Source organism: Heloderma suspectum, chromosome 1, assembly GCF_057233095.1.
Source record: "Heloderma suspectum isolate Gila_16-S chromosome 1, 16-S_ref, whole genome shotgun sequence".
Taxonomy (NCBI): domain Eukaryota; kingdom Metazoa; phylum Chordata; class Lepidosauria; order Squamata; family Helodermatidae; genus Heloderma; species Heloderma suspectum.
The window spans coordinates 330,267,702-330,339,790 of NC_139458.1; the positions used below are offsets into that span (position 1 = coordinate 330,267,702).

Sequence of the window (72,089 nt, forward strand, 5' to 3'; positions counted from 1 at the left end):
TGCCCATTTTAATTTTGTTTCATCAAATATATGTACACTACTCTTTATTACAGTAACACATGAGAACCAAAATGGCTTCTACCAATTCCTGTTAGGTTCATTTGCTTCCGATTCTCATTGTCAGCTTCAGTCACTAAACTGAAGGAGCCATCATTCAGGCTTTTCTCCCCTCGGTTTTTGACACAGGGAAGATGAACTCAGTGCATCTGTGAAGCTTACAGCATTTGAAATGCTTAAAAAATCTTGAGTCTGTAATTGCTCTGACCTTCACTGTTTGGTCATGGGAAATTTTAACCTGCAATTAAAGTTTTTATTTAGGGCATATTTAGGCCATCCTATACTCAAGTTCTACTAGCAAGTACCAACCCCATGAAGAAACAGCCAGGAGCAAACTGGTCACTGTCATTTTTGGATTTTCAGGGTTTGTGCATTATCCTCTCCCCTCCCAAGATAAGTGGGTATAAGATAAGTGGGTATTCCCTCCCCACAACGTAACTGGTATATAGGGTTGCTCGGCGAAAGTACTTCCAGGTGGAGGGCTCTTAGTGTTACCAGTCAAAAGACAGTATATAACTATTCTACCTTTCCCTCCTTCATGGATTTTTGTCGAAATTAAAAAAGCCAGAAGCAGTGGGAAAAGACAGGGGGGTTACAAATTGAAGACGACATCTGGATTTCCTCTAAAATTCTGTAAATGAGGCAGAGGATTGCATGATGAAAGCCAATGCAATTAATTTTATCTTGCAGGCATATAACATGAGTCTCTTCTGTGTCACACAGTTAGTTCTATGGTGGAAGTAGTAATTGTGAGATAAAACCAGTTCCCTGGTTTAAAATCTCACCTCTGCTCTGCACCCACTTTATGGCCTTATGGCAGGGGTGAGCAGCTTTGGGGGGCTTGTGGGCCACTCTTGACCCCTTACCACCTCCCTCTTGCCACGAGTCGTACTCTTGCTGCTGCTGCACTGCTGAATTTGGCAGTGGTGGCAGCAAAGACATTAGCATTTGGCAGCCAACCACTACAAATTTTGGCGGCACCCCTGTGGTGAGATCAGAGGGCAGTGGGGGCCACTTGCAGCCCGTGGTCCATGTGTTCCCCACTCCTGCCTCATGGCAAGCAACTACCTCGGCTTTAGTTCTACACCTGCAATATGGGGATAATAATACTGACTTGCCTTACAGGGCTGTGGTACAGATTACTGAGATAATGTATCTGAAGCACGTATCTGAAGCATGAAGCATTACTGTATCTGAAGCATGTATCTGAAGCATGAAGCATTACTGTATCTGAAGCATGTATCTGAAGCATGAAGCATGTATCTGAAGCATGAAGCATTACTGTATCTGAAGCATGTATCTGAAGCATGAAGCATTACTGTATCTGAAGCATGTATCTGAAGCATGAAGCATTACTGTATCTGAAGCATGTATCTGAAGCATGAAGCATTACTGTATCTGAAGCATGAAGCATTACTGAGATAATGTATCCGAAGCACGTATCTGAAGCATGTATCTGAAGCACATTTTGAAGTGCTACATAAATTCATGCACAGAAGTACACAGTGAAGAATCCTCTGGCAGTTCTGTGTATTATGTCTGCAGGATCTTCTATAAAGACAGAGGATATAAATAAAATCTTTCAGGCTGCTCCCCAACACCTATACCACTGCACTATATTTGATGGTAGGCTCTACACTAGGAGCTGGCACTGCTAGTGCAGTGAGAAAGTATTCATGGGGTCAATGCTGGAACAGCATTTCACCCAGAAACAATATACAATGCTGATGTAACAGGAAGCTCTGCCAGCACTAGTTTTCGGAAATTGCTGCACTGGTACAAATGTAGAATGATGATGTATGTGTGTGAATCTTTGCAAGACTGCAGCCTATTTGTGTAACCTCATAATACTCCTCTACAGAACTTGCAATGTTTTGTGACTGCAGTATGGTAATACACATTGTGTCTGTAATCCATTAATACAGCTCACATCACTGCTGTCTGGTTTGTGGGCTCAAAGCAGATGACTGCCTTTCCCAGGCCTCCTATTCACAGAGATGTGAGAATAAGGTTGTTGACTTCATCTCCATGGAAAAAGCTATTCGAATGGCATTAATTTCCATGGTAACTGATTTATGGTAGTACCAACTGAAAAAAAAGACAATTAGGTTCAAGGTGGGAAGGAGAGAAATGGCTGAAATGGATACTGGGTTTAAATGATAAATAAATATTTGACAATACTCTTCTTTTGTGCAATATTCTTCATACACATCACAAACATACTTGAGGTGAACAATTCTTACCTCCCCGCTTCTATCTACATACTTCATTTTATACATAGCAACAATCCAATAAAACTTTATTGACCTGCCACCTCAAATGTAAGTAATAAAAGTGAACATCAAAGTACTAAGAATATTGCTACTTTACAACATCTTTCAGAATATTTTATGATGAGGACAAAGAAAAGTTAGACTCGCTGTGTGGCTTATGCTTGAAGATGCACAATCTATTTAAAACATAGACAACCGAAGCTTCATCTATTGCATGGAAATTTTATGCAACATATAAGGACATATGAGAGAATATTACTGGTCTGAGTGAACTTATAATGGAAGAAATTTGAATCACAATTTTTCTCCAATCTCATGGTTTTCTGGCAGGTCTTCTGTTTCATTAAAAGTTGCATGGATTGGAAAAAAGTTAACAGGTGAAGGTTTTCGAGGCATGCAGATGAAGTGAAAGGAAAAAATTAACTTGCTAAATGTCTGCCTATCAGGTACAACAGGGGCCCTTGCCAGGAAAAAAAAATGTTGATAATCTTAGTAGTAAATTGGGCAAAATAATCAGTTCCTTTCTGCCCCTGAACTTGCTTTTATCTTGTAAGATGTTAGTATTTTATTGCTACATGATATGCTATGTTTGTATCTATGTGTATTGTGTGCTTCTGCATATGTACACATGCACACAAGTGATTGCAGGATGCTATTGTTTCTTTGCTAAGGATATGGGGACCACATTCTGAAATACAAACATTGGGGAAACTGATGAAGTTGAACAATTTTTATACTGAATTTGTGAAATAATATGAACACAGCCTACTTTGATCCCTGGCAATTAATTTTAAAGGCAGATGCAAGGCTGCTGGAAATTCCAAAGCTGTGCGTATATACCACGGGGGTGTTTCCACCAGCAATTTACTCTGACTGGGCTGCGTGTTGGGGTCGTTAGGGATACATGACGTTGTAGCCATCCAGCAGCACACCAGAGCTTATCAGGGAAAACCCAGCTTTCCGGAGGCTGCTTAAAGTCCGATTCTTTTCCTCAAGTTGGGTTCTCCCCACCATAGTTGCTATGTGCCCCAACCTCCGCATTTAGCTCAGGTATGCTAAACCTGCCCAGGGGTGAGGTTTTCACCATGACCCCAGCTGAGGGGCGTTTCCTCCAATTGTGCTGAATGAAGCTTGCCCTCTGAATGCCCACAGAAAGAACAGAGAAGCCCCTCAACTGGCACATATTAAAGCCCAATTCCTTAAATGCAATTAGGTGCAATCTCGAGGCTCTGATTCATTGCTCTAGGACGTAACTCCTTCACAGCTTCCTTAGAGATCCTGTGCGTTAAAATGGGGGCTGGTTTCCGTCTCTTTTCCACAACAAAGCCATTAGTGTCTCTTCAGAAGTAACTCCCATCGTGGTCAATGAGGCTTGCTCATGAAATACAGGTGTATCTGGACTTTATGGGTAAAGGAGAAAGGGGAGGAGCCTCTCTTATTGGCTGAGCAGCCCCTGCCAGTCAGATGATGTTCACTCCAACACCCCCTCCCCCAAGTATGTTCTGTGAAGCAATTTTTACTGGTCTGGAGAATTTGCTCATGGAGCCCTACTCACAGCAAAGGTGATTCCTTTTTAAAAAATCCAGTACTCCATCAGTAGCTTCTCCTTCCATTGTCATGGAAACATGGCCCAGGTCTTGCCATTTTATCTGAATTTCTCAGGAAGAGTAACTGATTCTCTGAGTGTAAAATCACCAATGCAAGTTAGGGCACCCATTTAACCCATAAATGCTGATTAAAATAGAAGAATCCACCCTTCTCTTTACAACTCTTTATCCACCCAGTTTCTAAATGCAATAGATTGGCTAAAAGCGTTGGGCAGTAAAATCTTAAGTGAGGGATCCAGGTGTTAAGATGAGTCAAGCTGAACCACCCAACCTGGCTGGAATGTTGGTTGTCAGAACGTATGAAACAATAATGACAACTGTTCAAGATCTGAATATGAATAGAAGGTGCTTATTTCTCACACAACCAAACCACAATCTCACTAGAAATATCTGAGATTAGAGGCCACTTTTTTTTTCCTCAATAGACTTAAATACACAATAAAACTGGCAGTTAAGGTGCATATTCAAAAACATTTAACACGGAGGTTACCCCTTAATAATGTTAAATCATATTACACCCTCACAAACTAGGTTGTTAAAAAACCGTGCAGTAGGGTTGCCATCTTTTCTTACGGGGGTCCTATGTCTTTAAGAGGTGCAAGGATCAGTAAACCTTTAGCAGATTAATCTTTACCTAAATTTCTACTGATCCATTCAGCTGTTCAGAGATCTAGGATCTCTGTTCCTGCCCCACCTCCACAAGCTGGCAAACCCATTGGCGGTATTCTCTCCCCCCTTTGGAAGCAGGGATTCTTATCAAATTAATCAGCCCACAAAAGGAAATCAGAAGTTATTCTGCATTAATTGAGAGCATGAAGGTGAAATTGTGCGCTCGTGCCCCACTCGTACAGCTCCATTCTTTAAACAGTTGCCCTGCAGGGCAAAAGTTAACTGGGGTAACTTTTGCTAGTGTGGAAATGCGTGTGTGTGTGTGTGGGGGATACACCTGTTGAGCTTCTGCCGCTCATGGAAACCTGCGCGGGTGGCTTTTTTAGTTTGCATACACGTGGCGCATACTTAAGATTTCACAGCTCGGGGAGCCCTGCTTCCAGCAAGACGGGCCTCCCCGCTCCCTGATTTATGAGGTGTCGCCTCTCTTCCAAGTTCCTCCAAGCTGGGTGCAAGCTCAGAATGACAAAACAACAACCGTCCTTCCCGTCAATTGCTTGCGAAAGAGAAACTCCTGCGCTGGAGCGCCTGCTGTTGCAACAAGCGTGAAGGGAATATCGGAGTTCGTTCCGCAGTGCAGCTTTACGCTTCGCCGCAGGGGAAAAGCCTCGTTTCTCCTTCCCCCATTTCCTCTAAGAGTCACATGAGATAACATCCCAGGAAGCCTGAGGTGACGCGAGGCTGAGCATGGGACAGCCGCGGGCCGCTCGCGGGGTCGCCCTCAGCCCCCGGGGGCTGCTGTTACCGCTACTACTGTGCTACCTGCGGCTACGGGAGCCTGCCAGCGCAGGCCCGGCCCGCGCAAGCCCCGCGGTGGCGCCGGCTGTGGGTGAGTTTGGCTCTTCCCGCGCGCTGCGTGAATCCCGGGCCCGAAAGCTGGGCGCGCCGAGGGATCGGCTGCCAAGAGCTAGTGACGGAATCCACGTCTCCCCCTTCCCGCCAAAAGAAAACAAAGTGGGTCGAGGGGCCGCCCCAGTTGGCGGGACGGAGCAGCCTGGCTGGATGGCGCGCCGGAGAGGCGGCCGGCACAGCCTCTGCGAGTTGGGAGAGAATGGCTGCAAAAGCAGCGAGTCGGGGGCGCCAGCTGCGCTTATATGCGGTGATATATTTGAGCCTGGCGTAGATACGGCACAGGCTTGTCTCCACTGAAGTCCGAATCAGCCTCCCCTCCGTCAGTAGCCAGGGATGTAGACAAAACACACTCGAGTGCTGGGTTAGGAACAGACTTGAGGTATAATGGGTAAGTTGGCTGCAGGAGGAAGTAGGAAAGAGAATAGGAGAGTAGGGGGAGGAGACGAGGAAAAGGCAGTAAGATCTCCCAGAGACCTTTCCTCCCTGACTCAGGTACATACTAACCCTTCAACTTCAGGTTAAGTGACTCATGGCCCCGAGGCCCTCCAACATCCGCTCTTTTCCTCCCACCTACGCCTGTGTGTGTGTTTGTATAATACAGACCTTTCGTGCATCTGAACGGGAGGGGGGACACCTTATTCCACAATGGATAGTATCCAATGTTAGTTCTACATAGAGTAGATCTATTGAAAAGAATGGGACTTAAATTAGTTGTGACTAACTTAAGTCATTAGGGTGAGCACGCTCCGGGAGAGAGCGCAGGACAGGAAGGCCTGGCGTGCTATGGTCCATGGGGTCACGAAGAGTCGGACACGACTGAACAACAACAACTTAAGTCATTCATTTCAGTGGGTCTACTGTATGTAGGACTAACACTGGATACTACCCAATATCAGCACAGTTCAACTCCAATGTAAAATCACATTGAGTTCAATGGGGCTTCTTCCCAGCGGACTGGGTATAGGATTGTAGCCCAAGTTTATTCATCTGCAAGTGCTGCAAGGACTTCAGCTGCTTATTGCAAGGGAAAGTGGCACAGATCTGGGAGTTTGCAGATCAACAAAGATACTTTCACACAATCCAGATGGAGTGCCTAAGCCCCACTGATCTTACAAGCGTGATCTGACTGAGACTTAGAAGGAAAAAATGTGTGTAGGATTGTGCTTTTATGATGAACGTGTCAAGCAGGATATTCATCAGTGGTCTCTTCCTGAAGGAATTTAGCTGCATGAGCTAGGTACTGATCCCATTACTGATGGCATTACTTCACAGGCATTGCATATGGCATTGGAGACAAAAATGGTGAATCAGGCCATTCTGCCTTCAGCATTGGCCATTGAAATGCCCTTGGTAAGTTCACAAGCAGCAGCCTTCTCCCATTGTCCCTTGTATCTGGTTCTCAGAATTATGTTATCTGAGAATATTATAAATGTACAGTTATAATTTAAAGGTACAATGATTTATTATGGCTAATTTCAATGGCTCTGTATCTCATCCTTCCCCCCTAAAAAGCCATCTAGCTTTTTAGCTATCATGATAGTATGCAGTAACAAATTCCATCCATTAATGTAATTATTGTGTGAAGAAGCTTGACTCAACCTGACTAAGAGAGAACACAGTGGCTATACGGATAGACCCCACTCAGGAACAAATTTATATATCTCATCTGAGTGTTTTGGGCTTCAAGAATTAATGTATGGGTTGTGGTCCCTGAAGCACCCCTCAAGCCAGACAACAAAATGGTACCACAAAAATATATATTGCTCAAACAGTATTAGGGCGCAGTCGTATTGACTGCACCCTCAATGATTGGAAGCCCCCGAACTCGGAGGCTTTTGAACATCCAGTAGAGGGTGGGAGGAACAGTGGAGGTGATCTTTGCCTCCCCATCCTCCTGCCCTGCATATTTTTAGCCCGTCTAGGAACAGCACTTCAGACAATGTCTAGGGGCCATAAGATTGCTCCCTTAGAGAATAACAATTTTGCAGTGATAAAACAAGCTAAACACATCACCAAATACAACACAATTAGTAATTATTAGAAGCATAATAGAAATTGTGGCCAGCATATTTCTTATTAACAGTTCTATTCCTCTCAACCAACGGCACAGTCATCATTATGATCGTTTGGTTACCTATCTTGCAGGCCTGGATGGCAGTGCTTAGGTAATCCTGTTTGGTTAGCTTCTCATTCTCCCAGGATCTCTCTGCTTAGCCATGTTAAAATCTTATTATTTATAACATTGTAAGTAACATTTGCTCAGGTATTTATTTATTTATTATTTATTTATTTCATTTCTATACCGCCCAATAGCCGAAGCTCTCTGGGCAGTTCACAAAAACCGTATGTAGAATGAGTCCTTAAATCTCACCCCTAGTGTGTTATGTGTACCCCAGAGTGGCAACGCAATTATAAGAGTACCATGGGCATCTGCCTAAGATGTTCAACAGCTGCTTGTGCTTGTGTTAGGTTTTAACCAGAGTTACTCCATGTTTGTAATTCACCCTGCTGTTGGCCCCACAGTCTGTAAGAAGCCAATTGCAAGCTGTCAGCAGCCTGTTTGGGAATTGCTAGAGAGAGAAGGTTCCTCCCTAGGAAGTCGCAGCTCACAGCCTGTGCTATTAGCTGATAAGCATTGTACTCCATGCAGCAACTCAGTATCAGCAGTTGGCACAGTCTCCGTACCCTCGGAAAGGAACGTTCAGCTCCTTTTCAGATAACAGAGTGCATGTATGCCTCCAAGTAATGTGTGTAGTAGAGCATGGCTAGAGTTCTTTTCAATATGTGATGTAGTTCCTTGTATAAAAGTCTACCCCTCTGAATGTTCTGGGCTGACAGAGTGCCTTGCTGGCCATGCAATAAAGCGCTTCTTGATCCAGAAGTCTTACCCGTGTCTAGTGTGATCCATTGTCCAGCTAGACAACAAACAAAGGGTGTGTTCCGCTCCTACGACAGGTACTTTATCTTAAGCAAATAGTTATGCACCTTGACTTAAATAGGAATTTCAGGCCTAGTCATAGCTCCTGTACATAGCTTCTGTAGATAACTCTAAGAGGGCTTTTTCTTAATGCAGCCAGGCTTATAGCTGACTTCAGATGCACCCTTGTGAAGGCCAGTCTCCTAAATCAAGAAGCTTTTTGCTTCCAAGGATTAACCGACCCACCTTGCCCAAGTTCCAAGAACACATTTTTTTGCACTTAAAGCTAGTTTATAGCATACATAGCTAATCACTTTAAACTTACAATTACTACATTATATTGGTACAGTTCAGGAACAGATTTGCCACGTCATATGCTGTTTCTGAGAATTGGGCTGTACTTTGACCAAGCTAGAAGTAACAATAAAGCTTCAGTTGAATTTTTGCCTGTCACACAGGTGTTAAAGGCCTAAGAGCCTTATCTGTAGGGAAATGGAGGAAGCAATCTTATTCAGGACATTATTCTGTGAACAGTCAAAATTTGACTTGGTGCTCAGGAGTCTAGCAATGGGAGAAACTGGTGGAATCTCCTTGGAAGCTTTCAGAAAATGTGTGGTAGGGATAGTTTGGATAAGCTTAAGCTGGACTGCTCTCATTTGAACATGTTTAACCCTCATTCATGTTACATTTATTATAAACATGAGTGTGAATATCTCCAGACATTTTTTTATGTTGATGATTTAGCTTTTACAAGTCTGTGTATCTGAAAAATTATCTCCCCCAGCTCCCAATTATGGTCATAGAATAGAGAACACCAGCAGGTTTGTAATGTGTGGCTACTAGAAGTGGTTGGAAAAGGTCCTAATCTGATACATCATATGCAAATAAGCCCTTAGTCATTTTTATATGCACACATAAAAGTTGATGGCAAAATAGCTGTGGTAAGATGCAGAAAACACTTCTAGGTACCTGTATTCACAGAACAAATGCTGCTAATTTTCATGTTAGAGGACGAGAGAAAGAGAATGGAACCAGCACATTTCCTCTGAAGTATGGAATAATTTGAATTTAATATTTATTGTAAAGATTTAAACCCTGCCTTTCTAATATGTAATATTACTAATAGTATAGATTCATTTGTCCACACATGTATGTACTGAGTTGTTGTATTGCACTGAATGACTAGAAAAATGGCTATTTTACCATAGAAATATGTATAAACAGCAGAAAGAATCAAATGATTCTATTTGCATTGATCTGGTTCACATGTAACAAGAAACCACTGTGAGTGAATTTCCCATGGGGCTTCTTGTGGTGATGGTGGCCATTTTGAATATTCAAGCCACGGCAAGGGCTTGGTGTAGCTTGTTATGTGCAAAACCTACGAGGGTGGGTTGTTGGGGTGGTTGACAAGCCACCCAGAACCCATGGGCTGTTTTAGGATTGTGGATGGCTTGTCAACCACCCCAACAACCCACCCTTGCCAGGTTCACACATAATGAGAAACTAAGGTGCCCCCCTGCTTTGTCCCAAATATTCAAAATGGCAGCGGCTGCCACAGTGAGAAACCCCACAAGGAAATTCACCCATGGTGGCTTCTCATTATGTATGAACCAGGCCAGTGAATTTGGAAGCAGGTCTTGAGTGTGGGAGCTCACTCTGCCATATCTACCATGCTGTTTCATGTTGTATCTTTCAGAGGTAGACTGTCACTACTTACATGATAATTTCCACTCATATTTAGACACGTGAGAATCCGGCCTTTTACGCTTATGAAGAAGGATAGACTCCTATGCCAGAGCTCCTTTTAAATTCCTTAAAAACGAGGTCAGCACGTTTGCCAAGTGATCTAGGCATGAATAAGGCCAACCTTCAGACTAGGCAAAAGAACTAAAATTAACTCTGTTTTCCAATTATTTATTCAAGAACCAAGGAGAGAGAAGTTCAGAAATGGTCAGTTGCTTTTAAAATAAAAAATGAAATATAAAAGTAGCTAACTAAAGCTTACTTATCTCACCAAATCAGCTTGCAGGTGGGGGAGGGACAAGGCCCACCTGGGACTCTGCAGCTTGGCTGAGTCTTCTTTTGACTCTTTGCAGGCTATTTGAAGACAGGAAGATTTCACAAGCAAAGGTATTTCTCTGGAGGCGGAAACTCCCAGAGATGGATTGGAAATTCAAACCGACCAATTAATACCTTGGGATGACTTGATTATGTGTCCTCCAGGGGGTTCCTCCATGCATCTATTTAACATAACTCTGAATCATGGGGGTGTGAAGGGGGAGAGAGAGTCTGGGATGTGATTAATGCAGATGTTGGTGCCTATAGATGTCTTGGCAAGTCCTTTGTTTAGAGACATTTCTAGAAAGAAGGAGGGAGTGTGCATCATAGGTGCCATCTTGTTCTTTGCCTCAGGAAGCAAGATGTCTTGGGCCAGCCCAGGCCTGTTATGATCACATATTTACTTGTGGTGGTGTATGGTAGTAGTGTATTGCCTCTGGCTGTGCCCAAGGAGAAGTGTTTGGTAGAGGATTCTTTTTCAGTGCAGCCTGCTAATTCTATGGTTCTGTTATTTTAAGTCCTCTAGTAGATCTTGCTGTCTGGACTACTGTAACACACACAATGTAAAACATACTAAGCAAATAACTACCCAAAGGATAAAGTAGGTAATGGGATATCTTTTAATTAAATCATTCTCTCTTGTTGAAGGTATGCAAGCTTTTGAGTATATAGGACCAAACAAGAACTTTGGTCTTTTCTCAATATTATGTTCCCTTCCTTCATGTCATTCCAACAGTGTTTTATAGTGCCCAGCTGTTCATACCTTTGCCCAACAGGGTTCATGACTTCTTACCTTCTTCTGTCTTCAAAACAAATACATTCCAATATGTACTGATAAGAAATGTGTGTTATAACGAGTTCACTTTGGCTTGGATCCAAAGATTCAGGAGCAGACCTTGACTTGTGCAATGGGGCTTCCCTGCCCCCTTTTCCCCAGTGCAGCCTCCTTTGTCCCACTGAAACGCTGCTGCTGAAGGTGGTGGACCCTCTCTAATGGTGTGGGATGTGGAATGGGGGGGCGGATTGGTGGAAATTGGAAGCCCTTTTGGTTGAAAGAGCCTTCTGCTAAAACCAGCATATTTAGATCCAAGGGTTTTTTTTTGTCTCAGTGGATAGATTAATCCTCATGCTTGGCCGTTCCCTGATTTCTATGTCACTGTTACTTTCTTCATTATTTCTAAAAGTGCCATGCTTGTCTGTTCCTCTTGCTCATGATCTCAGATCTGTACAGCTAAGACAGTATTGATAAATAATATTTCTTAATCTGTTGTTGTTGTTCAGTCATATCCAACTCTTCATGACCCATTGGACCATAACACGCCAGGCCTTCCTGTCCTGCGCTCTCTCCCAGAGTGTGCTCAAGTCCATATTCATTGCATCGGAGATGCTATCTAGCCATCTCATCGTCTGCCGTCCCCTTCTCCTTTTGCCTGCGATCTTTCCCAGCAACAGGGTCTTTTCCAGGGAGTTTTCTCTTTGCATTAGGTGGCCAAAATATTTGAGCTTCAGTAGCTGTCCTTCCAATGAGCAGTCAGGGTTGATTTCCTTTAGGATGGACTGATTTGACCTCCTTGCAGTCCAGGGGACTCGTAAGAGTCTTCTCCAGCACCACAGTTCGAAAGCATGAATTCTTCGGCGCTCAGCCTTCCTTATAGTCCATCTCTCACAGCCATACGTTGCTACTGGGAAAACCGTAGCTTTGATTATACGAACCTTTGTCGGCAAGGTGATGTCTCTGCTTCTTACTATGCTGTCTAGGTTTGCCATAGCTTTCCTCCCAAGGAGCAAGCGCCTTTTAATTTCATGGCTACAGTCACCGTCTGCGGTGATCTTGGAGCCCAAGAAAATAAAATCTGTCACTGCTTCCATTTCTTCCCCTTCTAGATGCCAGGAAGTGATGGGGCCAGATGCCATGATCTTAGTTTTTTTAATGTTGAGTTTCAAACCAGCTTTTGCACTCTCCACTTTCACCCTCAACAAGAGGCTCTTTAGATCCTCTTCGCTTTCTGCCATTAGGGTGGAATCGTCTGCGTATCTGAGGTTGTTGATAATTCTCCCGGCAATCTTAATTCCGACCTGTGATTCATCCAACCCGGCGTTTCTCATGATGCACTCTGCATATACATTAAAGAAGCAGGGCGACAATATACAGCCTTGTCGTACTCCTTTCCCAATTTTGAACCAATCGGTTGTTCTATGTCTGGTTCTTACTGTTGCTTCTTGACCCTCGTACAGGTTTCTCAGGAGACAGGTAAGGTGGTCTGGTACTCCCATCTCTTTAAGAATTTGCCACAGTTTGTTGTGATCCACACAATCAAAGGCTTTAGCGTAGTCAATGAAGCAGAAATAGACGTTTTCTGGAATTCTCTTGCTTTCTCCATGATCCAGCGAGTGTTGGCGATTTGATCTCTAGTTCCTCTGCCTCTTCAAAACCCAGCTTGTACTTCCAGTAGTTCTCGGTTCACATACTGCTGAAGCCTAGCTTGTAGGATTTTGAGCATAACCTTGCTGGCATGTGAAATGAGCGCAATTGTACGGTAGTTTGAACACTCTTTGGCATTGCCCTTCTTTGGAATTGGAATGTAAACTGACCTTTTCCAGTCTTGTGGCCATTGTTGAGTGTTCCAAATTCGTTGGCATACTGAGTGCAGCACTTTAACAGCATCATCTTTTAGGATCGTAAATAGCTCAGCTGGAATACTGTCATCTCCGCTAGCTTTGTTGTTAGTAATGCTTCCTAAGGCCCACTTGACTTCACTCTCTAGGATGTCTGGCTCAAGTTCAGTGACCGCACTATCATGGCTATCAGGGACATTCAGATCTTTCCTGTGTAGTTCTTCTGTGCATTCTTTCCTCCTCTTCTTAATCTCATCTGCTTCTGTTAGGTCCCTGCCTTCTTTGTCCTTTATCATGCCCGCCTTTGCACAAAACGTTCCCTTGAGAGCTCTGATTTTCTTGAAGAGATCTCTAGTCTTTCCCATTCTATTGTTTTCTTCGATTTCTTTGCATTGTTAATTTAAGAAGGCCTTCTTGTCTCTCCTTGCTATTCTCTGGAACTCTGCATTCAGTTGGGTATATCTTCCCCTTTCTCCCTTGCTTTTCACTTCCCTTTTTTCGTGAGCTACTTGTAAAGCCTCATCAGACAGCCACTTGGCTTTCTTGCATTTCTTTTTCTTTGGGATGAATTTAGTTGCTGCCTCCTGAACAATGTTACGGACCTCCGTCCATAGTTCCTCAGGCGCTCTATCAGGTCTAATCCCTGAAATCTATTCCTCACCTCCACTGTATATTCATAAGGGATATGATTTAGGTCATACCTGAATGGTTTAGTGGTTTTAGGTTCTTTTGGTAACTGGATTAAACATAATTGCCTCTGAAAAAGGGTAGTAACACTCAAAATGGTATCAATTCTGGCTTGGATAACTGCTCCATTGCACATTTTGATATTTGCTTCTGTTAAGTTTTTTGTAATTACACAATGACCTGTGAGGAAAAAAAATCGTTTTCAGAGATGTGCTGTTTCTTTCAAATGTCCATTCAAATAATTGTAGAACTCCAATCTGATTTATATTGCCAGTTTTAGCACAAACTGTTTACTCCGGGCAAGTCACATCACCACCCTGCAATCTAGTTTCAGAACTAATATTGTTTTATTATGCAATAGTACTTAAACAGTTTGCCTCTTTAAGAGGTACCAACTGGATATATTGGTTATTGTTAGAATAAAAACTATCTGTGTACATAAACATCATCTTATTAATTTGTTCATTCATCTGCTCAAAAATGTCAAATTTGTTGAATCGGCAAGGTCTGAAAAGGAGATCTACTTGCGTCAAGCAAACACAAGTCCCTTTCAGACATTGCTGATTGAACATAACAAGGTCTGAACTGAGCTGGGTGGGGCCAACACACCCAAGAATCTACGCCGTGGAACCTGCATACATGGCCCCATCCTTCTACACTCTTTTAAGTTCTCATGTGTTCAGGCAAATGCCGGAACAGGGCTTGAGTCCTTCTTGAACCACAGTGGAAAAACCACTGTTTTTTTAAAGCCTTCTTGAAGTAAGAGTTTTTCATTTGATTTTTCAGTTCTTATAATTGTTCTTTCACAAGAATATAAAGGGCCTGCCCCTCCTGTCATTACTTAATAGGGGAATCATAACTTAATTATTGTCTTTGACTGGCATTCAAAGAACTGCAACTAGGTTCACATTATCAGAGGGGCTTTGGGCTTCTCTTTCTTGGAACAGCAGCCTCCACCTGCCACATTAGCCCCTCAGCTTCCGTCATAGTTGTTAATCAGATACCATTTGTGGCATCCTTTTCAAAGTGGTAAGGAGGAATAAGAACACACTCTGGGCATAGCATACACAAATGTTGGGTTCTCCTAAACTAGCTTTTTTGAACCCTAACCAGCAGTCAGTTCACACAGGCTGCTTAGAAATTGTACTGGGACAGTTCGGGATTTAATGGGACATATTTCTCTTCTCAGGTCTTGAGGGGAAAAAAAAACAAAAAATCTGAGGTTGCTTTCAAAACTGCTGTGCTATAATCGTTCAGTTATTTCATTCAGAAAGTTCCAGACAACTGATACAACAAATAGCTTAATACTTAGTGGAAGCTTGACATTCTGCAGTCGATAATTTATACCTTGTTTTCACCAGGAACAAGTTTTCTGGGCTAATGAATAAATGCTTTCCAGGCATTGATCAGGGTGATGATCAGTGACCCTTAATGTGAATTTTAGGATTACCGAGAAGCAGTAACATTTACTTTTTTCTAGGAAAACATATAATTAACTTGCATGTGTTTTTTCTTGTCTCTCCCCCCCCTCCCCAGACCAGTTCTGGCATATATCTGATTTACACTTGGACCCCACCTACCACATCACAACTAATCGCACTGAAGTGTGTGCCTCTTCCAAAGGAGTGAATGCCTCCAACCCTGGCCTATTTGGAGATTTTATGTGTGATTCTCCATATCTACTTATCTTATCTGCTTTTAAGTACATGAAGGACTCTGGTCAACAGGCATCCTTCATGATATGGACAGGGTAAGGAAGAAAGACACCAATATTTCTGATATAAAACTACTTGAAAGGTCATAACAAATATGTGTGGAAAATCACATCTTGTTTTAATTTGTGCCATTAACTTTAAGGACAAAGTTGCACATTCTATTTGGCTTTGTCCTCTGAAGCCCTGGGAGATGAATGTAACATAACAACTTCTGAACATGCCATACTTCCTCCAAGGGATCATGGGAATTTTAGTTCTGCAAGGGATCTAGACTTCAGTAAAAAGGAATTATGATTTCCACACAAAAGGACAACTTCTTAGGGTTCCTTAGGGGGAAACCATGAAAATGATCTCCTTCATGGATGACTGCCTTGTTGTGGCGAAGGGGTTTGCGTAACTCAGTGAAGCCATAAGCTATGCCGTGCAGGGCCACCCAAGACGGACAGGTCATGGTGGAGAGTTCTGACAAAATGTGGTCCACTGGAGAAGGAAATGGCAACCCACTCCAGTATTCTTGCCAAGAAAAACCCATGGAACGTATCACAAGGCTAAAAGTGATGATGCCGGAAGATGAGCCCCTCAGGTCGGAAGGTGTCCAATATACTACTGGGGAAGAGCAGAGGGAATTTCTAAGTAGCACCAGAAAGAGTGAAGTGGCTGGGCCAAAGCCGAAAGGACACTCACCTGTGGATGTGTCTGGTGGTGAAAAGAAAGTCTGATGCTGTAAAGAACAATATTGTTTAGGAACCTGGAATGTCAGATCAATGAATCAAGGTAAGCTGGAGGTGGTCAAACATGAGATGGCAAGATCGACATCTTGGGAATTAGCAAACTAAAATGGACAAGCATGGGCAAATTTAATTCAGGTGACCATTATATCTACTACTGTGGGCAAGAACCCCTTAGAAGAAATGGAGTAGCACTCATAGTCAACCAAAGGGTGGGAAAAGCAGTACTGGGGTACAATCTCAAAAACGATAGAATGATCTCAGTACGAATCCAAGGCAAACCATTCAACGTCACAGTAATTCAAGTATATGCCCCAACCACTGAGGCCGAAGAAGCTGAGGTTGATCAGTTCTGTGAAGATCTACAACACCTTCTAGAACTAACACCAAAAAAAGATGTCCTCTTCATCATAGGGGATTGGAATGCTAAAGTAGGAAGTCAAGAAATCACCAGGATAACAGGCAAGCATGGCCTTGGTGCACAAAATGAAGCAGGACAAAGGCTAATAGAGTTTTGCCAAGAGAACACGCTGATCATAGCAAACACTCTTTTCCAACAGCACAAGAGGCGACTTACACATGGACATCACCAGATGGTCAATATGGAAATCAGATTGATTATGTACTTCGCAGCCTAAGATGGAGAAGCTCTATACAGTCAGTCAAAACAAGACCTGGAGCTGACTGTGGCTCAGATCATGAGCTGCTGCTTGCAGAATTTCGGCTTAAATTGAAGAAGGTAGGGAAAACCACTAAACCATTCAGGTATGACCTAAATCATATCCCTTATGAATATACAGTGGAGGTGAGGAATAGATTTCAGGGATTAGACCTGATAGAGTGCCTGAAGAACTAAGGACGGAGGTCTGTAACATTGTTCAGGAGGCAGCAACTCAATCCATCTCAAAAAGAAATGCAAGAAAGCAAAGTGGCTGTCTGATGAAGTTTTACAAGTAGCTGAGGAAAGAAGGGAAGCGAAAAGCAAGGGAGAAAGGGGAAGATATATCCAAGTGAATGCAGATTTCCAGAGAATAGCAAGGACAGACAAGAAGACCTTCTTAAATGAACAATGCAAAGAAATCGAGAAAAACAATAGAATGGGAAAGACTAGAGGGCTTTTCAAGAAAATTGGAGATCTCAAGGGAACGTTTTGTTCAAAGACGGGCATGATAAAGGACAAAGAAGGCAGGGATGCTAACAGAAGCAGATGAGATTAAGAAGAGGGGGAAAGAATACACAGAAGAACTATACAGGAAAGATCTGAATGTTCCTGATAGCCATGATAGTGCGGTCACTGAACTTGAGCTGGACATCCTAGAGAGTGAAGTCAAGTGGGCCTTAGGAAGCATTACTAACAACAAAGCTAGCGGAGATGACAGTATTCCAGCTGAGCTATTTACGATCCTAAAAGATGATGCTGTTAAAGTGCTGCACTCCGTATGCCAACAAATTTGGAACACTCAACAATGGCCACAAAACTGGAAAAGGTCAGTTTACATTCCAATTCCAAAATTAGGGCAATGCCAAAGAGTGTTCAAACTACCGTACAATTGCGCTCATTTCACATGCCAGCAAGGTTATGCTCAAAATCCTACAAGCTAGGCTTCAGCAGTATGTGAACCGAGAACTACTGGAAGTACAAGCTGGGTTTTGAAGAGGCAGAGGAACTAGAGATCAAATCGCCAACATTCACTGGATCATGGAGAAAGCAAGAGAATTCCAGAAAAATGTCTATTTCTGCTTCATTGACTATGCTAAAGCCTTTGATTGTGTGGATCACAACAAACTGTGGCAAATTCTTAAAGAGATGGGAGTACCAGACCACCTTACCTGTCTCCTGAGAAACCTGTACGAGGGTCAAGAAGCAACAGTAAGAACCGGACATAGAACAACCGATTGGTTCAAAATTGGGAAAGGAGTACAACAAGGTGGTATATTGTCGCCCTGCTTATTTAATTTATATGCAGAGTGCATCATGAGAAACGCCGGGTTGGATGAATCACAGGTCGGAATTAAGATTGCCAGGAGAATTATCAACAACCTCAGATACGCAGACAATTCCACCCTAATGGCAGAAAGCGAAGAGGATCTAAAGAGCCTCTTGTTGAGGGTGAAAGTGGAGAGTGCAAAAGCTGGTTTGAAACTCAACATTAAAAAAACTAAGATCATGGCATCTGGCCCCATCACTTCCTGGCATCTAGAAGGGGAAGAAATGGAAGCAGTGACAGATTTTATTTTCTTGGGCTCCAAGATCACTGCAGATGGTGACTGTAGCCATGAAATTAAAAGATGCTTGCTCCTTGGGAGGAAAGCTATGGCAAACCTAGACAGCATAGTAAGAAGCAGAGACATCACCTTGCCGACAAAGGTTCATATAATCAAAGCTATGGTTTTCCCAGTAGTAACGTATGGCTGTGAGAGCTGGACTATAAGGAAGGCTGAGCGCCGAAGAATTGATGCTTTCGAACTGTGGTGCTGGAGAAGGCTCTTACGAGTCCCCTGGACTGCAAGGAGGTCAAATCAGTCCATCCTAAAGGAAATCAACCCTGAGTGCTCATTGGAAGGACAGATACTGAAGCTGAAGCTCAAATATTTTGGCCACCTAATGCGAAGAGAAAACTCCCTGGAAAAGACCCTGATGCTGGGAAAGATTGAAGGCAAAAGGAGAAGGGGACGGCAGAGGATGAGATGGCTAGATAGCATCACCGATGCAATGAATATGGACTTGCGCACACTCCGGGCGAGAGCGGAGGACCTGGCGTGCTATGGTCCATTGGGTCACGAAGAGTCAGACACGACTGAACGACAACATGCAAATGATACATTTGTTAAGTGTGTGCTTATTGTCTGTGAGTTCTGACACGTGGAAGGTGCATGACATTCAACCATTAGGAAGTGTTGTCTAGATGACAACTGTTGAGATGATGACCTGGACATGTGAGATTGCAATCTGCATATAGTCACAGGAGCAGTGAAATTATAAATGAGATGAATAGTATTTCCCATGCCTCCTTTAGAAGTGCCTGTGTGTGCTCATAAGGCTTCTCCTCCCTTGCTGAATGGGTAGGGAATGGAATGGGAGCAGCTGCTTAACTAATCTCTGTGGTTTACAGCATAAGAAGGTGAAGTGGTATGCTAGGCCGGAGGGGAAGCACAGGAAACCCAGATTACATCTTTCTTGTTGGAACCTGGGATGATGCTGTCTGATTAATAGGAACTGCTATATACTACATTGAACTTGTCATTTCCATCTCTGCAGATCCTGTAGGGGCACAAATGGAAGGGTTAGTAACGTTGCTCGCTGTGGGTTAATCGGTAGAGATTGTGGGTGGTAAGGATTGAAGTTGTCTATAGTGAAATTCAAAATGTTTTTCAAAGGGTCTCCTGTTCTTTTTACTTGCATGATTAGTCATAAAACAATCTGTGTAATACGTGAAAACATTTCATGCTTAATTCTACACCCCAACTGCCCCAAACATTTTTGGGCATATTAATTATAAGTTCAATTACTTTTAATGTGAAATACGGGAGAACTTAGAATAGTACAGAAATGTTTGATTTCTAAAACAATTCTAAAACAAGTAAGGGTGCGATCCTATGCATGTTTAGACAGAAAAAAGTCCTACAACTCCCAGCATCCCCCAGCATTTCTTCTTTTTCTTAGAGACAGCCCCCCTCATGTTCCAGTGAATGAACTCTCCACAAAAATGGTCATTGATATTATTGGTAACATGACGTCTACCATAAGAAGTTTCTTTCCAGATCTCCAAGTTTTCCCTGCATTGGGAAACCATGACTACTGGCCTCAGGTAAGACAAATTTCTCAAGAGTGAAGCATTTGGTAGCCTCATCCTATGCTTGTGAATGAACAAGTAAGCCCTACTGATTTCAGTGGAGCTTAATCCCTAGTAAGTGTGCATAACAGCATAGCCTGAACCTTTCTGAGATTTGATGTGATGGCTGTGATTCAGTAATTCTATTGCCTGGTGTTTTTTAAATATACATGTTTCTAAATTATAAGAAATGAAGTGTATCTTTCTTATTTTGTTGTCCTTAAACAAAATGCCAATATTCAAATAGTTTTGACCACTTCATTATGTACCAAACAGTGTAAGCCCAGGATTTGGGGCAGTCCTTGGGCTTCAAGATATCCTCACTTGATTCTCCAGCCTGGAAGAGAAAGATGTGCAAATGGAGCATTCTCACATTGCCCCTTCGCATGAGGCACCCAAGGAAGTAATAGAGAATGGTAGCATAATTGGGGCAGTTGACCCCTTTGCACTCTTTAGTTCCTAGCAAATGCCCAAACATGACGCCCTCTGGAGCTGGTCCTGTGATTAAATCATGCAAGACTATATTGCATGTGGATGTTGTTTTCTTGTACGAAAACTGCATGTGCACTTTAACAGGGGACAGATACAAGAGACACATGCGTGTAGTCTGCCAATCACAGTTTTCTGAAACAACTACTTGTGCACCTGGTGAAAGATGTTTGTGACTTGACAAATGCACGTAAAGTATAGAAACATCATTTTTGAAAGCAATCAAAGAATAGTCAGTGGTGAATATTCTATTTTTACCTTATGCACTTTTCATACACAGAAGTAATGTAATTAAATTGTGTTGTGAGAAGAAGCTCTACATTGCTGGAGGATATGTGTTCAAGCATAACTTAGTTGCATATTAACCTCCTTCAATCAGCTGTGAGCATAATTAAAGGGACACTAACAGTGCAATCCTGTGAATGTCTACTTGGAAGTAAGTCCCATTGAGACTTACTCCCAGGTAATGTGTGTACTTGCAGCTTAATACTCTTATGTTTGTTTATCTCTTAAGTCCTGTTGTCCCAGAATGAACTCAACTGTCCATAGAAACAGGATGTGTTCTCAGTTGTTGTTGTTGTTCAGTCGTTCAGTTGTGTCTGACTCTTCGTGACCCCATGGACCATAGCACGCCAGGCCTTCCTGTCCTGCGCACTCTCCCGGAGTGTGCTCAAGTTCATATTCCTTGCATCGGTGATGCTATCTAGCCATCTCATCCTCTGCCGTCCCCTTCTCCTTTTGCCTTCAGTCTTTCCCAGCATCAGGGTCTTTTCCAGAGAGTTTTCTCTTCGCATTACGTGGCCAAAATATTTGAGCTTCAGCTTCAGTATCTGTCCTTCCAATGAGCACTCAGGGTTGATTTCCTTTAGGATTGACTGATTTGGCCTCCTTGCAGTCCAGGGGACTCGTAAGAGTCTTCTCCAGCACCACAGTTCGAAAGCATCAATTCTTCGGCGCTCAGCCTTCCTTATAGTCCAGCTCTCACAGCCATACATTACTACTAGGAAAACCATAGCTTTGATTAGACAGACCTTTGTTGGCAAGGTGATGTCTCTGCTTCTTACTATGCTGTCTAGGTTTGCAATAGCTTTCCTCCCAGGGAGCAAGCGTCTTTTAATTTCATGGCTACAGTCACCGTCTGTGGTGATCTTGGAGCCCAAGAAAGTAAAATCTGTCACTGCTTCCATTTCTTCCCCTTCTATATGCCAGGACGTGATGGGGCCAGATGCCATGATCTTAGTTTTTTTAATGTTGAGTTTCAAACCAGCTTTTGCACTCTCCTCTTTCACCCTCAACAAGAGGCTCTTTAGATCCTCTTCGCTTTCTGCCATTAGGGTGGTATCATCTGCATATCGGAGGTTGTTGATAATTCTCCAAGCAATCTTAATTCTGAACTCTGATTCATCCAACCCGGCATTTCTCATGATGTACTCTGCATATAAGTTAAATAAGCAGGGCGACAATATACAGCCTTGTCGTACTCCTTTCCCAATTTTGAACCACTCGGTTGTTCCATGTCTGGTTGTTACTGTTGCTTCTTGACCCTCGTACAGGTTTCTCAGGAGACAGGTAAGGTGGTCTGGCACTCCCATCTCTTTAAGAATTTGCCACAGTTTGTTGCGATCCACACAATCAAAGGCTTTAGCGTAGTCAATGAAGCAGAAATAGACGTTTTTCTGGAATTCTCTTGCTTTGTCCATGATGCAGCGAATGTTGGTGATTTGATCTCTAGTTCCTCTGCCTCTTCGAAACCCACCTTGTACTTCCGGTAGTTCTCGGTTCACATACTGCTGAAGCCTAGCTTGTAGGATTTTGAGCATCACCTTGCTGGCATGTGAAATGAGCGCAATTGTGCGGTAGTTTGAACACTCTTTGGCGTTGCCCTTCTTTGGAATTGGAATGTAAACTGACCTTTTCCAGTCTTGCGGCCATTGCTGAGTGTTCCAAATTTGTTGGCATATTGAATGCAGCACTTTAACAGCATCATCTTTTAGGATTTTAAATAGCTCAGCTGGAATACTGTCATCTCTGCTAGCTTTGTTGTTAGTAATGCTTCCTAAGGCCCACTTGACTTCACTCTCGAGGATGTCTGGCTCAAGTTCAGTGACCGTACTAACATGGCTATCAAGGACATTACTATCATGGCTATCAAGGACATTAAGATCTTTCCTGTATAGATCTTCTGTGTATTCTTTCCACCTCTTCTTAATCTCATCTGCTTCTGTGACATCCCTGCCTTCTTTGTCCTTTATCATGCCCGTCTTTGCACAAAACGTTCCCTTGAGATCTCCAATTTTCTTGAAGAGATCTCTAGTCTTTCCCATTCTGTTGTTTTCCTCGATTTCCTTGCATTGTTCATTTAAGAAGGCCTTCTTGTCTCTCCTTGCTATCCTCTGGAACTCTGCATTCAGTTGGATATATCTTCCCCTTTCTCCCTTGCTTTTTGCTTCCCTTCTTTCCTCAGCTACTTGTAAAGCCTCATCAGACAGCCACTTGGCTTTCTTGCATTTCTTTTTCTTTGGGATGAATTTAGTTGCTGCCTCCTGAACAATGTTACGGACCTCCGTCCATAGCTCCTCAGGCACTCTGTCTATCAGGTCTAATCCCTGAAATCTATTCCTCACCTCCACTGTATATTCATAAGGGATATGATTTAGGTCATACCTGAATGGTTTAGTGGTTTTCCCTACGTTCTTCAATTTAAGCCGAAATTTTGCAAGAAGCAGCTCATGATCTGAGCCACAGTCAGCTCCAGGTCTTGTTTTTACTGACTGTATGGAGCTTCTCCATCTTTGGCTGCAAAGGACATAATCAATCTGATTTCGATATTGACCATCTGGTGATGTCCATGTGTAGAGTCGTCTCTTGTGCTGTTGGAAAAGAGTGTTTGCTATGATCAGCGTGTTCTCTTGGCAAAACTCTATTAGCTTTTGTCCTGCTTCATTTTGTACACCAAGGCCATGCCTACCTGTTATCCCGGTGATTTCTTGACTTCCTACTTTAGCATTCCAATCCCCTATGATGAAGAGGACATCTTTTTTTGGTGTTAGTTCTAGAAGGTGTTGGAGGTCTTCATAGAACCCATCAACCTCAGCTTCTTCGGCATCCGTGGTTGGGGCATAGACTTGAATTACTGTGATGTTGAATGGTTTGCCTTGGATTCGTACTGAGATCATTCTATCATTTTTAAGATTGTACCCCAGTACTGCTTTTCCCACCCTTTTGTTGACTATGAGTGCTACTCCATTTCTTCTAAGGGATTCTTGGCCACAATAGTAGATATGATGGTCACCTGAATTAAATTCGCCGATGCCTGTCCATTTTAGTTCGCTGATTCCCAAGATGTCGATGTTCAATCTTGCCATCTCATGTTTGACCACCTCCAGCTTACCTTGATTCATTGATCTTACATTCCAAGTTCCTAAACAATATTGTTCTTTACAGCATCGGACTTTCTTTTCACCACCAGACACATCCACAGCTGAGTGTCCTTTTGGCTTTGGCCCAGCCGCTTCACTCTTTCTGGCACGACTTGGAAATTCCCTCTGCTCTTCCCCAGTAGTATATTGGACACCTTCCAACCTGAGGGGCTCATCTTCCGGCGTCATATCTTTTAGCCTTGTGATACGTTCCATGAGGTTTTCTTGGCCAGAATACTGGAGTGGGTTGCCATTTCCTTCTCCAGTGGACCACATTTTGTCAGAACTCCCCGCCATGACCTGTCCGTCTTGGGTGGCCCTGCACGGCATAGCTTATGGCTTCACTGAGTTACGCAAGCCCCTTCGCCACAACAAGGCAGTGATCCATGAAGGGGTGCTCTCAGTGCAGAAGTACAAAGGAAGAAACACCCAGATAAAGCAAGAAGATCTTACATTAATGGAATACACTGACATGCTCTTGCTAAAGTCTTCTGTTTTATGACTTGGGATGGACTACCTGAGGGACTCGGGGGAGTTGCTTCTGAAAGGCAGTTTTCATTCTTAAGCCTTCTGAGAGAAATGTTTATCTTTTAAGGAATTTTATTCTGTTGTGAGAATGAGTTATCTTTATAGCGTAGGAAACTGTATAAACCTATTATTGTGTAGGATTCTTTTTGAAGCTTAAGATTAGTCTTTTGAGATAAACCTTTGTGTATTATATTTTACTTATCAGGTAAAATCTTATTTGGAAATAAATATTGCAATATTACCTGGAGAAGTAAACACATTTACTTCTCCAGTAAGTATGTTTGGGCATGTTTAGCCTTGAGAAGAGAAGACTGAGGGGAGATATGATAGCACTCTTCAAGTACTTGAAAGGTTGTCACAGAGAAGAAGGCCAGGATCTCTTCTTGATCATCCCAGAGTGCAGGACACGGAATAATGGGCTCAAGTTACAGGAAGCCAGATTCCGGCTGAACATCAGGAAAAACTTCCTGAGTGTCAGAGCAATACGGCAATGGAACCAATTACCTGGGGAGGTGGTGGGCTCTCCCACACTGGAGGCCTTTAAGACGAGGCTGGACAGCCATTTGTCAGGGATGCTCTGACTTGGATTCCTGCATTGAGCAGGGGGTTGGACTCGATGGCCTTGTAGGCCCCTTCCAACCCTACTATTCTATGATTCTATGATTTTAAAAAGAAATCCATAGCTTGTAAGTTGGATTTGGGGCTCCATCCAAGATTTTAAAGTAATACTGGAGTTGGAGTATTCACTGATCATGTCTAGTGGTGTAATCCACTGAAATGCCTCCCTGTGGACCAATTTACCTGACCTTAAAAGGATACAGAATTCAGAACCTGTAAACTTAATTTGGGCAGATAGCCAAACAGATTTGTGATTGTTTTTAATTTTCATGGGGGCTTACACATTGCGCTGACCAGCTTTTATAAACCTGTAGTGTAGTGTGGCACATCATCTGTAAGCCTATTGTCACTGGTGTGAAAGACACTTCTGGTTAATTTGAGCATGCAAATGTTTTGGAGCTGTTTCCTTACAATGTCCTATGCACCTGTGATCATGGAAGAATGCCTAGCATACACATGGAGTAGAATGAGGTAGTAGAATCCTGAGATTGTAGAATCAATAGTGCTACTTTAGAATGCAGGCAGGGGAAATGTAATGGAGGGTATCATTCTATGACCCCAGTGGTGTATATGTTCATACATCAGAAGACTGCTACCCAAAAACATTTTTATTGTAGCACCATCTCTTTCAGTGTTGAGTTTCCATGGACAGGATCTCCTTCATGTTACTGATTCCTGTTAAATGAAGTTTCACAAATAAGGCTATTGCTGAAACAGGTACTATCCTTATATCCCAATGGATAGAGCCAGAATTGAAGTTGTTACTGATGAACAAATTTTGAATCTGTGAATGCATGCATAATTGGAATGGACTGCTCTTTAGTGTCTTTTTGTAAATACATGCATTTTTGTGTACTCTTCTCAGTTATTTACATCTGTTTTGCAATATAATACTTTAAAATATTTTTGTACATATAATTTCTTAGCATTTTGAGGTAGCCCATCTCTCTTTTAATTTAGAAGTTGCAGCACCTGTTTTTCTCTCTAACCTTCTCTGTTCTGCACTTATCATCAGTGTGAAAAGTTGGGATTTGGGCATGCAATGAAGCAGTCACAAGTTCCCATTCCACCATATAGCCAGGCTTAAATTGCATCCCTTCAATCCACATTTTTGCCTTTTCCCCTCCAGAAACACATGAATTGGCCCAAAGTATTCATACATCCTGTCTATTTTCAGTGTTAAAAAGCCATTATTAAAGTAGTAGATTTGATTGATGTGAAATAATGGCTCTTCGGTACAAAAACACTAGCTAAGCATCATACTTAGATCTGTTCAGAATATGTATGTTACATATCACATTGTTGTTGTTGTTGTTGTTCAGTCGTTAAGTCGTGTCCGACTCTTCGTGACCCCATGGACCATAGCACGCCAGGCCTTCCTGTCCTCCGCTGTCTCCCGGAGTGTGCTCAAGTTCATATATATCACATTGCATCCATTAAATGTAGCTGTGTATGGTGCATGGGGCCACTTTAAATCTGAGTGGTTGCATTTGAAGGTACAGACTTAAGGAGGTGTCTGTATTTAAAGGATCAGCTGCCTGTATCTGTCAGTGAAGTTTACAATGCTGTAGCAGATTTCTGGAAACCTTGGCTCACTGATGAAGCTGTCAGCACCTTAAGAAAAGGTAGGATGGACTTTAAAAGAGGATGCATTTAATACATTTCTTAATTATAGATTGCTACACTGCATATGCATGAAATTGGCTTGGTAAAATTCCTAAGCTTGGGTTCTTTTTGTAAGGGAGAAATGTTTCTTACTTCAGAGCACTTGCTGTCATTGAATTGTCTGGAAGGCTGATCATTCTACTGATGGACTAAGCACAACAATTATTTGTGACAGCACCCATGATTTTGAATTTTCTGTGTATCCTTGATGGTAAGCATGGCCATTTCCTAGAAGTGTTGAAAGTTAAGAAAACTATTTCCCCAAAACAGGCTGGTGTTAATACAAGATGTAAACTTCCCTTTTTTAAAGCAATCAGAAATAGTCAGTTGCTTCTTTAGTGTTAAATAAGTATTCAAACAATAATATTCAGAACAGTTAGCAAATCAGTAAGATATGTATGATTAAAATATTATTCAAATTTAGCTCCTAGATAAAATTTAGTGCTTTAGCCTGTTAGTAAAAAGGGCAAGCAAATAAACTCCCTGTCTATGGTAACCTCATCCTATGGCCGCTAGACAGTGGCTAGACAGCCATAGAATTTTTTGTTTTCTGGGAACCAAGCTCAGAGCCAGCACCCTGAGGTCGGTTCCCAGAATACCAACTCCCTGCTCTCTCCTCCATCGCCTCATAGGCAGTGTTGTTTGTCCCTGGTTCTGCACTCGTAAGAGCAGCATGGAGCAGCCGAAAAGGGGGCGTTCCTGGGGGAGGGGATGGCAGAAGCTCCATCCAGCCTCCCCCCCCCCCCGCTCCGAGGCGCCCTGGCTAGATGGCTGAAATTGGCCATCTAGCCACAAATGCAGAGCGGCTGGAGCGCAGAGGAGAAGATCCTGTTCATGCTCCGCCTGCCCTGCATTGGATAGTTGGCTGCCTCTGAGTTCAGAGGTGGCCGACTTTCTCCCAAGGATTGCGCCGTAAGACTTGGAAGGATATGAAAACTTATTTCTCCTTTGGTTGCCCCTTCATTTGCAAAATAAAATGCAGGAAATTAAAACGAAGACTAGTTAATCAAATTTCAGCTCATGTATTCTTGACTACCAAATAGGTGGGAAAAGCAGATTTCCTAAATGTTGAAGTCCTACAAGTTATCCTCCATCACTTCTCCATACCCCACATTCATTCTTCTGATTAAATCTGTAAAACTTTTTGAAGAATGGTGCTGTGCCACAACTGCTTTGTGAAGCAGACCTGTTGTGTATTTGTCTGTCTAATTGGTAGGTTTATGACACCACCACCTCTAACTCTGGCCAGAGAAGAAAGTCCAGAGCTCCAAGACAATTATCTGCTAGGAGAGTGAGCAACCAGCTAGAATCCCTTTGTCACTGTGGGCGAGGCAACTTGGTTTCCTCTTATTTCCTATTAGACACAGACACAGGTAGATAAATCCGAGTGGCCAGGCAAGTGAGAAGAGAAGCCTCTATTGGATTATTAGAAACTTACTCTCAGACCCCTGGTCCAAACTGAAGGAAGTTGTATGTGAAAGGAATATAGTAAGAGATACAAAGCAAAAGCAGAATGAGTACTTGAAAACAAACAAACAGTAAAAGAAAAAGCATGATAACCTATGCTAAATTCTTGGAGGTAAAATACAACACAGGAGTCACTTGGGTAGTTTCAGCACACAGCATCTTTGGATGGGCAGAGGAAGTGATGAGGGAACCTGAGTGACAAAAGAATAAAGAACTATATCCCAATTTTATTAACTTTGGCCAGAATGAGCAGGGTGAACAGCCCAACATGTTTCACCAGTCAGAGTGGCACATAAGCTGAAGACCCTCCTCACATTTTTGGGTCTAGGAGATGGACTAAAGAAAACTCTCTTACTGCCTTTTGGGCTACAAAAGTCTTAATTTAAAAGGAGATTGCTTTGGCTATCTCTGGCAGACTTCATATATCAAAAAGCTTCCTGTTGTGTGGATCTGGAAGCCCTGGGAAAGACGTGTGGTATTCCATATGGGCTATGGTTGCCAGCATCCTGGTCAAAGAGAAATAGACACTGAAAGGAAGCTCAGTATCACAGTACTACCCAACATGGATATGCATATCAGGTTTTACCCACAGAAAGGATAACTTTTTAGAATTGTCAGTCCATGCAACTTACTCTGAATCTGGAGAAGTCTAATTGATTTTCATTGACTTCTCCAGGACAGAGAGATATGAAAGTTGAAGACATGCATCGTGTCTCTTTCTTCATAGGTGGCTTTTATACACAAACATTTCAGTCCAACATGACTACTCAGCCTCTTAGGATAATCAGTTTAAATACAGTCTTATACTACTCTCCCAACACTGTGACTCAGAATATGACCGATCCAGCAAACCAGCTTGAATGGCTGGAAAACGTACTGGAGGCAGCACATCAGAACAAGGAAAAGGTAGGTTTTATTTTGTTGTAATTAATAATTTGAAAAACATAACTATTTGTGTAAAGAAAGGTAGCAATAGGGGGCTTCCATTGGTGAACCTTTGAACAAGATGGCTATGTTCTCTGAGTATACACTAATGTGAATGGGAAACATGCCAGATCTGTATTGGGTGGTCCAGGAGAACAAACATGGGCCTTGTGTGTACCGTCTCAGCCCCTCTCACATTCTTTCCCTGCTCCCCTTGTCACAGATACATCTAATCCACCAAAATCAGGTTTTATCTTCCAGGGCAATCTGTTGTTCAAATAAATGCAAAGTCTTTCCTTGGGGGCGGGGGGTGTTTGAGCCCATATCTAGCAGACTAAGGCGTAGTTTGCACATTACAACCCTGAGTATGAGTTGTCATTGAATCATGGGTTGTTGTTACATGTTAACCCTGCACTATGGTTTAAATATGGGGTTGTTAACCATGAGCAACTCAGGAAGAGAACCCATGGTTTCTTGTTGGGTTGTGAATTCTGGGTTGTTCGTGGTTAACAACCCGTAGTTAAACTATAGTGCAGGGTTCGCACATAATGACAACCCACGATTCAACAACAGCCCATACTCTGGGTTGCTGTTATGTGTAAATTAGGTTACAGTATTGAAGGCATGAGCATCAGCTAACTCTCTTATAGTTGTCTGTATGCCAGCACTGTGGTCAGTAACCCAAGGCTTGTGTCTTGGGTCCTAAAACATCAGCTGTGGCCAAAAATGAACGGGCTAGTAAATATAAATCTTATTCTCAAATACTGTGGGAAATATGTGCTCTGAATACATAGCCATGAGAGTATTCATGATAATAGGAAATTAGTTTAAAAATGTGCTTGTCAGTGGTATTGGAGAGCATTGGTATATTTGCCTCTAATCTATTTTCTTCAAGCAAATAAGCTTTAGACCTATATCATGAACTTTATTTTCATCTGAATAGAAAACAAGTAGTAAGTGTTTACCATTCAGAAGGCAACCAATGACAAAGTAAGATTATAAACAATTGCTTCTAAGTGAACATCATAGAATGTACCTAACATATTTGATGGAATATAAAAATGACTTTTGTGATTCTTATATTCTGATCCCCTAGGTGTATGTGATAGGACATGTTCCAGTAGGCTATCTGCCTTACGCTCGAAATATTACTGCCATAAGGGTACACTACAACGAGAGGTTGATAGACATTTTTCGGAGGCACAGCAGTGTAATTGCTGGACAGTTTTTTGGACATACTCACAGAGACAGCATCATGATTCTTCTGGATAAAAAAGGTAATGATATTTGTGGAGGACTAGTTTCTTGGCTGGTTTCACAGCTTAAACAGCAGGGAAAAAAATGGGGGCTTGGGGATAGTGAGATTATGATCCAGTTATTTGCAACAGGCATCCATATTGTTGCTTAAAAATCACATTGTTCATATCAGGGTTCAGAATGGTATAAATAATCCAGGATAAACCCCACTCTTCATTTGATTTTACAGTAGTCATTTAGTGACTACCATCCCTCTGTACTTTAGGCCATATTCTCAAAATTACCCAATGATGTAAGCTAATCTTAACTCTTTTCATACATATGAAGTGGATAAAGTTGGGTGGGATGTAGTGGGGAAAAGGTTAAAATTTTCCATCTCCTTATTGGTGGTTTATGGTGTGTCCTTACAGTTTCTTAATCTAAACGGATTAAATTAGAATAGTCACCCATAACAACCAAAGCAGAAACTTATTATAATTCCACTTTGAATGCTTTTGTGAAGGATTACTAACCTTTTAATACTAATTAACCATTTTGTGATTAACCACTTTGTATGAACAAATATATGGTAAAGCAAAATGGTAACTAATCACATTAAGTGAATGTTTCCCAGCTATTTTAAAATTCACACTGATATAGTATGTTAGGGCTTCTTCTACTTACCATTCTATTAAGAACTCTGTACTGGTTCATATTTTGCAAGTGAGCTGGCTTGTGCTTTATTTTTCTATACAGCCCAGAAGAGCTTTTTATGAGGCTTGCGCTTCATCACTGAAAGACCCACACACAATAGTAGCTCTCATGCAAAAAACCCAAATCTTTCCTTCCTATATTTTTAGTGACAATGGCAGATTACACTGGCCAATTTCTATTGTATAATGTGTCAAAGGGAATGTTCTCAAGCTAGCTAGACACACTCAGTTTTCCTGTGTGCTTCCTGCATCATTACTGTGCCTCTGTACTGGGGTCCCTGCTGATTCCATGTTAATTAAGACAGGGACAGAGAGTGGGGGTAGAAGGGGGAAAGAAAAGTCTTTGTGTCTACATCTTTCACAATGTTGGGAATAAGAGAGCATCCAGCTTTCAAGATTATACATTGTCCTTTACAGTTGTTTAACCTGAAAAGAGAAGCTTGAAGCAGTAATAACGAAAACCTATAATCTAGATATGTGCTTCCCTGCAAAATAAATGAAATAATATTGAAGTACTTTTGAAATCTTTAGAAAGACCTGGATTACATGACCATCACGATGAGTTTGAGACAATTAACATCCAGATTCTAAACATTGGTATAGTGTAATGTTGAGGCAAGACTAATATAGCATTACATATTATTGCAAGGTTTGGGTGATTTAGCTGATAGTACATCCCATAATGGGAAAAATAATAATACTTAACACTGTATATAGTGTTGGGAGTATTTAAAGAACTTGAAATGCATTAACCCACAGTACAGTCCTATACATATCTACTCAGAAGTAAGTCTTATTGAATTTAATTGGACTTGCTTCCAGTTAAACGTGTATAGGATTGCAGGCTCAGAGTACTTGTATTGGCACAGCAAGAGCTTGTAATGTGATGGTCTTTGTTTTTAGTAATGCAATTAGAGTGGTTATTTAATGCATAGTTCAGCAGTCATTTCTTTCTGAATAAGTTGCAACCCTCTATGCGGGTGGTTTATCTGAGGTGTCTGAAAGAACAAGAGAGTTTGTTTTGAAGTAATCCATGATTTAATAAACAAAAATCAACCATTCATTGCTAGAAAAAAGGTGATCCTTTAATATTTTCTTCATCAAACTTTGGAATAAACTCTATTTGAGCAAATTGGGCTGCAAGTTTTAATTGGTTTAGAAATTAATCTACTCACATTGAAGTTGATTAATTGCCAAGCTTTAATGTTAACTGATGACAGTGCAAGTTAAGTGTGCCCTTATCTGTTTTTAAATATATTTAAAGTTTCAATATATTGCTGTATTAAAATATAGCCTTTCCTTCTAACAGTGAGAGGCAGCTTTGTTTTATTAATAAATTGTAACTTACCTTACACATTCATTATCTCAATAAGATACTATATTAAGGCTCTGGATATATAAATTTATTTACATTTAAACAATTGTTTGAAAAGCAATTGTTTGTGAGTTATACTATTGGAAGAAAAAGCATAGTAGTTTGCCCAGAAAAGCGGGTTATGTACTAACTTCAGATATACCAGCAATAAGTTCTCCCCCATCCTTTCATAAAGTTTGGTACAGGCAGAAGGTAACCCACTCTCTTTTTGCTTGTTGATTAATTGGTGATCAGTTAAAGCTTTAGTTTAGTTGATGCGTAATACAGGTAAACTGTGTGCAGCTAAATCCTGTCCTTACTTGGAAGTAAGCCTGTCTGATTTCTCTGGTAAAGTAAGCGCACACAGGATTGCAGCCAAAAGCTTGGGAGCCTAATAAATAAGCCTGGAAACTCCCATATGATGAGTAGAAATGGGATTAACCTAACTGGTGATGTGAATTCTGAAGCAATTTGTTGATTTTTTTTTTAATCTGAGCATTTTGATTCTTTATAGGCAAAGTCAATGTGAATTATATATATTTTAAACTTAGGTATTCCAACTGAATTGTTTTATGGTTCACAACCATGCATATTCCTATTCATGTTTACTCAGGCTATAATCCTAAACATACTCAATAACCCCATTGAACACAGTGGGACTTACTTCTGAGTAGATACTGCACATTTCTTTGAAGAAGTGTAAAAAACCAAGTAAAATAACTTCTTTCTACAGAGTTTCTGTTAAAAAGTGTTTCCGTAGAGGCTATGCGTGCCTTTCAGAGGATTACCCAGTGGCAAATTAAGACTTGGATCAAACAAAGATGTTTATGTGTACTCAAGGAGCTTGCAGTAACTCAGTGGATTTTTAAAGGCTTGGATCAAAAAAGGGTGTTTACATGCACACAAGGAGCTTGCAGTAACCCAGTGGGTTTTTTAAACTTGTTTACTTTGAGCAGCAGACCATCTGTTGCAAACTGAGAGGAGTCTGACATTGTTGTGGGTGTAGATCAGAACTGTGTTCAGTGTTTTTTAGATGCTGGCCCAAATCTTTGAAATACCAAAATTGTTTTTTCTTGGCATAACATTACTAGATGCCAAGCATTAGTGGCTGCAATATGGGGTTTCCAAGTGTGGTTCTTGCACAAAGATTTTTTTAATAACGTGCCAGTGAAAGGGCAGGTTCCTAATGTAATAAACACAGGTGTAGGTTTAAGCACCATCACTTGCATAAGCTCTTCTCTTTATTCATGCCCTTCTCCCTTCCCTGCCCTTTTTTTAATTGTTCAGGAAAACCAATAAATTCCTTGTTTGTGGCACCTGCTGTGACACCGGTGAAGAGTTTATTGCAGGCAGACTCAAACAATCCTGGAGTGAGGCTATATCAATATGATCCTCTTTCATATAGTCTCCTGGTAAGTAAGAATTAAAAGTATTGGTTGTGTGTTGATTTTAGTAGCTAAGACTACCTTCCATGTGAGTGGTAGAAAACTGCTTTTTTTTTTTATTTACAAAAAGCAGAATGTATAACATGCAGTGTTTCCTGCTTCCAAGTAGTCATTTCCCAGGTTCCTGTAATAGTTTGTAACTTACACGAAGCAAACTGAACCCAATAGCTGAATATGAATAAAGTAGTAGAAAAAAGCTTTATACATTCTGAATCTTTACTGCTTTCCGATTTTCGTAGCATTTTTAGTCCTTTAGTATTCTTCCCCTCTCTGCTCACACATACCCATGCAAATCACATGTGCGCACACCTGCCACCTTGATTGCAGGTATTATAAGTAAACACAGAAAAGAAATGTTCTAAATTTGGACCCACTTTGCTCTTGTTCACTCCTAGTCTTCATTAGACAGTGCTGTCTTATGCTGCCTGCTACATTAACTCTTTTTCTCCCCCCCCCCCCCCCCGGCCAACTCCTATTCTTGCTAATCCTTCGAACCCTTTCCCCCTTTATTTATTTATTTATTTATTTATTTATTAAATTTATTAATCGCCCATCTGGCTGGTCACCCAGCCACTCTGGGCGATGTACAACATACAATAAAAACAGTTTAAAACAATAAAATTCTACAATAAAAACATTTTCTAAAATACCCTAACCCACCCCAAATGCCTGCCTGAACAACAACGTTTTTAATGCATGACGGAAGCTCAGTTTCTCAAGCTGTGTTTCTCACAAGAGAGGTGAGGCAAAGCAAAACAATTAATACTAGGCAATTCTGGGAGGAGTAGGGTTGGGGAGGACATGCCTTCTGTACCTGTTTGATCCCTTTTAGAAGTATGTTTATTATTCAAGAATGTATATATCACAGTTCTGCCAGAAACTGCACCCGAAGTGTTTCTTACAACAGTTTAAAAAAAAAGAAAACAAATCAACGCTATCATTACGAAAACAATAATTAAAATCTGAGAAACAGAATTGGATAAAGGAATCCACAAACCAGAATGAAAACAGGCTGTAATTAGAATGTAAAATCAGCCTGCAGAACATGTGTGTTGACAGGCTTTTTCAGACTTGATAAAAGGCAGACAATAAAATAGGGACATAGTATGGGTGCCACCAGAGAGAGAGATCCTGGTTTCAGGCCTTCACAGTCCTTCTAGAAAGGAGCGGGGCACAGAGCAGGTTTTCCCTTGGCAGATCTGAGAGCAATGGGAAGACGTGGATGGGAGGAGCCCCTCCCTAAGGAGCGCAAACCCAGCGTAGACGACTCAGAGCTTTAAAAGCCAGTACCAGCACTTTGTGAACTGGGCCTCAAAGCAAACATGAAGGCAGTGCAGTTGAGCTAGAGACAGAACAGTATGTGATTTTTTCCCCTTTTTCTAGAGTTAAGCATTTTTTACTGGCCGTTGCTTCTGAACCATCTTCAAAGGCAGCCCCATGGAGAGTGTATTGCAGTAGTCCAAATGGGATGTTACTAAACCATGGATGACTGAGCCCCCAGAATTTCTGTCTGAGAGAAATGGCTGAGGCCAGCTCCTCAGACTAAGCAGGTAAAATGGCACTCTGAACCAGCAACACCACATGAGAATCCAGTACTACAGAAGTGTCCAGGACCACCCCAAGGCTGTAAAAACCCTTGTTCTACATGGGGAGTGTCACTCTACCTAGGACGGGCAAAGTAATATTCTCTTCCAGTTCTGGGCTGTCCCACCATCCTCCGTTTTTCTCTGGAATAAGCTTAAGTTTGTTAGCCTTCATCCAGTACATGAATGCATTTGAGCAGCTGTTCAGGGAATCCATTGTTCTCCTAGATTTGCTGGAAAAGGAAAAATACAGCTGGCTGCTGAGTGATACCAGGCTGCTGAATAGCTCTCCCAGCAGTTTCATATAGATGTTAAAAGTACTGGGGCCAAGTTGAAACCTTTTGGTATCTCATAGATCAGGTCCCAATGGGTAGAGCAGCAATCACCCAGTGTCACACACCTATAAGGTAAGAGTAGAATTCCTGCAAAGCTGTCTAAGTGGCACAGCTGTTTCAAGTAGCTGTTGAAAGTTATTTGATTATCAATAGTATCAGATACTACCGAGAGGTTTAAAAGAATAAGCAGGGAAGATTTAACTCCCGCTCATCCACTGCAGACACAGATGATAGACTAGGGCAGCCAAGGTGGTTTTAGTCCCAAACCCTGCTCTGAGCTTCAACTAATACAAGTCTAGAAAATCTGTACCATCGAAGAGTTAATGCTGGTCCACTACCACTGCTTGATCATCTTGCCCAGAAAGGCAAATTTGCTACTGTTCTACAGTTATTAAAATAACCTCGTTCTAATGGGGAAAAATCAGGAGAGATCACAGCATCTCTTAATCTAACTAGCACCGTCTTGTCATACTAGAAGCCTACAGACACCCAAGTGGATAACTGTTTCAAATCTGCATATGTGATATCCAATCTACCACATCTCCTCTGTCCACACTTCTTAGTCTTGCTGCCCCCCTAGAATTTTCAGCTCACAATGCTACAAGAACAGAAGTAGAAACTGGTGGAATTCCTCTTTTGTGCAAGTCTCAACATTACAGTAGCCTTGTCCAAGTCAAGATTATATTCACAGCAACTCTGTCTCTTTCACTAACTGGCTGGCCTTCCCCAGCCCTTCAGACTTCCCTTACCTGTGATGGCACTTCCTGTACCTAGGCCTGTCCTTATTTCTTAGCCCTACTTTCTTCAAATGCTGCCTCCACCATCCATGGTTCCTTGAATATGTTCAGGGCTATGTGTACTCCATGCGAAAGAATGTGAAATTCTGTGCGCATGAAGTCCATGTCCTGCACCAAGAAATGCTGAATCCTGTGACCTATACAAATCATGCAAATGGATCAAATTTCCATCAATTTCTCTTACTTTCCACAATTTATTCTGCAATATGTGGGGCACTGAAACCACACCCACTAGAAATCTGTTTGAAAGATGTTTTTCTTTTTTTAAGTTGAAGGTTTGATTCTCAGGCAACTATTCTGTGCCCAGTTCCACATTCGCAGCAACAAACAGCTCTGGGTATATTGGTGTGAATTGTCACTGGCAGAGATACATTATTTGTCTTCATGAAGACAATCTCCATGAGTGTAATTTCTGTCTCGTTCTTCCCATCCTTTCTTTTCCCTCGGTATTAGTGTATGACAAAACTGAGCTGGTTTATGAGACCCATGTCTTGTGGCGGGGCGTGACCCTTCTCTTCAGTTGTGAATAATAGGCAGTGACAGCTTCTTAATCAATACATCACTCTAGAAACTTAATGAAACAGGGGACACACTTTGTTTCTTTTTAATTCTAGGATCTTTGGCAGTTTTACTTGAACCTCACAGAAGCCAACATGAAAAACAAATCTGTCTGGAAACTTGAATATGTTATGACCAAAGCTTATGGGATTGAGGACTTAACGCCAGAGAGCTTATATGAAATGGTAAAGCAATTCAGCGTACCACACAGCAAATTGTTCCAAAAATATTACAGCTACTACTTTGTGAGTTATGATGATACAAGCTTGCACTGTGAAGAGTACTGTAGGATCAGCCAAGTCTGTGCAATCCAATATTTAGACCTCTCCTTCTATACAGATTGTATCAGACACAAAGGCAAATTACAACATGGGTAAAAGTAATGTTCACTCTAAAGACTGTATCCGCTAAGGCCCTGTCCAGGCATAACCATTTTGGCTGAATAAACCATTAAGCTAAGAACAAGTGGTATGATCACCTGCTTCCCCTCACTCCTCTTCTCCCCTCTTGTGCCAGCTTCAGTGCTTCCATTATGGTTTGTTCCATTGCATTCAGATTGATTCTGATGGTATAATATTTTTGTTAGTAGTCAAGATTAAACCACAGTTTCCCATTTGGATGTTACAGGAAACGATAGTTTAAACAAAGCATGTTAGAAGCACTGATGCCAGTGTTTGAGAGGAAGGAGAGCACACAGCACGTGGGCACAATGTTCGTACTTGATGTAATCATAGAATAGTACGCTTGGAAGGGGCCTACAGGACCATTGAGTCCAACCCCCTGCTCAATGCAGGAATCCAAGTCAAAGCATCCCTGACAAGTGGCTGTCCAGCTTCATCTTGAATGCCTCCAGTGTGGGAGAGCCCACTACCTCCCTAGGTAATAAACCATAGGTTATTAATCTGAGAGCATTACATCTAAACTGGGCCTAAATCTAACAAAGAATAGTTTATTCATTCCATATGCTGTGGTATAAAATTTGAGGGCCAAAAAATAATCAAATGAAATGTTGTGAAGTGTGAAACTTTATTTCTGACAGACCTGTGAACTCCTAGAGACCCTGGGATTTAGCTGCAGCTCACATGTCTGTCAAGGAATGTTTCTTGTGTGTATTATTAATTTAAACATGCTTTTTGTAGATTATAGAATAGTAGGGTTGGAAGGGGCCTACAAGACCAGTGAGTCCAACCCCCTGCTCAGTGCAAGGGTGCAACTCACAAGACTTGTATTCACCTGTAAAATTGACAGCTTTGGCCCTAAACTGTCAAGAATGGTAAACTATCTGTTTATATGAAATTATTGCTTTGTTCCTTTTCTAAGCCTTTAAAGACTTGTGATTTTGTTCAAGGACACTGAAAGTACATGAGGCCACAAAACAATTGGTGTTTTTCTAATAAAACTGTGTCAATAAGATTTTAGTGTCAGACTTTTACATTTCTTTTTATATGTGATGTTTAATATTTTCTTTTGTATGAAGTTTTTATGTTATGCTTTTCTTCTTCCCTGTTGCTGATTATATGGAAGTCCTTGTCAATCCATAGCTTTACAGGCTTGGATCCTAAGTTACTCCTGCATGGGAGCCCTGTTAAAGCCCTGTTCTGTGAAAGCAAATTCTGTTCCATTGGTGGAAGGAAAATTAGGATTTAAGCTATAGTGTTTCGAAAGACTTGCTTTTATGAAGAAATTAGTTGTGGGTTCCCTTCGCCCTTGGGTATATCAGACAGCTTGATCCAAAACATATTATGTTTGCAGCCATTTACTATAAACTGAATGTTAGTGCACTGTCTCGAGAACATGCACCATCTTTTCTGATAGTGTTAAAATAGAACTTCTTCATGCCAAATACATCTGCCTTCATTTGCAGATTTTACAGCTGCTGATGGGACTCTTATTTCATAATCTGATGGCTACTTTAGAGTAAATCATTGAGTGTTTATAAATGCAGGCTGATATAGATTAGAAGGAAAATACCCAATGGAGCATTTGAATGAAGGGTAGAGAATGAAATAAAGCAAGAGTGGGCAACGTATTGCCCCCAGTGCCACATCGCCGAATTTGCCCCTGAAATTTGGCAGCATGTCGTGGGAAAAATTGCTGATTTTCCTTTAAAACAAGGCACATGTTGAGTGTGTGCCTTGTTTTAAAGGAAAATTATACTCCCAGAAGCGACGAGGCAGCAAAAGTAATTTCACTTATGCAGAGGGTTTTGGAAATTTTTCTCAGTTAACATCAGAGAAAAGATAAGAGTTTAAAATCATAAACTCTTATTCTGTGTTTGGCCCTATAGCAATAGTTTTCAAACTTGTTCCTATCAGAGAAGCCTTTCCACACCATCTAATCTGTCAAGGAAGCCCTGTGTTTCTGTCATACTATCCATGCGCGTTGCAGAGCCTTCTGGGATGTGTTTTGGGGGTGCAGTCATATAATCAAAGAACTGGAGCAGGTCTTGTAGGCCATCTAATCCAACACCCCCTGAACAATGCAGGAAATAGGGAGGGGGAGAATTTCTCCCCAAAACTTCGGGGGGCCGAGTGCCAACGTGTTCAGCCCCCCGAAGTAGTTTCAGGGAGAAATTCTCCGCACCCCCCCCCGGGACGGGACTTACCTTTCCCGAATGTCCCTCCCGGCGGCGGGTCCTGGCGGCGGTTCGTCAGGTCTTTGACAGGGGCAGAGGCGGCAGCCGGTCTTTCGACTGGCTGCCACCGCCGCCATTCCAATAAAAGTAAAAAAAAAAAACAACGCCCCCGTGATAGGCTACGTGACGATTAACGTAGCCTATCACGGCTAGATTTGCAAAGTCAGCCGTGATAGGCTACGTCAATCGTCACGTAGCCTATCACGGGTGACTTAAAAAAAAAAACACGTACGCAAATGGCGGCCCCCATAGGGAGCCGCCATTCACGTTCCTTATGTGGTCGCTGTAGTCTACGTAAAGATTACGTAGACTACGGCAAAAATAAGGGCAACGCTATTTGCGTTGCCCTTATTTTCGCCGTAGTCTACGTAAAGATTTACGTAGACTACAGCGACCACATAAGGAACGCGAATGGCGGCTCCCTATGGGGGCCGCCATTAGCCGTACGCACTTTTTTTTTTTAAAGTCACCTGTGATAGGCTATGTGACGATTAACGTAGCCTATCATGGCTGACTTTGCAGATCTAGCCGTGATAGGCTACGTTAATCGTCACGTAGCCTATCACGGGGGCGTTTTTTTTTAAACTTTTTATTTCGCGGCCGGGCGAGGCGCCTCCTTCCCGGCCTGAATTTCAGCCGGGCGAGGCGGGAAGCCTCCCCCCCCCCGGCCTGAATTTCGGCTGGGTGAGGCGGGAAGCCTCCCCCCCCCCCGGCCTGAACTTCGGGGGGAGCAGCGACGCGCCTCCCCCCCACCGCGAAGCAAGCTGCGAGACCAGGTAAGTGGCTTTCGTGCACTCCTAGCAGGAAATCCAGAGGCAGAGCAACCCCAACAAATGGCTTGTTTGTCTCTGCTTGAAGACCTTCAGTGAGGGAGAGCCCACCATCACTTCGTGTGATTGGTTCCCTTGTTGGACTGAGCTTACCATCAAGACGTTTCACCTACTGTTCAACTAAAATCTACCTCCAGTAACTGAAGCCCATTAAATCTAGTCCTGCCCTCTGAGGTAGAGGATAACCAGTCTTTTTCCACTTCTGTGTGATAGCTTGTCAGATATTTGAAGAGTGCTGTCATGTCCATCTTGCAATCTTGACCAGTCACACTACTTATGGGAAGTTGCACACAGTTCTCCTTTTGAGAGAAGTCAGACACAAAATAGGAGTTAAGCAGTTCTGCCATCTTTGTCACCCGTTAACATTTCACCTAGGGCTGTGCACAGACCCCCTGCTTCACTTCGGATGCCGATTAGGACCTTCTGAAGTGGCCCCACATTGCTTCGGACCAATTCAGACCCCTTCCACTTCGACTCAAATCTGAAGCAAGATTTGGACATCCGAATCACTCATTTTTGATGTTTTCTCTTTGACTTGCATGGGAAAACACAAACAGCCATAACCTTTTCAGTTTTCATGATACATACATGAAATCTGGGGAACTCTCAGCCCCCATGGAGGGGTGTCCATCTGCCAAATTTCATACTATTTGGCCCAGTAGTTTTTGTGCTAGGTGCAGGTGAAATGTGATTTTTTTTCAACAAAAACTCTCCAAGCAAAGAGCTATAACTTTTTACTGTCTGACAGAAGTGCATAACATTTTGGGAACTCTCAGCCCTGCCCCCCCCCCGGGGGGGGGGATCCCACCTGCCAAATTTCAGACAGTTTGTTTTTTGTGCTAGGTGCAGGTAAAATGTGCTGTTCTCAGAAACTCAGACCAAACTCAGAAGGGATAATAATCAGAGAAGTTAGGTCTGGAAGCGGAGGAGGTCACTATCCCTAATTGCTGTAGGTTTCTTTGAAGTGCAAACAGCCCCTTTCCCCTAGTACTTTCCTATTCAGAATCACAGTCATGACCTCAGGCTATCAGCTGTCTTGTCTGACAGAGGCAGCAAGACACAGCAAGCAACCCTGCCAGGAGGGCACATAGAGTCGAACTGTGGAAAACTCCACCTTGTGGACCCATACTTCCCCCACCCCATCTCCTCCATGGTGGCCTGCCTAGGCATCTTGGGGATGAGAGACAGACAGCTTGCAGGGGTTCCAGCACTACCAGCCTTCTGATTTCCCCTGCTTCCTGCCTGCTGGGATGCACTATCTGGACTGGGGAAGAGCCAGCTTGCCTACCACTGCTGCTACTCCCAGTGGCAGCTCGCCCAACTCTGCCCCTGCCAACAACACCCCGAACAAGGCTCATATTGGGCTTGCTTTGCCACACAGCATAGAATTATAGTATTATATAATTTAAATAATAGCTGTTGATTTGTGCAGTGCTTTGCCTGCTGTTTTTGGAAACGTGGACTGTGTAGTGCTTTAACACACACTGTTAGCTTGTCCACACAACACAAGCACATACACAACAGCAAAAGAAAACACTAAACTACAAGCAAAATAGGGAGTAACTATAATCCTAACAGAAGATTAAAAAAAAAATTTTAATGTTATTTTTTAGGGAAAAGAGATAAAAAATGGGAAGAGAAGGAATACAGGACTTGAGAACAGGGGAGGGGAGGCAAGAATAAGGGCAAGAAAAGTATTAGAGAGAGAATCAAAGGAAGGGCAAACTAATTGTTGAGAGAATTGAAAGGGGGGAGCTAAGCAACTAAAGTGAAATTTTCTGCTTTTTAAAATGAACAAACAAGAATGAAAGATAAAACCTATTACAGAAGAGTGGGGTGGGGGGAGAGACCCAGGGAGGAAACTCAAAAGTAAGTACTAAATGTTTGGTTTTTAAAGAAACAGAATAGTTCAATTGAGATAAACACACACACACTTCGAGCCAAATAACTTCACACAGAGCCCTCTAACCCCACCAGAATGATCTCTCTTGCAATGAGCAAATGCAGCCATACAGATTGAAAGGGGGGTGGCAAGGGAAGCTAAGCAACTAAAGTCAAATTTTCTGGCTTTTAAAATGAACAAACAAGAAGAATGAAAGGTTAAAAAAAACTATTACAGAAAGGTGGGGGTGGGTGAAACAAAGAACAGGGAGGAAACTCAAACTCAGGACTAAATGTTTGTTTTTTTAAATAAAGAACCTACAAAAGAAAGAGAATAATTGAATTCAGATTGGGAATAAAGAGAGACACACGAAGCTGCACACACAGGATCTCTCTCTAGTCTCCCTCTTAACAACAAAACCACCACCTAACCAGCGTGTGCCCTCTCACACACTGAAATAAAAGCAAGTAAGCAGGCTGATCTCTCCATCCCTTCCCTCCTCCACCACTGTCACTGACGAGACTGCTGGGTGATGCTCAGCCGTAATTTGGCAACTAGAGTTGCCATTCGCCAAAGCTCCCTCCCTCCTCCTCCTCTCCCCTTCCCCCCTCCTCCTCCCTGATCTCTTACAAGTTGATACATTTTGCCCTAGGCTGTCTGGGCTGCTCAGAAGGCATCAGAAGAGCTCCAAATCACCGAGGCAGACCGAGGTGCCTCGTAGAGGAGCCACTTCGTTTCGAGGCACTTTAGTGCAGTTCTGATCCGCCTCGTATCACACCAAGGCACTGCCAAATCAACTTGCATCACCTCGTTATTTGGGCTTCAGACTGAAGTGGTGCACAGGCCTAATTTCACGAACAACAGCCAGTCTACTATACCATGTGGCCCTCCCATCATCCCTCACTGATGAGAGTTAGTTTATTTATTTTATTTATTTAAAACATTTCTTGGCCACCTTTCAGGGCAGAAGCCCTCCCAAGGCAGCTTCTAGCAATAATGCATAAAAACAGTTAAAACAGTAAAAGTGATAAAAACAACAATAAAAGCCAACAATAAAACCAGCAGCCATGACAGTCACTGCAGCAATATCAGTCATATCAAGAGAAGGCCACGGTAAAGTAATATGTTTTCAAGGCCTGAAAAGCCTGCAATGACACAGCATGGCGGACCTCCGTTGGCAACTTGTTCCAAAGGTGTGGGGCCACTGCAGAGTGTTGCAGTCCACCAAAATCTTGAGCAGCTTTCCCCAACCTGGTGCCTGCCAGATATGTTGGACTACAATTCCCAGTATCCCCCAGCCAGCATGGGAGTTGCAGTCCAACACATCTTGTGGGCACCAGGCTGGGGAAGGCTGCTCTGGAGGGCCACATGTTCTCCACCCCTGGTGTAGACAGTAATGAGTTAGGTGGGCTAATGGTCTGACCCCATATAAAGCAGCTTCATGCGTACTTATAGTCATGGGCATCGTTAGAGCAGGCCTACCTGGGCATGGACCCCTGAACATTTGAGCGGATCTTTTGAGCTGTCCTAACTGCCATTTTTTAACATTTTCCCATTGACTTGCATTGGAAAACAGAAACAGACATAACTTTTTTAGTTTGTATGATAAATACATGAAATTTGGTGACCTGGTAGCCCCCATGGAGCTGACATCTCTGGTGTCGTGTTTTTTCATTTTTGTCTTTGTCTTTGTTTTTGTTTTTTTGAGGTACAAAAAACCTCTCTCCCCTGCCTGCCCAATTTCAGGCAGTTAGGTCCAGTGGCTTTTGTGCTAGTCACAGATAATATCTGCTGTTTTCAAGAAAATATGTCAAAGCAGAGAGCTATATATTTTTTGTGCTTCCATAAGTGCGTAGAGTTTGGGGACCTGGCAACCCCTTTAGAGCTGACTGAATCTGCCAAGTATCAGACAGTTAGGCCTAGTGGCTTTTGTGCTAGCCACAGGTAAAATTTCCTATTTTCAAGAAAATCTGTCACAGCAAAGAGCTATTTGTGTGTGCGTGTGTGTGTGTGTGTGTGTTTCCACATATGCGCATGGCATTTGGGAACCTGGCAGCCTCTATGGAGCTTACTGAGCCTGCCAAAGTTCAGACAGTTAGGTTCAGTGACTTTTGAGCTAGCCATGTGTAAAGTTTCCTTTTTTTAAGGACTAAAACAGTAAAAACTGTCAAGCCACACAGAAGATTAGAGATCCTAATCAGAAGGTGTTTAACGTGACCATTAGGAGGTCACTATCCCTAATCTCTGGTGTAGGTTTTTTTGAGGTGCAAAAAACCTCTCTCTCCCTACTCTTCTGCTCTTACATGCCCACTGTTGTGAGCTTGCCTGCAATGAAATTTTGAAGAGGGAGAAGGAAGGGAAGAAAGAGCTCCATGTGAAATACTGGTATTTCACACGGCATCTGATTTTACTGCCCCAAACTGGAATCTTTGGCTTCTGCAGAAGTTTAGTAGCTTCAGTACCATAGAGCACAGGATCCAATCAGCCTCCACAAACTTCTTTCTCCCCCTCCACTTTAATTTTTCCTAAATAGCTGTAGGACTCGAATTATTCCAAAAGGAGGGCGTGGACTATGTGGCGTCATGATCGAGGAACTGCTGAAGGTTTTAAATAAGTTCTACAGTTTTAAAAAAGCTAAAAAAAGCCCTCAGCCACCTCACCTCATAAAGTCAATTTAAGTACGTGCAATCCTTACAAACCCTCCACAGCCTCCTAAATTCCTCTGAAGTACCACCTCTCTGAAAGGAGCCACTTGGCTTAGGGAATTCTCTCTACCCACCCACCCCCTGCATTTCCAATCACCATTCTTCTTTTCTTCTTCCCTCCCCTATCCTGTTTTTTTCATACTCTTCTTTATTCCACCCAGAGCATATCTTGGGGAGTTCTTAAAGAGAATTCTCTTCAGTGTGCAGAAGAAGTTCTAAACTGTATTTAACTTTATACAAACCAACAAGAGGATTTGTTTTTCACCTTTGTTGTTTTTCACCTCACTAAAGTCTTTGAGAAAAGTGGGTTCACATGGTTGCAAAGAAACAAATCTGGGGCTGTTTTGTTTGTCAGTTGCCATTATCCAGCAATGGGAAGGGCTGTAGCTCAGTGGCAGAGCACATGCTTTTCATGCAAAAGGTCCCAGGTTCAATCCCCAGCATCTCCAGGTAGGGTTAGGGAAGAATCCTGCCTGAAACCCTGGAGAGCCGCTGCTGCCGGTCAGTGTCGACAATACTGGGCTAGATGGACCCAGGGTCTGATTCAGTATAGGGCAGCTTCCTATGTGCCTATGAACAGAAAGCTTTAATAAAAATAGGAGTTTGGGGTTTGTTTTTTAAGTGGAGTGGAGATAAATGCTGCTCATTTATACAATCCTATGTATGCCTACTAAGAAGCCCCATTATGTTTAATGAGGCTTACCCTCAGGAAAGTGTGCATAGGATTCCAGCACAAGTTACTTTTGCAGGGAGGTTTGCACCTTGATGTTCTGCATGTTTACTCAGAAATACGTCCTGAGTTGTGGGCATGGTGCTGCAGGCTTAATACAGTGACTACCCGTTCAGCTCAGTCCTATGCATGTTTTGTCATTTGTGTGTTGTTGTTTTTTAATTTTGCATGGACTGTAGCTTCAGTGGTGAGGGAAAGGCATTTAGTACACGGTCAGAGTTTCTCCATAACTTAACCCTAGTTTTGAAAACAGACTCATTGGCTGAATCCTGGTGAAGTCTTGGCACAAATGAAGTTACGGGGAGGAAGTTTCAATGAGATCTTGTGCATAACAAGGAGGACATAGAGGAGAGTTGCACAAAACAAGACATCTGTTTTTATGAAGAGTTGCTGAGGATGGTAGGATGAGGAGGAATGGTTGCATGGAGGGGACTAGAATTGGTAGGGGGAGCATATAAGTGCTTGGAGGTAGAAGAAAAGCATTCTGCATATGCTCAGAGGCACTCTATGTTTAAGAACATAAGCAGAGCCATGCTGCATCAGACCAAGGTCCATCTAGTCCAGCACTCTGTTCACACAGTGGCCAACCAGATGCCCATGGGAAACCCGCAAGCAGGACATGAGTGCAATAGCACCTTCCCACCCATGTTTCCCTGCTGCTAACATTGGTGAAATGTAAATAAATTCTAGTCATTCTAAGTTTGCATGCATGTATATCCTTCAAAAACTTTGCAGGTTTCTTGCATGGGGGGCACTTCTAATGACCTGTGCATTTTCATACAGATTTACCTAAAAACTATTGGGGAAGGAGTGAAGGGAAGGGAAAGAAAATCCCTCCCTCCCCCAAACTGGAGAACTCCCCTTCTACATGAACTGCTGCACCTATCCTTCTGAAACTTTGCTGGTTTCTTACTTAGGGACAACTCTAGGCTGTCTGTAATTTTCAGAACAATGGTCCACAAGGAAAATAGGGAGATAAGCATGTCCCCTTTTGGAGACCTCAAAATGTCAAGGCCACCCTTGCACAAAACACCTTGTGGCTATCATTCTGAAATTTGGCAGACATGATCTCCTCAGATGGGGCAATGAATCCTGAATTTTTTATCTAATGCTTTAAAGTAATAAATTTTTATTGGCAGTTCCCTTTAAAAGAAAATCAAAATATAAACCCTGCACCTATTTTTCTGACATTGGGCAGGTGTAATCCCCTTCTAGGGGGCTGCTATGCCTGAAATTATCATCCAGTTCTGACCAAGAGAAAAAAGTTACCGTTTTTTTCTAATTTCCCATGGTAGTCAAGAGGAAGCATAAAGTCTCATTTTTCCAAACACTGATTCAGGTTTGGTGCTGAGCTGAAGTAGTCCGACTACAAATTGACCCAAGTAGAAGTGGGATGTTTTCCAAAACGCTGAATTGGGGTGTGAGTTGAAGTGGGATGGGGAGTCAGTGCACACTTATGGATGGATGGATGTAATCTATACACACACACAAGCACACACGCACCCCCCCCCCCCACACACACACACATATATTCGAGGTGCGCTTAGACTTGGATATATATATATGCATGCAAATTTGTGTTATGGGCCTGTGCCCCGGATCTTTTAAGAACCTAGCAACGGCCCTGCCTATAGCTACTTGGGAACACATGCTTGTAAGCTGTTGCTATATAGCAAGGCAAAAGGAGTCACTAGTGCTGGATTAGTGAAGTCCCAGGTGAATAGTAATTAACACTGAGAAAATTTGGATGCTACAAAGCTAGGGTAATTACACCACTTACATAGTTGTAGTATGGACACAGAGTTAATTTGCCACCAGGAATTTGTAGGAACTCTGCTCTCAGTTAATCCTTCAAATGGCTATGCAAGAATACAGTGAATTAGAGCATGCTTTAAGCAGCCTGTTGTATTCATTCTATGCCATTAAGATTCAAATCACTTCTACAGCAGAATGCTCTCATTCACTGGAAACAGATGCAGAATTCCTATGTGGCTGCACTTTATAGTATCTAAATTTTTGCTCAAACATAAATAAAGCCAATGCAGTTCTTGGGCAATGATCTAGAAAGCAAAGAGAGAAAATTGACAGAACCCTTTTAGCTACCTAGACTATTACTACACTCAAGACAATGGAACGTGCTTCTAAGAATCAGAAACGGTTGTGTAAGAGCTACTTTACTACATACAAATGTTTAGGTACAGTTTTCAACTAAAAACTAAACGTATGCAGGATCACACTGGCAGAAATCAATGTGATTGATAGATCATTCTATTACTGAACAAAAACTACTTAGGATTGTCACTAGATAGTTGCTATGGTTTCTGGAGGTCTCTTGGGAGCAATTTGCTGGCTTAGCGGGGAGGAAAAGTCACGCAATAGGACAGAAGAATGCTCCATCCAATGTTCACAGTTGTTCCAAACCTGTTCCTGTCTGTATGCCCTTGAAGATGTGTTTTAAGGATTAAAAAAAAAAAAAAGACAAGAAAACTTAAACAACTAATATACAAATATACCATGTAACAAGCAACATGTTTTTCTTAAAAAGCAAAAATCAAGACATAGAGACATACACATACTGAAGAAGTATATAACTTCTTCATCATAAAACCCTTTGCCAATCTACCTGAAATCTCCCAGAGATCTACCAGTAGTTATCAATCAAACTTTTGCTCAGTGTTGTTGCCTTGTGAAAGCGAAGTGGATATGGAACCGATCCGTGCTTGGATCAGAGACTTCATAACTTCTTCATATCAGGTGCACACACATATCCACACAAAACAACATGATCCCATAGAACAATCTTAGAGCAATGTTACAAGAAAGCAAGGGAAATGTATGTCTGTATTTATCATACTCATATCCCGACTCACAGAGACTTTACATGGGTCTCCGATCCAAGCACTGATGGGTTCCATATCCACTTTGCTTTCACAAGGCAACAACACTGAGCAAAAGCTTGATTGGCAACTACTGGTAGATCTCTGGGAGATTTCAGGTAGATTGGCAAAGGGTTTTGACTCCCAATTTTTTTTAAAAATGGCTAAAACAAAAAGGCTGCTCCCCCTCATCCCCAAAGGCTGCGGAAATAGACTAAATCCAAGAGTGCTTTTTATGTGTGAAGGGACTGTAAGCTCAGTTCTGGTACTGAAACAAATTCCTGGTCTGAGCTTGTGCATGGAGGCAACTTGTTTCTTAATTCTGAATATATGTAGCCATCCCTAGTTTGCACCTGATTCCAGTTAGCGGAGCTTGGGGTTCTAGTAAAAAATAAAGTAGTCCCACAAGTCTGCCCACTGCTGCCCCAGATCCTCCACTAGGCCACAGTTATGTGGGTGATTTCTATGCTTGTACTGTAATTAATATGCGGAGGGATTCCAAAGCTATTTGGGGTTTGTGGACCTCTCACATCAGACATTACAGAGTAGTAGAGAATGAAAAAACATGGATCCTGGTGCTTTCTCTTTTTTCCTGACACAGAAGATTTGGGAGGGGGCAGTACAGCTGATTTAAATGTATGAAACAAGAAGCATCTCTATCTATAAAAAGAAAACATGTTTTATTCTTCAGGACAGCTATATCAGATGGAGCCATGGTTCATTAGGTCATATAGTGTACAATATTCCCTTTAAAATATATTTTGGCACATCATTTCTAGGCTTTTTCCCACCCTGGCAGAAATCACTCCCCAAACAATACAACTCTTTGTTAGGAAGGAGCTTAGTAACAATTGGATTGTGTAGAATAGCCTTTCAGGCTGCTTTTTATTGAATCCTCATCCATCCATTCTCACCCTGCTTGGCACTAGCTTTAATGAGCCTGCCTGAACTATAGTAACCCCTCTGGCAATTTGTAAGGAAGAGAAATTAGATGGATCACTCTCTTCTATGTGTTGGTGATGAGGTAATCAGCTTTCATTACAGGATTTTCTTTTATAGGTGGCAAATCTCAGCAGGAAGATCCAGCACCCTCTGTGGGCGTAAGGAGCACTTCACCATTACAGAGGGCCAAGTTCAGGATCGTGTGTGGCTGCAGTTCTTTTTTTTCCCACAGCTAAATTTCACCTTGACATACACACTTTTCTACATACGACCTCCCTTTCATGCCCTCTCCCAAATGGTGCCATAGCAGAATGATTGATTGTCCTTTTCAAAATACTCTCCAGCCAGCTCAGAATGAAAGAACATGGCCGGCAACTGAGACAAAGCAAGTGAGAATGGGAGAGTCCCAAAAGCAATGTTAAAAATTATGGAGATTTCCTGAAAGGCAGCATTCTGGCTTTAACCATGCCCTCTGTTGTAACCTGCGGGCACAAAACCTCTATTTTCTCTGGTGGGAGCATATGGCATGTACAACTGTTTTATATCAGGTGCACCACCTTTTTGACCTCGAGGACCACATATGATGCTGAGTTGGAGGTTGGGGGCCGCACATGTGGACATGGATACACACACAGATGTGCACATACATGCATGCAGCCTGCAATCCTCTTTCCTTGCTGGGAGAGAATGGTAAACTGTCTCTCTACTCCGGCCCCTAGAAATCACTTTCCTCACTGTTAGGTCACCTGGTCACAGTCTTCCATGCTATGGTAAGATGTACTGTATTTGTAATTAAACTATAATAATTATGTTTAAATTTGCATCTATACATATGGAAATCAGTGTCCTCCTTTTTGGTGATTTATGTCCTCTTTTTTGGCAATTCAGAAGTGGGCATCCTACTTGTGAAAGAGCTTGAGGTCGCCTCCTCCACATGCATGAGAATTGCTATAGAACCACCCCAGCATCACAGCACTGTGCAAACTCTTGTGCAAAACTCTTGCACAAGCATTTGTGGAGCAGCACTGCCAGTTGTGTTCCTTGTGTTTACCGCTCTTTGATCCAACTCATAAGGCAGCATCCGATACTGTCAGTGCTAGCACTAGTAATGTTGCACTAGCATAAGTGAATGGTAGTGCAGTGTCCTTAGCACTTTCTAGGCAAAGGGGAAAAGTGGTGATTTATTGCCATTTCCCCACTTTGCCTGGCAAGTGCTGATGACATTGCACTAACATTGGTTTATGCTAGTGGTGTGACAGCACTGGAAACTGCCCAATGTATTCTGCTTTTTGAATGAACATGTGAGATTTCCTGAAGGCTTCAGTAGCACAACCCTAAAATGACATTCTGCTAAGCATTCACTTTCAGCTTCCTTCACTGGTCTCCAACTTAAAAATCTAGCGACATCTCAAGTGAGTCAGAAAAATGGTAGCCTACTGTTACTACATGATGCACATAGCTGCTAGCCATTAGTAAAAGAGCTGGAAACTGTCCACTGAATGCAAGATTCCCTTTACTTTCATGCTTCGCTGGTGCTTTGCTAGGCCATGAACGCTTTTCCTTTAATTGTCTTTTGTAAGGGCAGCTTCAGCTTCAGTGTGACTGCTTTGTAAGCCGACTGTTGTGCCATGTGTGGACAAAACATGACCAGTTTGGCTGCAGCCAATCATCGTGGGCCTTGCCCATGACATCACCATCAGACGATGGTTAAACTTGACAATGCCAAACAGTCTTCAGCTTGTTCTGGGAGGTTTTGTTTTAATGGCTAAGAAAAAAGCCTGGAGGAAGAACAGGCTAGTTCCCCATACTTTTGAGGGTTGGGGGAATAGTTGGTTATTGTCCGTATGGTAATAAAACCAAACCTGAAATTTAAGATTCACACAAGTAGACTTGGGGAGGGGGGATAGGGAAGTATTGGAAAGCAATAAACAATGACTTCACAATTCTATAAGAGAACTGATCGGAAGAGAATCCAATGAGATTGATTCATTCCTATTTTAATTAACTTTTCAGTAAGAATACCATCAGCAATTAATGTATAATAGAATCAACAGAGGGATCTTTTTTAACTAGAGCCCCAGTGGTATTTAAACAAACAAGTGTTATTCATTTAAATTCCTGCTATAGCTCAATGTTGAAAAAGGCTTCCCTGTCAAACCATTTTGCAGTCATATTTCTAGATAAATATGTTTTTCCCTGTCCAGTGGCAGCTGTGGCAGGTTATGCTTTCTTTCCAGGTGCGGCATGCGAGAGCACCAGAGGAGTTTCGTTAGTTTTGTTTTTGTGTAATCTGTTTATTTCGAAATGACAAAAACCAAGCACATTTGAACTTTACACACATTGAATGTCACTGGTGCTTTATGCTCCCTAAACTCATATCCTATGGGAAGGAAAGCAGCCTGATTCTGGACCAGTTGCAGGTTCTGGGCAGTATTCAAGGGCAGCCCCATATAGAGCACATCATTCCAAAACATTGATGATGGTGGCAAGAACCAGCTCTGTGAGGGAGTGTGATTTCTCTCATCCCAGTATAAAACCCACAGTCCCATCTCCCATAGAACAAGCAGACCACCCAATACCACAATAATTCATAATAGCATTAAAATAGCAACTAGTGCTGAGGCAAGACCTCTGCTCCTGGATCAGCCGATGAAGAAAAACAGTGCTGGGTATCATCAGCACAATGATGGCTCCGTCCCCACTTCTGCAGACAATCTCACTCAAAGGATTTTATATCAATATTTTTATTGTTTTTTATTTTATTGTTTAAATAACAATTTTATTGTTGTTTAAATATTATATATTATAATATAATACGTTATTTAAATAACAATGTTATTTTTTATTTTATTTTTATTTTATTGTACAGAATAGGACTCTGAGAAATCTCAGAGAACGTCTAATAGAGAAACACAAAGTGCTGGAACAGCTGGGATATTTGCACATTTCACTCCTTGTGACTTCATGTCAAGTCACATCTAATTTAATGATAGCCAGTAGGAGGAACCATTTAAAAACATACATTTAGTGACCTCCCAAAGTATTGTCTGACTTAAACTGAATGTTATGTACTTTTCTGTTAAGTTTTTGTAGGCCTGGTAGCAGGCCTAGTACCAGTTAACTAGCTTTTGAGGCCATCAAAAAACAAAGTTAAGGAGAAAAAAAAATATAACCACTGTACAGCAGCCCCATTTTAAGGTGTGGGGCCAAATTGCCTCCCACCAGGCCCACTGCAGGCCAGATAACCTCCTTGGGTATGCCCACTGAAAACTACTCCACCCCTGTTTTTTTTTCTCTGTGCTGGGAGAGGCATGGAGAAAGGGACTTGGCCAGTACTGCTCCTCCCAGCTCCGGCTGGTCTTTGCAGTGCTCCTGTGGGCAGTATGGTCCACATGGACCCGCCCCTGGTCCATGTGGTGTTCTTTGCACAACGTCCGTGCCTGCACCAGAAAGAGTGGCCACTATTTGCAATACGTGCTGAGTCTCTGGCTTCGCATGGTGTCCAGGGCCCCTGTGGACACTGAGCGTATGATATTGTTCTCTGCTCTCCTAAAACCATCCGAAGGCTGCTGGTGAGTAGCTCTTGATCACAGATCTCCCTCTCACCAGCATCTGTATATATGCAGTGCAAAGCCACAGCGCTGCACTGGTTTCAAAATTTAAAACCACTATGGCAAATGATCCAGTCACAACTGAATGAGCACCATTTCCTGGGAAGGTGGGATACCAATTTAAGAAATAAATGAATGAATAAAATGCTTGTAAGTCCCATTGATTTCAATGGATTTCAGTTAGGATTTCCAAATGGAATTTCCAAATGCTTAGCTTGATTGGATTGGGCCAATATCCAGTAAGGATAAAATCCTAAACACACTTACTTGTGAATAAGCCCCAACTGGACCTAATGGGACTTGCTTCTGAGTAATAGTTCTGCATGTTGATGTTTCTTTGACTGATACATACATCTCAAGGCCAAAATAATGACTTGAGTTCCAAACTTCTCTCTTTTAACAGCTCTTCTGAAATCGTGGAATGAGAAAATATTGTGCAACTCTTCAGTGCCCTCCTCTGGTGTATTTCAGTAAAGCTACACTGATAAGGAATCCTATTTTTTCCACTGGAAAAAAAAAGTATTTACTCCCCGCAATTAATAACGCATGTCATTAGTTATGCTAAAAAGTAGCTTTTCTCATATCCAGTACTAAGTGTTCTGGGGCACATGGTTGTGATGGTGAGGTTCCAGCATCTAAGCGGAGAACGTTTAGCCAGTGCTGCTGCATCAGGTCTTCTTTTCATCCTTTCCTCCAGATTTTTTTCAAAGATTGAGGGCACAATCCTATCCAGATAGGCGGCCGCCTCCGAACTCGGAGGCAGCCGTCTATACAAAGCAGGGCAGGAGAAGCACGGAGGGGATCATTCCCTCCGCGCTTCTCCTGCCCTACATTTTCAGCTAGGCAGCCAATTGCGGCTGTCTAGCTGCGGGAGGACAAAGTGGGGAAGGAGGCTGCTGTACGACACATTGGATGTGTCACACAGGCACTTCCGCCCTCCCCATCCCGGAACACCCCCTCAGGAACACCCCATTTTGGCTGCTCCATGCTCCTCTTGTGAGCGCGGGGGACGGGGCTGTTATGCGCTACCTCCAAGGCAATGCGGAAGCAGAGGGTAGGTCAGTTCTCCGGGAACTGACCTCAGAGCGCGGGCTCTGAGGTTGGTTCCCAGAAAACCAGATATCCTATGGCCATCTAGCTGCTGTCTAGTGGCCATAGGATTTCTCCCTCCATTACAGAAGTCAGTACCACACAGTAACGAAACAAGTCAGTACGCCACAGTAATTCTACAAGATACATGGTTCTGTTTAGTTATTCTTATAGCATCACATCTGCACAGCGTTTTACACACACATGAAAAGGCAGAGATCCTTGATGAAGACCATGCAAGCTGAGCCACCTAGTCTAAAGATGTATTTGATTCAGTTAGCTATTTAACAGACTTAACTGCAACACCATTGCCGCTCTGGAAGAGATACTGGTGCTCAGGGGTCTTGCTAGGCACTTAACAGATTTCGGGCCCAGGACTATAGGATGTAAACCTGAATAAAATGTGCATACACTGATTTATATATGTATATGCAAATTTAGAAATAATTACTAGTATTTAAATTTCACAAAAGACAAAGCCAGCCAATTACTTATTCATCCAAATCACCTCAAATAAAATAAACTTAGAAAAAAACTCCCATTAGCACCAATGGAAAGATGTCTTCTATGTGTAATTGCCACACAGGGGAGGATTGAGGGCAGGAATTGGAGCATATGTTTGAGGGGGTTGACCCTTTCCTCTCCAGTTGCAATCCCCCATGAAAACTGGGTCCTGCATGTCAAGTTGAGAAGAAAACCTTCCATTACCACCAATCAACACTTAGGGCCCTAGGGAATAGACCTGGAGTGCTGGGAAACAGATTTGGGGCTGGGGCTCCATGTGCCTGTGCCCAGCCCCAGCAGCCCGCCCCCCCGGCTGGTGCTGTTCTGCCAGATGCTTCTCCTTGCACTGGCTGCAAGCAGTAATGCTGTGTAGTGTTGCTGGTGGTTGGCCGTCTTCCACACCACTGTTTGGCTCTTCTGACCACAGTAGCTAGCCTATGAGCAAATGTGAGGGTTTCTTGGCAAACACAGCAAACCAATTACCCCTGCTTCCAAGGCACAGAAAGAGGTGAGCATCAGAAAATGCATCCCTGACACGTATGCCCCATTTTATTTTGCTACCAGTTGTAAAATCTGTCAGGGATACATTTTTCTAGTGCACTTACCTTAGTAACAGCAGAAGTCTGGTTGCATTAGTCTGCCTTGCGTTTGGAGATCTATAATCCAACATCTAGATATTACCCTTTATAATAGGAGGATTCACATAAAACAAGAGCTCACAATGCTCGTACTACCTACGTCCTTGTTAACATGAATCAATTAAGCGTGTTTGATCCAGTCTACTTAACACAATACATTAACTGCTTGAGAGATATAAGGGTAAAGTATCAGGTAGCCTTACTAGGATCCTAGCAGAACTCTAGAATAATGCTATAATCTCTATCACAGTGAGACAAATTTAAGTCATCCATCACATTCTTTTTTGTATATTTTCCCCACATAAAATGTGCATGTGTGCTTCTCCCTATGTATATTTAAAAAAAAAGTATTGTCAGAATTAAATTGTATCTTGGGGATGCTATATCATGAGAATAATTCAAAGGAAGTAAATGGTCCTTTATGTAAGTGGGCTTTAGTCAGAAAGACAGTAAGCAGAATATATAGGTCAAAGATTTCCACAACCCTCATATAATCTAATCATTCTTTCAAAAAGGCAGGATAAAGAGATTTTGTAAATGTATGTGCTTTTAAAAATTGTGATGTACATTCATAACAAAACCATTTTTTAAAAAACTCAAAAACATCTTAGCACAATGAAGCTGAATGTATTTGTTACTGAGAATTTTCCAAACAAGAAGTGTAAAATATTACAATTCCCATTGCTCTACATTATATTAGTGTATGTCAATATGAGGTTAGAGCAGGGATATCAAACCCCTTTCACCCTGAGGGCTAATTCCATTTCAGAGAAGCTCTCAGAGGCCACATTCCAGCAGTGGGTGGGGCTGAAGGCAAAAGAGATGGGGGTGAGAATGCCAAAATAATACCATATTTTAGCTTCAAGCTCTTACTGTCTTAGGAGAGGCATTTCAATGCCTTTTAGAATGGGGAAGAAACCATGGACAAGTCAGGAAACCACTAAACAACAGGCAATCCGGGAGAAAGTGGAAACCACCTGATGATGTGGAGAAAGAGGCATAGCCATCTGAGGACCCTCAGAGGGCTAGATTAGGTTCCCTGGAGGTCCGGATTTGCCCCCTAAACCTGAGGTTCAATACTCGTGACTTAGAGGATAATATGCCTCCCAATCCATCAAGGAGTTCTCACATGGGTCCCCCCACTGAAGTATTACAGGTTGCTGCATTTTTCCACAAGAAATCTCCCTGATCCAAACCTGGAAGTTAAATGCATGGTGCTGCTCGTTCTGATCCACAGAACCACAGCAAGAAGTTGCTGATAGATGACAATATCCTCCACATCCATGCCTACAGTTCTCACCCAAAGCCACAAAATAGCAAGCACAGGAGAAGACTTTGAGGATGCTGTTGTAGTCAAGGTGCCATCATCACTCCAGGGATCCATTTCCCCTTTGTCCCTACAGGTGATCAGTACAGAGTATCTGTTCAGCAGGGAAAACAAGAGGAGTTGCAAGCAGAGCTAGACTTGGTTGTTTGGAGCAGAGTGATAACATGCATGTTTCCATCTGATTAAGTGGGACTTATATTTTTGCAAATGGACCTCCTAATGTGCCAGATTATTCCTTACACAATAATGTATCTTTTGACATATGGGGTATTTTTCATGCCATTGGGAAAAAAAGTTCAGTCATCCTTCAAAACAGGTGACACAGTTTTTTTATTACTTGTGATACCCACACAACTTTCAGAACCAACAGGATTAACACCACACCTGATGAGTACAGCTTCGTTCTGTAAAAGTCTGACACTGAGTTGCTCAGATATGTTTGTTGGCAACTCCAGTTTTGAGATCCTCAATGAACCCAGCCATGCATTATAATCATCTTACTAACGTTGTGGCTTTATAAGGTAAACTACTCTGACTTCAAAATATAAGTGACTTACTTGGGGTGGGGAGAATCCTTAATTTCAGAACATCTAGTTGAAAACTTCAGTTGCTCTGTTTGCTTCAACCATCTACAGCCTGTGATTCAAGTGCTGTGATGATCCAAGAACACTTGCAATGTAGTAAATCCCATTAAAATCAACATTACTTATTTTGACATAAATGTGTACATGGTCAGAGTGCAAAGCTTAAAGCCTAAGCACTCTTATTAGAGATTATAATATATATGGAATCCATTGGGATAAATTCAAGGAACTGAACATCAGAGATACAGCCCAATTTACAATGGTGTTAGGCTGAAGTAGTTAAGATTAAAGCTGATTTAGTCCCACTGATGTTACCTGGGCTGAACTGCATTTTTACTACTACTGTTGATCCGATCAACAGCTTATAGACTGAACTGCTATATATTTAAAATATTACTCAGACCCAAGCATTTTACCTATTCACTGGGGAGAGGCAACGAGCGGGGTACCGCAGGGCTCAGTCCTGGGCCCAGTGCTCTTCAACATTTAATGACTTGGAGGAGGAGGTGCAGGGGATGCTTATCAAATTTGCAGATGACACAAAATTTGGTGGGATAGCTAATTCTTTGGAAGACAGAAAAAAATTCAAAGTGATCTTGATAGACCGGAGCGCTGGGCAGAAAACAACGGAATGAAATTTAATAGGGATAAATGCCAACTTCTGCACCTAGGAAAAAGAAACCAAATGCAGAGTTACAAAATGGGCGATACTTGGCTCAACAATACTACAAGCAAGAAGGATCTTGGAATTGTTGTAGATCACAAGCTGAATATGAGCCAACAGTGTGATGTGGCTCCAAAAAAGGCAAATGCTCTTTTGGGCTGCATTAATAGAAGCATAGTTTCCAAATCCTGGGAAGTACTAGTTCCCCTCTACTCACACTGGTTAGGCCTCATCTGGAGTACTGTGTCCAGTTCTGGGCACCACACTTTAAGAAGGATGCAGACAAACTGGAGAGGGTTCAGAGGAGGGCAACAAAGACGATCAGGGGAATGGAAACAAAGCCCTATGAGGAGAGACTGAAAGAATGGCATCTTTAGCCTTGAGAAGACTGAGGGGAGATATGACAGCAGTCTTCGAGTCCTTGAAAGGTTGTCACAGACATGAAGGCCAGGTCTCTTCTCGATCATCCCAGAAAGCAGGACACGGAATACTGGGCTCAAGTTACGGGAAGCCAGATTCCGGCTGAACATCAGGAAAAACTTCCCATTAGAGCAATATGACAATGGAAGCAATTCCCTAGGGAGGTGGTGGGATCTCCCACATTGGAGGCATTCAAGATGAAGCTGGTCAGCCATCTGTCAGGGATGCTTTGACTTAGCTTCCTGCATTGAGCAGGGGGTTGGACACAATGGTCTGATAGGCCCCTTCTAACCCTACTATTCTATGATTCTATGAACCCCTTAAGCCACATGTGGGCAACACAGCCCTTGGAAGCCTTCAATACAGCCTGCCTCAGGCAAGCCAATACCACGTTTCCCCTGCTGCTGAACTTCACCACCATTGTGTTGGAAAGGATGGTGTGTGGGAAAAATCATCCCAATGCACCCTCTTCTCCATTTAAATCACACTCCTGCCAGTCTGCACAACAACTGTTTGGTGAGCTGGTGGGTGCACAATTTAAGTGCAGAATATGGTGCACATGGGGAGTTATCCCTACACATTGTCCTCCCCATTTAAATTATGCATCTCACCGACCCAGCTGATTGGTGCAGGGACAGGGGGATAATGTGTTCCCAGTATGCAAGAGGGGAGGTTTAAACCTCCCCATCCTGTGCACTGAAATGGGGAGGGGGAGAAAGAGTATGTGTGCCTGGGTGAGTATATGGGGAGGGGATATACATATGTATGTCTGTGGAGAGTGCGCATTTGTGCATTCATGAGAATGAATGGAAGGCTGAGTCTGCATACGGGGTGTTGAGGACAGCACCAGCTCTGCCCATGCCCGCCACAGGATCCATGCCTCTGGCCACACCCACTACTGGCATGTGGCCCCTGCCCCACCACCCATCATTGCAAGCAGCCCTCAGAGGTAAAAAGGGTGCCCACCCCTCTCTTAAGTGGATAGAAAACTACTGAGCAAACCTGCCATTCTGATGTTTTAATTATACAACTGCCTAAGATATATTTATTTTTATTTATTAGCCGCCCATCTGGCCGGCTACCCAGCCACTCTAGGTGGTGTACAATGCAAATAACAACACAAAATACAACAAATGTACACAATCAACTGAACAAAACAACATTGCTCTAAAAAAACAAAAAACAAAACCCTAACCCACCCCAAATACCCGCCTGAACAGCCAGGTTTTCAAAGCCCGGCAGACGCTCATCAGAGGGGGCATGGTGGAGGTCACTAGGGAGAGAATTCCACAGAGTGGGGTCCACCACAGAAAAGGGCCTCTCCCTAGTCCTCACCAGCCTAGCTATCCTGTGTGAGGGGACAGAAGGCCTTCTAAGGCTGGTCTCGTTGAGTGGCATCCCTGCTGTTGCTGGAGGCACTCCTTAAGATAGACTGGGCTGGAACCATATAGGGTTTTAAAGGTCAATGCCAACACCTTGAATCGGGCCTGGAAAACAACTGGTAACCAGTGCAACTCCTTCAGCACTGGATATGGTCTTGCCAACAGCTGCCTTTAATCAGGCGGGCCACCGCATTCTGCACCAGTTGTAACTTCCAAACCGTCTTCAAGGGCAACCCCACATAGGACGCATTACAGTGGTCTAGGCAAGAGGAGACCAGGGCATGAACTACTGATATGAACTACTGATATATGCCTTATTTTTTTATCAAAATTGTATGCCAGGAATAAAATAGGCAACTATTTATCAAATATTGTGCACACATTTTTTTAATATTTAAAGAAATGTATGCGGAAACAAGTCCCATCAATTTCCAGTTCAGCTTTACAAGTCAACATATTTAGGACATGGGTGTTAGAACTGAAATGGGAAGGAAAAGAAGGCAATATAGTTCCATTTACTGTACTATCTGTTGGTACAAACAAACCTTTGGGTTAAAAGTGCTGTGAATCATTTCCAATCACACTGCAGATGTGTGAATGTTTTTGAGTACTCATATCAATATAAGCAAAGTGATAGTTTCCTAACTTCTTTTTTATTCTCTCCAACTAATATAGCAATTATCCCACATGCTTGTTAGTTTTATAAAGCATTTGATTAGAGAAAGGGGGAACTTATTAATTAAACAAGTATGTAAAGCAAGTGTTAGATCACAGATCATCCCACAGAGATAATCCAGAACATCAAGTGAACATCAAGTAACACAATTTCTACTTTTCAAAATATGAAAATATACTGATCAAGCTTTATTTTAAATACCTTTACCGATACAGGTTTATGTTTTTGCAGTTTCCTTCATAATCTTTCTAATTTCAGTACATTATAAACTTTACATTGGCAACATAGCCATATTCTAAAACAATACATTCATAATGTTTGACAAACTATTATTATTATTATTATTATTATCCTGAACACAGTGATAAGCTCATAAACCCCACTGAAATAAATGGGACACATGAATGGTTGACTATGTGGATTGCAAGCTATTGCTTAGGTTATTCAACTATAAAAATAGTGTTTATTTAGATTTAAAAATAATGCAGTATCTTTTACTATCTTATTCTTGATGTATGATTGACTGATGCATACTTTGATATGAAATCTTTACATCATTAATATGTAAACCATATAAAACACGTAATTTGTGAACTGTAAAAATATAATTTTAAAAAAATCATTATTTGTTACAGGAATATTCAATTGAAAGTGCCTAGCATTAAATCAGGGCCACATTCCCTACATATTAGTTGTACAGGGTAGCATGTGGCCAAACTCAATACTTTTCATTCACAATGAAATTACAAATGCAAATGATAGATTTGTAGGATATATTGTAAACTCCTTTAAACCACAATCCTCCCAAACACTTATGAGTCAAACAGTAATTAAGGCTGAAACCACTTTAGTGTACAGCAATGCAAAGTTCTACAATATGAACACTTTACAACCATCTTTTGGGGGACACAAGACAGCCTGGGATGTTTCCTTAAACTTCACTAGAGGCCTCGAAGGAGACTTGCATTACGGTGGGCATCTAAAGCCATTTGATCAAATGAATTGTGGTTTATCAGATCTCTCACTTTTTCTCTAAGGTCATAAGATGCTTTGGCTATTCTCCTAGATTCTTCAATAGCTGCATCCTTATGCCTTAGAATCTGATTGCTTTTCTGATCTTTCCTCCTTAAAGCTTCTTGTATTTCACGTAGATGGCATTTTTCATCATAATCAAGCTTTTGTTTGCGGCAATGGTGGTTCCTTTCTTTCATGCAGTTAATTTCTCTCATACGTTGTGCTCTGTCTTGGATATTTTTGGACATGATTTCTCTGGCCTGCTGGATCTTCATCTCCGCTATCTGCAGCAACATCTCCTTACGCCTTCTCTTCTCTTCCTCTGTCTCTTTTGCTCTAACCTTGGCTATCATGCCTTGTTCTTCTTCCTTGAAAGTCTTTTCTTTTAATTCTCTATTCCTTTCTTCAAGCAGCTGCTCAAGGATTTCTTGAGACCTCTGAAGCTTTTGTTCAATGCAGAGCCTCTTGTACAGCTCATCAGCTTTGAGCCTGTCATCCATTTGGTCCTTCAACTGCATATGCCTAGATCTCTTGTATTCATTCATATCTATTTTCCTCCTCTTCCTTTCCATTTCCTTCATGAGCCTTTTCTCCAGGGCCTGAAGCATCTTCTCTTTGTACAGATGAGAGCTGTTGTCCCTAGCATTCCTCTCACTTAACCTTTTGTCCCAGAGTTGCTTTTCCTGACAACGTTTCCTATACTCAGCTTGAAGTTTGGCATTTTCGAATTTCTCCCTCCGCCCACACTCTTGCTCTTTGGCTAGTTTTTTCCACTTCTTGTCACGCAGCATCATATCCCGCTCCCTGGCCGCCAACAGCTGTTGTTCCTCCAACCTGAGCTTGTTTTTTCTTTGGTCCCGCTCCCTTTGCCACTGCTCCAAACTGTCAGCCAGCTGGTACTGCCTCTCCTTCTCCATCCTGGCTTTGTGCTTCTTCTCCTTCCTCTTCATCTTCTCCCAAGCCTCGGAGGCCTGCAGCCGCCTGTCCTTCATCTCTTCCTCTTCCTGATGCCTGGCCAGCATCAGGGCCGCAATCTTTTTGTCCCTTTCCGGGATCAAATCTTCGTATCTCTTGTCGGTCAGATCTTGGAGGCTGATCTGGGGGTCTCCCTTCCTGGACTTGTGCTGATGGCGGTGGCAGGCACTTTGGTCTGCAGGGAGATAAACCTGCGGCGGCTCTTCCTCCTCGTACTGCTTCAGGGAGTGCATCAGGTCGGCTAGGCTGGGGCTGCTGTCCGAGGGCTCTTGCCACTCCCTCCTCTTGAGCTCCTTCTTCTCAAACTTTGGGGAGGCTTTGTTGTCCAGCTGGGAGAAGGAAAAGGAAGAGGGGCAGACGGAGGGGGGCTTGCTGGCGTCGGTGGGGAAGTCTGTGCCATACTCCAGAGGCCGAGGCACCGGGCTGGCCCACTGGTCGTCGCGGAGCAGCTCCTCCACGCGGGTGCACCGGCCCGACGGGGAGCGGCTGGGGTGCTCGGGCTGGCCGTGGAACTCCCCGCCGTAGAGAGTGGTGCACGAGGTGGTGCACGGGGTGGCGCAGCCCTCGCCCGCCGGGGCCAGGTGCTGCTGCTGCCAGGCGGAGAGGCGGCGCGGCTGGGCGGCGGCGGCGGGCTTGCCCTGGCGCGGCGACGAGGCCCTGCTCTTGCCCTTGCGCGGCAGCAGCGTGCCGCCTTCGTCGCGGCACATTTGCGCCAGGGTGTGGTGGCCCAGGCCGCCCTCGCCGCCCGCCGCCTCGGGCTCCGAGCTGTAGGCGTCCGGGAAGCCTCGCGGCGGGGAGAAGCGGCTGGGGCTCCTTCGCCGCGCCATCTCCTGCTGGGTCTCGCCGCCGGACAAGCTGCAGCAGGATGTGGCGGGAGGCTTCTTCCTGCCCTTGTTGGTGTCGGGCGCGCCTCGGTCGCTCGGGGAGACGCGCCACCCGCCCTCCGCCCCGAGACACTGGCCCGAACCGCGCCGCGGCCGACGCCGCTGCTGTTGGCGCCTCATGGCCGAAGTGGCCTGGCCGGCTGCCCACGCAGCCCCTTGCGCAGCACAGTGAGGGCCCGCGCGTCACAATGGCGAGGGGAGAGGGCCGAGGCCCCGCCGCCGGGCAACAGCGCGCTCCTCCCTCGGCTCGCTTCTCGCCCGGCTGCCTCTGCTTTTTCCCACGCCAGCGGCGGGCCTCGTCGCCACCTCAAGTCGTTCCTCTCCGGCCTAGATGTTCCAGAGCGGTCTACGCCTTCAACCTTTCAATTCAAACGGAATTGCAACCTGGGACGGGCCCACGCCTGACTTTTTATTGAATGCATTTCCCTATTTTGCTCCTTGTCCCTTGTATTGAATGCATGTGCCACTGCGCATGTTTTGGCCTACAACTCCCATCAGCCTTCAGCATTGGCTATGCAGGCTAGGGCTGATGGTCAAAACATCTGGCGGGGCACAAGTTGCCCACCCCTTATTCAGAATGACCAGATATAAAGGAGGGAAGCCCCCCTGTATTATTATTATTATTATTATTATTAGGATGTAGAAGAGAGAACTTTGGCAAGTGCTCCTGGTCATGCAGGGATTTAAATTTTCAAAAAAGAGGCACATCCACCAAGATAAGTTTTTCTACACAAGCATTGGAGAAAGGACTGGATCCAGAGCAAGTTGGTGTCATGCAGTTCCCACTGAAATCAATGGGAATTAAGTTATGATGAAGTGCAATTAACTTAGTCTGGAATCCAGATCCAGCCCAACGTAACTTTTGCTGTCTTCAGTGATTTGGTACCCATCCGTACATGCGTGCAAGAACATGCTGGCTGGCCTCACCACCGGATCTTGCCTTAGCTGGGGGTGGGGGATGTAGCTGAGGCATGCATTGACATCTGGCACATGATGTTCCTGGAAGCCCCTTCATGCTTTCAGTACCAAACACCTGAAGAGGGCTAGTCTTCCTTTATATCTAGGGTGCTTCCAGATGAAGGGCTCCTACTGCTACCAATCAGAAGGTATTGCGCAGCAATTCTGTCTTTTTTCCCCATTATAGATTTTCTACAGAGAAAGAAGAAGCAGTGGGAAAATGCAGCAGATTTATGCGTGGAAGATGTCATCTGGACTACCTGTAAAATTCTCTGAAAGAGGCAGGGCAATGGTGCAATAAAAGCCTAGTCCAGAAGCACACCCTTTCCTTAACCCTCCTCCCCTGCTATCTGCCCTTCTCCTTTAAAGAAGAGAATCAACAACAAAGAGAATAATGGTTATTAGGGTGAAACTGATTTGTGGGTTGAAGACCAAGACTTTTTAAAAAAAAAAATTGTGACAGAGCCTTTCCAAAAGTATTTAATTCCTCAGCTAGTACAGCATGTGTGCATTATGTGGTCTTGAGAAGAATCATAGAATCATAGAATAGTAGGGTTGGAAGGGGCTACAAGGCCATCGAGTCCAACCCCCTGCGCAATGCAGGAATCCAAGTCAGAGCATCCCTGACAGATGGCTGTCCAACCCTCGACTTGAACGTGTGGGGGAGCCCACTACGTCCCTAGGGAATTGGTTCCATTGTCTTATCACTCTAACAGTCAGGAAGTTTTTCCTGATGTTCAGCCGGAATCTGGCTTCCTGTAACTTGAGCTCCTTATTCCGTGTCCTGCACTCTGGGATGATCGAGACGAGATCCTGGCCTTCCTCTCCGTGACAACCTTTCAAGTACTTGAAGAGCACTATCATATCTCCCCTCAGTCTTCTCTTCTCAAGGCTAAACATACCCAGTTCTTTCAGTCTCTCCTCATAGGGCTTTGTTTCCAGTCCCCTGATCATCTTTGTTGCCCCCCTCTGAACCCTCTCCAGGTTATCTGCATCCTTCTTAAAGTGTGGTGCCCAGAACTGGACACAGTACTCCAGATGAGGCCTAACCAGTGCTGAGTAGAGGGGAACTAGTACTTCCTGGGATTTGGAAGCTATGCTTCTATTAATGCAGCACAAAATGGCATTTGCCTTTTTTGCAGCCACATCACATTGTTGGCTTATATTCAGCTTGTGATCGACAGCAATTCCAAGATCCTTCTCACTTGTCATGTTGTTGAGCCACATATCGCCCATCTTGTAACTGTGCATTTGGTTTCTTTTTCCTAGGTGCAGAACTTGGCATTTATCCCTATTAAATGCCATTCTGTTGTTTTCTGCCCAGCGCTCCAGTCTATCCAGATCACTTTGAATTTTGTTTCTGTCTTCCAAAGTATTAGCTATCCCGCCCAATTTTGTGTCATCTGCAAATCTGATCAGCATTCTCTGCACCTCCTCCTCCAAGTCATTACTAAAAATGTGGAAGAGCACTGGGCCCAGGACTGAGCCCTGCGGTACCCCACTCGTTACCTCTCCCCAGTTTGAGAAGGTACCATTGATGAGCACTCTTTGAGTCCGATTCTGTAGCCAACTGTGGATCTACCGGATCGTTGTTTCATCTAGCCCACTTTCAGCTAGTTTGCTCATCAGGATATCATGGGGCACTTTGTCGAAAGCGTTGCTGAAGTCGAGGTATATTATGTGTACAGCATTCCCACGGTCCACAAGGGAGGTTACGTGATCAAAAAATGAGATCAGATTCGTCTGGCAGGACTTGTTCTTGACATATTCATGTTGGCTTCGAGTAATCACTGCATTGTTTTCAAGGTGCTTACAGATGGATTGCTTTATCATCTGCTCCAGAATTTTCCCTGGGATTGATGTCAGACTGACTGGTCTGTAGTTTCCAGGTTCCTCCTTTTTACCCTTTTTGCAGATAGGGACAACATTAGCCCTCCTCCAGTCATCTGGCACTTCACCCGTCCTCCATGATTTCTCAAAGAGAATAGACAGCAGTTCTGAGAGGTCTTCTGCCAGTTCCTTTCTTATTCTAGGATGCAGTTCATCTGGCCTGGAGATCTGAACTCATTCAAAGTAATTAGTTGCTCCTTGACCATATACCTATCGATCTCCAGCTGCAATCCTGCCCATTCAGCCTATACTTTTCCTTTGCCAGGGGGGTCATAGACCCTCTTTTGGGAGAAGACTGAGCCAAAACAGGAATTGAGCACCTCTGCCTTTTCTTTGTCATCTATTATCATTTTGCCATCCTTATTTAACAGCTGAACAACCATTTCTTTCCTCTGCCTTTTACTATGCACGTAGCTGAAGAAAGCCTTTTTGTTGTTTTTAGCATCCCTCGCTAACCTCACCTCGTTCTCCGCTTTAGCCTTCCTGACGCCATCCCTGCAATTCTGTGCTACCTGCCTGTACTCTTCCTTTGTTACTTGGCCTTCTTTCCACTTCCTATATGTGTCCTTTTTTGTTTTCAGGTAATCTGTAAGCTTTTTGTGAAGCCACATTGGCTTCTTCTGGTGTCTTCCACCTTTTCTTTTTGTTGGAATTGTTTGTAATTGTGCCTTGAGAATTTCCTTTTTTAAAAGCTCCCACCCATCTTGGACTCCTTTTCTTGTTAGCGTCGCTTGCCATGGGACCTTACTGATCATTGCTCTGAATTTATTAAAATCAGCTTTCCTAAAATCCAGGGTATGCATATGACTGCACTTGGCTTTTGCTTCCCTTAGAACCAAGAACTGAAGTACAACATGGTCGCTTTCCCCCAGAGTTCCTGTAACTGCTACTTTACCCACTAAGGCATCTCTGTTGGTTAGGATCAAGTCAAGGATAGCTGATCCTCTAGTTCCTTCCTCTACTTTCTGTAGGAGGAAGTTATCCGCCACACAAGTCAGGAATTTCCTGGAGGGGCCATGTTTTGCAGAATTTGTCTCCCAACAAATATCGGGGAAATTGAAGTCCCCCATTACTACTACATCATGCTTCCTTAAAACATTGGCTATTTGCTTTTCAAAAGTTTCATCCTCGTCTTCTCCTTGATTGGGTGGCCGGTTGTAGACTCCGACCATCAGGTTCCTTTTATTCTTTGCTCCATTTATTTTGATCCAGATGCTCTCGATGGGGCTACCAAGCTCATCCTCCTGTATTTCTGTGCAGAGATATGTATTTTTCACATACAGTGCAACCCCACCTCCCTTTCTGTTCCTCCTGTTCTTTTTGAACAAGTTATATCCTTCAATTGCTGTATTCCACTCATGAGAGTCATCCCACCAAGTCTCAGTTATACCTATCAAGTCATAATTTCCCTCTTGTATTAAGAGTTCAAGTTTGTTCTGTTTGTTTCCCATATTTTGGGCATTAGTATATAGACATCGAAGACCATGTGCTTCATAGTCTGGCTTTCTTCCTACATGTGTCTGAAGACTATTGCTGGGCACTATTAGAGCTGTTCTGTCCGTTACAGTGCATGCGCCTACGTCCATTGTTACCCCCCAACTTTACATCTCCCTCCCCCGTAGGATTCAGTTTAAAGCCCCCCTGATGGAGTTCTTCATGCTGTGGCCAAACACATTCTTCCCATCCTTTGTGAGGTGCAACCCATCCCTTGCCAACAGCCCATCTTCCAGGAAGTATAGGCCATGGTCCCAGTATCCAAATCTCTCTCGTCAGCACCACCTTCGTAGCCAGTCATTCACCCGGAGTATTTTTAGTTCCCTTTCTATCCCTCTTCTAACTACTGGAAGGATGGATGAGAAAACTATCTGGGCCCCAAAGTTCTTGAGTTTCCTTCCCAAAGCTTCAAAGTCTGACATGATTTCTTCGTAGCTCTGCTTGGTGGTATCATTTGTTCCCACATGGATGAGAAGAAAGGGATACCTGTCAGTGGGCTTTTTGAGTGCAGGCAACCCTTCAGTCACGTCTCTAATCTGTCCTCCCGGGAGACAACATACCTGGCGAGGGTATTTAGGGTATGTGCCCTAAAAAGCCCTTGAAGTCCAGCTTGATTAATAGTATCAGTACTCAGTTTCTCAAATGAAGACTTGGGTGCCAGGACTCAAGCCTGCTAGGAACACCAGTCACACCAGTCTGAAACCTTTGCCTTTTCCCTGATGTATATGTGTAGTGCTTTGGCACACAGATTCTGGGGCTAAGTGCTGGTGAACTTGGATAATCGTGTGTAATCTGAGCTTTTAATGCCACATACACAAGATCTAATTACTATCCCCTTGTTATATACACTCAAACTCCAGTGCAATTGCTAGTGTGGATCATCTTCACTCAGAGATATGTATAGAAACAAGGGTAGGGGAAATCTACCTATTTAGCATTCTTTTAGCTGTATTGATTGTACAACAGGATGCTTACAACGGTTTAAAAGGTGACTACTATAGGCTTTGATTTTGAGTTTGCTCCTTTAAGGAAGGTTGTTTTGCATAATGTCTTGCAGAATGTATACAACAGCACAGAACAAACAGAAGTACTTCATTCACTCAGCTGCTCTAAGTTCCAGAATTTTAGGCTGTCCCAGCAAAAAAGATAGAGACATGTTGCACCTTAAAGACTAAAGATGCAGTCCTGTGCACACTTACTTAGGAGTAAGCCCAACTGAGCTCAGTGGGACAATTCTGAATAAACATCAATCAAATTGATGTATTCAATAATAAACTTAGGCTGTCCCAGCAAAAAAGATAGAGACATGCTGCACCTTAAAGACTAAAGATGCAGTCCTGTGCACATTTACTTAGGAGTAAGCCCAACTGAGCTCAGTGGGACAATTCTGAATAAACATCAATCAAATTGATATATTCGATAATAAACTTGCGCTCAGACTAAAGGTGCTTGCAGAAGGGAGGGATGCAGCTATTCTGTCTTTTCTTCCTTAACAGATCTTCCATGGCAAGAAAAAAGACAAGAAGTGGTGGGACAACACACGAGGTTTCCAAGTGGAAGTCATCATCATCTGGACTCCCCCCCTCGTAAATTCTGTAAGTGAGGCAGGGTGAAGATGTAATAAAAGCCTTGTTTGGAAACATCCTAAATAACAACAATAATACAATAGCAATGCATAAGATGGGGCTATGCACATTTACTTGGGAGTAAGTCATGTTGAAATCAAGTGGGATTTACTTTCAAGTAAACATGCATAGGATCATGCTGGATGAGAATTTCACATGTGAGGCTTAAATCAGTCTATACCTAAACTGATGTTTAACACAAATGTAAGTTTTGCACTACATTAAGAACAGTACTGAGCTAGATGAACAAATGGTCTTCATAGCATGAGCTTTTGTAGTCAAGAGTGATAATGAAAGCTCATACTAGAATTAAGATGCAAGGAATCAATCTGGGCAGAAGGTAGTCTGGGATCTCCCAGGTGACCTGCAGTAGATCAGCAAGCATTACTGACTCCTAATGGTTTAACAATAGCAAAAACTAAAAGGCTCCTTTCCCCTCAAAATTAGCTGCTAAAATCAAGAAAGCTTGGGGGAAACCAAGAGTAGATTTGTGTGTCTGAAAAGATTTTGTGTGAGCTCCAGTTCTGGTGCTGAAAACAAATTCCTGGGCTGAGCATGTGCTCAGAGACACCTTGTTCTGCAATTCTATGTCCATCTGGCCTTCCTGAGGTACTATTCTGCACCTGGCTTCTGCTGGTGGACCCTGAGGTACAAAGTAGATTCCACAAGCCTTTCAATGTTTGGCCACCCCTGCTTTAGAGCTTCCCAGAAAGTTGTGCCATTGTTATTAAGGTATCACATTACTGTTCTGATCTGATACCTCAGGGTGGGGAACCTCCAGAGTTCTCCAGAAGGACATGCCCCTTCCTCTTTCCCCCAACCACCAATCATTTGGTGGCTTCCTGGCTTTGTGAAGTTTTTCCCCATTCTAAAAGGTTGAGACGCCTCTCCCAGGGCTTAGTTACTGGGAGTAAGAGCTTTAAGCTACAATAGGCTGGTATTTTGGCCCCCACCTCCTTTTGCCTTTCGCTCCTCCCCCTTTGCCTCTGGCCTCCATCCACCACTGGAATGTGGCCTCCAAGAGCGTCTCTGAAACTGAATTCAGCCCTAGGCCTGAAAGAGGTTGCTCAACTGCAGTCTGCCTAGTGTCTCAAGAGGCATTCTGTACACAGTGTGTAATTATGTCCAGGTCTAAAAAATCTAGGAAAGAAACAAGAAGCCCCGGACCACATTTCGTCCCTCTTCTGGGATTGGTTATACTTGTCTCAGTGACCTGGTTCACACACAATGGTGGCAAATCATGGGTTAATTAATTGGTTAACTGTGGGATGTTTAACCCACAATTAACCTGTCATGTCTGGACATCACATAGCAACCCCTGATTAGCCTGATTGGAGGTTGAATATTCAAAAAGACTTTGGAATGAAACCAGCATACACCATGGCAGACGGTGGGTTAATTAACCCACGATTTGGTGCCATTATGTGTGAATGGGCCCAGTGTGTATGTCTGTACATGCATGCACACCGTTCCTTTTGTCTGGCAGCAGTGAGAAACCTTCATATTAAAATTCTTGTCTCTCTCCAAACAGCTGTTTCACTGTTAGATAACAGTTTCCTCTTTGGGTTATTATTTAAGCAACTGTTTAATTTATTTAATAGTGCAGATCATATAGAGAATAATTAAAATTAAAATGGGCAGCCTTCAAAAATGATTTGTTTCTAAACGCCCCCAAATAATTATGAATTACACCTATGGGAGGGGTACTACATAAGGATATTGTCAGTGTCAGTAATACAATAAAATATCTCTAAAGAGAGAAGGGAGACAATGAGAGAAAAAGTCATGCAATAAAATGGTATTAGAGATGTTAAAAGTGTACAGTGGTGTAATGGTATACAACACTGTCCATTTTTGTAAGCAAGACAATTCTTTTTGTAGTCACTTGTCTAAAACTGTCAGTGACCTCTGTCTCAGTTAAGCTACTTGACTTTAACAGCACATTCTGATGGATGTTTACTCAGAATAAAATCCCGTTAAGTTCCTTACTCCTTACTTAGGAGTAAGTTCAAAGCGGCTTACTCCAAAGTAAGCGTGCATAGGATTGCAGCCTCGATAGTTGAACTCACAGGACTACTGCAGTTCCTTATGTTGCCATCTTCCCTGAAGTAAGCCTTATTGAACACAGCAGGATTTACCTCTCAGTAAACATGCCTTGGATTTGCTTGGCACAGTATGTTAGATTAATTTGGTTGTATATCATTATATAAAACATGCACCTGATAGTATTTAAATCTAAGTTTTTAAATATCCATACCCTTTTCCTGACAACATACCCAGTATGATGGTTTGGACTGGGATCAGAGAGACTCCAGTTCACATTTCCACTTGGCTATGAAGCTTGCTGGTGGTCTTGAACAAATCACTCTCAACCTAATCTACCTCATAGAGCTGTGGGACTCTTATGTCAGGGTACAAAGGGAAGAACATAGTGTATCTATGGGATGTGAGTGAAATACATACATCATTCAGCCAGACAGGTGTGAGTAGTCAAATCTGCGGTTAAATGTCATCCCTCTGATGTATCTATCCCTTTTCACACAGATGGCTTTACTAATTCCACCATCAGAGTGCAGGGACAGAGATGTTGATTCTTCGTGGACAGTGGT

The 72,089-nt window shown here is 42.8% G+C and overlaps 2 protein-coding genes across 11 annotated transcripts; one reads left to right on the forward strand and one right to left on the reverse strand.

The window, feature by feature from the left end:
- The first annotated feature begins 5,273 nt into the window (after positions 1–5,273).
- On the forward strand, positions 5,274–50,581 carry SMPDL3A (sphingomyelin phosphodiesterase acid like 3A). Of its 10 annotated transcripts, none has more exons than XM_084827441.1 (9): positions 5,274–5,435; positions 15,276–15,489; positions 19,847–19,991; positions 26,598–26,694; positions 28,878–29,107; positions 30,222–30,402; positions 33,716–33,840; positions 37,203–37,331; positions 49,864–50,581. In XM_084827441.1, the coding sequence occupies exons 1-9, from the start codon at positions 5,294–5,296 to the stop codon at positions 49,906–49,908; spliced, it is 1,308 nt and encodes a 435-aa protein (XP_084683567.1). In that variant the 5' UTR covers positions 5,274–5,293; the 3' UTR covers positions 49,909–50,581. The 10 variants fall into 10 exon arrangements, with proteins under 10 accessions (XP_084683567.1, XP_084683568.1, XP_084683569.1 ...); XM_084827442.1 differs by having other exon boundaries at positions 28,929–29,107; XM_084827443.1 differs by having other exon boundaries at positions 19,853–19,991; positions 28,929–29,107.
- Positions 50,582–60,807: 10,226 nt separating this feature from the next.
- Positions 60,808–63,975, reverse strand: LOC146359492 (coiled-coil domain-containing protein 185-like). The gene has a single exon (XM_084831592.1). It carries the CDS (start codon positions 63,632–63,634, stop codon positions 61,583–61,585), a length of 2,052 nt encoding a protein of 683 aa, XP_084687718.1. The 5' UTR covers positions 63,635–63,975; the 3' UTR covers positions 60,808–61,582.
- Between the last annotated feature and the right edge of the window lie 8,114 nt (positions 63,976–72,089).

Coding starts and splice junctions, on each gene's coding strand:
- SMPDL3A (XM_084827437.1), top strand. CDS start 5,294: ATGGGACAGCCGCGGGCCGCTCGCGGGGTCGCCCTCAGCCCCCGGGGG. Junction 15,490..19,846: donor TCCTTCATGATATGGACAGG/GTAAGGAAGAAA, acceptor TCTTTTTCTTAG/AGACAGCCCCCCTCATGTTC. Junction 26,695..28,877: donor TGTCAGCACCTTAAGAAAAG/GTAGGATGGACT, acceptor TGACTTCTCCAG/GACAGAGAGATATGAAAGTT.
- LOC146359492 (XM_084831592.1), bottom strand. CDS start 63,634: ATGAGGCGCCAACAGCAGCGGCGTCGGCCGCGGCGCGGTTCGGGCCAG.